Below are 72,089 nucleotides of genomic sequence, written 5' to 3'. Positions count from 1 at the left end.
AGATGCAGTTGTTCTACTAGGACTTGTATGAAAATACTTATAAGAATAACTGGGGTTTGTGGTACTGAAAAAGACTGTCACCAAATACCAATATAATATGTGGTGATTTCTACTGAGGGTAATATCTAGATAAAGGCAATCACCAGACTAAGTGATGTGAAAGGAAATTAGGCACAAGAAAGAAAGAAAGAAAGAGAGAAAATAAAAGAAAGTGGAAAAAGAATAATAGAGAGAAAAAAGAAAATTAAAGTAAAGACAGAATAATAGCAAAAATTTCTTTCACTTAAACCCTGCAATGAAAATCAAAATTAGGAACAGCAGGCAATAAAAACAGCAATCAGGAATCTTTAGTAGACTTTTGGTTAGGAACACAAACTCTGGTACAGAATGTTGAGTTTTAGATTCAGATCTGCTATTTGCCTGTAACCTTAAGGAAATTAGCCCCTTGTACTCAGTTTTCTCATCAATAAAATAGATATATAATAGAATTTAGATTTGTTGCAGGTTGTATTAAATATGTCAATATGAGTAAGTACTTAAAATAGTACCTTGCTCATAATAGATGTTCTACATAAGTTAGTATCTTGTTATCAGTTGATTTTGAGGAAATCCAGTTGCACAGTATTTAGTGTTTTTATTTATATAACAATCAGAAACAGTATAAAATTAATATGATTAGGAAAAAACAAAATCAGATTATAAAACAAAGCTGGAACATATGCATACAATAGTATTAGCTACCATGAAAGAAGGTAAAGAATGAGGAAAAAGGACAGATGAGGAAAATAGAAAATAAATTATATGTTAGACTGAAGTGGAACCATATCAATAATCACATAAAATATAAATGGCTGAAACTACAATTGAAATAGAGGCGTCATCCAGATCTAATCATAGAACTGTACTGGTCAAAGAGCTACAGAGAGGGGCTGGGGATTTAGCTCAGCGGCAAAGTGCCTGCCTGGCAAGCGCAAGGTCGTGAGTTCGGTTCCCGGTACCGGAGAAAAACCAAAAAAAAAAAAAAAAAAAAAAAAAGAGCTACAGAGAAACAGTGTATACAGTCTGTAAGCAGGATTTATTATATTGGCTGAATGGTCCCATCCCACAGATGCTATGTGGAGCTAGGAACCCAGGAAAACCAGAGGCTCCTCGGTTTAAGAATCATGAAATCTGAGAAAAAGAAAGAGAGACAGGGACGGAGACAGAATGCAATAATGCAGCTTCTGTCTGAACACAAAGGCCTGAACGTGCCACCCTCCAGAGGCACAGGTCCAAGTCCGTGCTCCAGAGCTAAAGGGTCAGGAGTTTGGCATCCATGGGTGACAACAGCAGAAAAGCAGACCTGCTCAAGAAGGCTTGAGTGCCGTCAAGTGCTGGTTTCTCCCTTCTGCTCTTTTGGTCCATTTAAGACCTCTGCCTACTAGTTGAGGCCATCCCCACTGAGAGTGGTGAACACAATAAGTGGTTCTTAGAGAATATCAATAAAATTAGCAAATTCTGGCCATAAAGATGAGAAAAAGACAAGTTACCAGCATCAGGAGGACAAAGTGACATGATTGTGCATGTCAAAAGAACATGGAGTGGCATGAACAATTTTATGCCCACACTTTCAACAAATTTAGGTAACACAGATAAACTCCTGGAAGAAATAAACTGCTAGGTTTGTTTTAAGAATAGACAAGATTAAGGGTCCTATATTTACTCAGTGAATTGAATTTTTAACTAAAAGCTTTTTCACAAAGAAAAGTTCAACCTGAGATGTCTTCACTATTCTGTTCCAGCAAACATTTAAGAAAAAATAACAGTAATACTAAACAAACTTGCCTAGAAAATTCAGGAAGAATAGTCTATGCAGCACTACTCTTACACTAAAACTTGACAGGTTTTCAACAATATAAAAACAAAAACTCTTTAAAATAGAATAAAATGTATAAAAAGACTAACACATCATAATAAAGAAGGATTTTTTTTTTTTTTGCAAAGACACAGTTGGGTCAAAATTCACAAACCAATCAAAGGTAAAGAGCATAACTTAAAATGAAAAAGCTGGTGATAGTCCTCAATAGAAGCCATAACTAATGAGGGGGTTGACAAAATGCAGATTTAATCCTGAGAAAAATAAACAAAGAAAAAGACCTCACCCCCCAAAGCCAAGCCCAATGTTTCTAAAGTAGATAATGGGCATTCATGAAAAAATGTCAGCTAATAGTACTTAATTCTAAAAGCTTGACACATTTCTCCTAAGAGTAAAAACAAAAGAAGGATGTATATCCTCACTGTACTGCTGCTATTCAACCTTGAACTGGCAGTCTTAGCTGATACAACAAGAAAAGAAAATGAGTTAAATACATTCATACTTTAGATGAAGAATTATACTGACTTACTTGCAGATGACATGGCCTTTTACCTAGAAAAAGCTACAAAAAGGATACAAAAACCATCAGTGAGTTAGCAAATTTCAGATTGTGAAATCAATATGCAACCCAGTTATATTTCTACATTGCAATGATCAGAAATGAAATAAAAAGTATACTTATATATAATTAAAAATATGAAAAGGAATCTAAGAAAACCTAAGCAAATGTTGATATATAATATAGTAATATATTTAGACATGCACTATTTTTAAGATGTCCGTCTTCCCTGACTTGACTATAGAAATGTACTATCTCAATCACATATCCTAGAAATATTTTTGTGAAACTTGTCAGGCTTATTTTAAAATTGGTATGAAAGATTCAAAGGACCTGAATGGTTGAGGACATTTTGAACAAAATAACTGTTGTAGGACCTCTATTAATTTTATGACTAGACATAAAGCTGTAGTTACCAAGAAAGGTATCTAAATAATGATAGAATGTAATTCTATGAAACAGAAGAGTGTGCACATATGTGGCTAATTAATCTTCAGAATGAAAGCCAGTGTAATCTGTTGGGTAAAGAAGAGCTGTTTCAAGAGGAGTTAGCTCAGCTAAATGTCCATATTGTGGGTAATTAACTTGTATTCACAACAGAAACAAAATTGATTTTAACTAGATAATTGACTTAAAAATAAAAGCTATACATAAACTATTGGCACTCAAAGACAGGTAAAATTTTTATAGAATCCCCAGAACATAAAAGACAAAATTGACAAAAACTTATCTTACGAATTACACTACGTGTGGTGGCCCACATCTGTAATTCCAGCCCTCTGGGAAGCTGAGGGAGAATTGCATATTTGACCTCAGCATAGGTAATTTGGCAACTTAATGAGATCCCGTCTCAAAATGAAAAACGTAGACAACTGAAGGAGAAATCTATTTGCATGACAGTTTGGAAAATAACGTAACTTAGTACAATACAGTCAGATCAAGTTGTCTTCCTGTCTGTCTATGGCAGGGCGTAAGGGTGTGTGATTACGAAGGGACAGGATGGACGTTGCTGAGATTGTTAGCAGAGTATGTGTATACTTATTAAAAGTGATTTAAAAGATATGATTTTACTTTAGGCAAAATATACCTCCATAAACTTAATTTTTAAAAAATACTAGAGCAAAAAATGAAGCTACACTCAGAATTTGCAATAATGCTTGTCTATGGCAAACAGTAAGAATACAGGAGGAGACCTATGATAAAATGTAGGCTATTTTAAAGATATTTTCATTGAGGTTGTTGGCTCAGAAATGCTTATCTATTACTGAAAAGCAATTAATATGCAAGTGAAATGCTTAGATCCTTGACTGGTAGGGTAATAAACCAAAGATTATGATGAATAGAATTCTGTTCAATTAAGGTCCAGAAAAAAAAAAGTTAAAATGTTAAATATTTATCTAGCATCATTCATGAAAATAAGTTAAAATTAGAAGAAAATATAATACAAATATTAAAAATTATTAATCCAGCAGAAAAATATAATCATTTTATTAACTTTCTTGATAAATGGAGACACGCATTTCTTGATAAATGGAAAAACACATATACCATAGACACAAAAATGTGCAAAAATCTTAGAAATGTTTTGTTACATCTCTTCCTCCTAAGGGTTGAGGAAGAGGGGACTTTCTTAGCCTTTCTGAACCTGACTGTGCAGGACTTGACTATTAGTTCTCACCCCTGCCCTCCCAGAAGGTCACATTGCCAACCTAGTTTCCACTTGGTCATATGGAACTTTTACAGTAGTGGTTCCGTTTTGGTAAAGTGTGTTGGAATCTAGTGCAGGAACTCAGTCTCAAACAACAAACAACCATAAATTTTGTGTACCATATCTCTCTAGGACCAAAATCCATCAACAGAGTTGCAAGGCTAGCATTAAGGAGCAGAAATTGATTTCTAAAAGAATATACCGATATTAGATACACTAATAAGATCAATTCAAACAAGACAATCAAAGGAGAAGAAAATGTGAAGAAATCATTTTAAAAATGGGCGATACCTCAAATATTTATGATGTACAAATATACCATAATTTTCTAGATGGCAGAGAATGCAAATTGAAATAAAAATAAGCATTTTTCAACTTTAGATAAAAAATTAGAAATCATAAAAGCAAGATTTATAAAATGAGAAAAAGATAATCTATCTTTTGTAGATATATAATTTGAGGAAAGGTGTGGTGGCTTATGCCTGCAATCCCAGCACTGGGAGGCTGAAGCAGGAGGATTGCTATGAGTTCAAGGCCAGCCTTGGCTACAAAGTGTGTTCAAGGCCAACCTGAAGTGCATAGTCAAACCTTGTCTCACAAAGACAAAAAATAAAGATGCAATTTGATATAAAAATTTGGGAAATTATGTTCTTTTTAAAATTTTATTTTAAAGAGCATAGTAAATGAAAAATGCAAAAGAACTATAGCAGCATAGCAGCATCACAACACAAATAAACCAAAGCAAGAACTTTTAAAGTGATAACGGGGTTTCAGAAAAGTAATATGAATTAATAGTGGTTGTTATATTACATATTGTTATCTTCAACTATGTTGCTCAGATTACCAGATGTAAGAATGGAAGATTGTTCAAACCATTAAAGAGAATAAGAAAATAATTATTAGATAAAATATTAGAGATAGTGCAGAGTTTCACTAGAGAAGATGGTAGGAATTCACCATGGTAGTTCCATTGCATATTGTTGTCTTCAAATCAGTTGCTCAGATTACCAGATATAAGCATGCAAAATTGGTCAGGACATAAAAAATTTTAAGCATTAACTATTCCCGTCAATATACCATCAGACATCAGCAATACAGTTATTGCAGCTATTCACATATATATTTATATTCTGCCTTCCTCCTTTCTTTTTTCTTCTTTCCCTCATCCCAGTCATCATTTCTTCCCTTGAGCAATTTCTTTACCTTTCCTATCATCTATTGTACTTTTTGAGTTTTCTTATTCTTTCAGGTTTCTACACCAGGCTGATAAGATAATGTTTACACATGTGGGTCTGACTTATTTCACTTATGAGTATGGTTTCTAGTTGCATCCATTTACCTACAAAAGCCTCGAGTTTACATTTTTTATAGCTGAGTAGTATACCATTGTATAAAAATACCACATCTTTTTATCCATTCCTCAGTGGATGGGCATTTGGGTTGTTTCCAAGATTTAGCTATAACAAGTTGTGCTGCTATAAACATGGGTGCACATGTATCACTGTAGTATGATGTTTTCAGTTCTTCTGGGAAAATACCCAGAAGGGGAATAGCTGGGTTAAATGGGACTTCCAATTCTAGTTTTGTGAGGAATCTCTAAACTGATTTCCCCAGTGGTTTCACCAACCTACACTCCCACCAGCAGTGGAGAAGTGTTCCTTTCTCCCCACAACACCTCCAGCATTTGTTATTGGTGGATTTCTTGATGATAGCCATTCTTTCTGGGCTGAGATGGAATCTCAGTGTTGTTTTAATTTGCTTTTCTCGAAAGATTAATGATGTAGAACATTTTTTCATGTATTTGTTCGCCATTAGTATTTCTTCATTTGAGAAGTGTGCATTCATCTCAGATGCCCATTTTTGGATTGGGTCTTTGAATTTTGGGGACTTGATTTTTTGTGAATTCTTTATATATCCTAAATAGAAATATTTTGTCTTAGGGGCAGACGAGTAAAATTTTTTCCCAATTCGTGGATTTTCTTTTTTACTGTATTGGTGATTTCTTCTGATGTGCAAAAACTTTTCAATAAGATGAGCTTCCAGTTGTTGATTCTTTGAAGTAGGGAAATTATGTTTATACCCTACAAATAATTCCATTTTTTTGATACTTGCCTTGGAGAAACATGCATACATGAATGTATTTCAAACACAGTTTATAGTAGGAAAAAAATGGATGGCTGTCCAAATCTACCACTGAAGGGTTTGTTAAATAAAATATATCATTATCATACATATTATGTAGGAACTTAACAAAGGAAATACATCTGTGTATGCTAACATGAAAATATCTTAAATACCTACTTCTAATATTGAAGGAAGTTGCAGGGATATATTGTACATTTTATTTTAAAAGTGTGTATATAAGTGCATAATTATATGTATCTATGTTTCTACATGCACACATATATTTACCTTTATATATACATGTTTATATTTCTGCAGTTGTATATATACACACCCAGAACTCAATGTGTAAGGGAGCATTTTTTGTTAAAATATTTTTTATTCCCCTGTAGAATTCATACATCTTCAGCTTGATGTCTATTTTACTACAACTTTTTCCAAACATGCACAATATATCAACTAATTAAAAATGGATTATACTATACATTTTTATATAATAAATATTATTTAATAATAAACCAATGAATTTTTGTTAACATTTCTTGAAGTATACCATAGACACAAAAATGTACAAAAATCTTAAACATAGAAATATTTTATTACATTTTATTTTTTATTACAATTGTTTTATAAAAGTATTTCCCTAAACAAATAATGATATGGAATACTTCCTGTTCAATAACTTGCTCAAAACACCTAAAGTCGATGAGAAAAAAGCCAAAATATAATATTAAATTTCAAATATCAGTGGCATTCCTGTATAAGTTATCCAGTAGCTTAATAAAAAAGAAAAAGAAAATAATCTGGAATCAGGATGACCATACATATTTGAAAACAAAGATACCACTCTGCCAAAGTCTCTCCCTCATTGTTTGAATGAAGTAAAAATATCTACTTCTTGTTTTCTTTTATGTAATGTTTTCAGTATATTTCTTCCTTCATTGTGGTTAGATAGAGAATAAACATAATCCAAATAAACAGTTTAAAAACTTTGGGATTTAGTGGAATGAGGAAATGACCTCTATTTTATCTCTTTTCCTCTTTTGCAACAAATATTTATCAGTTTGGAGATTTGAAAGGTCATGACCTGTTTAACCCAGTGTTGCTGTTTGTGATTGCACGGTGCTCAGTGACCTCACTGTACATTCCAGGCATGTCCACAGGACCCAGTTAATGAATGCTGTGAGTGCTCTGAATAAGTTTATGCTGATGATACGCTGCACTCTGACCAGAGCAGAGGACAAAGCCCAAGATCTCATTTCCTCTCCTGGCCACTGATTGGCCGCATAAACTTGAATATTATATTTGGTTCCCTAAACTTTATCTCCTCCTCTGTAAACAAAACTATTAATAGTGTATTTGATTCCAAAGGATCTTGTTAGAAAAGCATTGTGATTGTGCATAGTTAGTTTTTATAAGGTCCATGATACATCTAACAGCAATTACTTTGTTTTCTACAAAACCAGTTTCCACAGAAGTGGATCAACTTCTACTGAACCTGTTAAAAAAAATAAGTCTCACTGAAAAAATCAGAAACAGGTAACTTTACCTTATTTGATTATCATCAGCATGGTTTTGAACCTCTTACCCGTAGATCATGTCTGTGTCTTGTCACCAATGATTTACCTAGCATCCACTGAGATGCTTTTTCCACCATTCATTAAATTGAATATAAGATGAAAAATACATCATAAAAATGTCAGTTACATTAAACACCCTCACAACTTATTTAAAAGGTGAATTTAGCTACTAATATTAATCGATTAATTTGATCATTGGCAAATCAGTTTCCAGTAATTAAGTGAATGTCTTGTGTATTTGACCATAGTTAAAATTATGTCATTCTTTTTACAAAAAAATCCATGAAAATACTTTTCCTTAGTTGTGTCAGTTTTTACTGGCAAAGTAACATAAGGCAATGTCAATTTTACCCAATAACATGGTGGCTGAAAGTTTAGTTACTTTATATGCTTTTTCTAGGGAGTTAGAGATGCCAGTGAGAGACTGATAGATCCTATAATGATGACATGTATCACTATGGCCTAAGCTGAAAAAGAAATTCCTTCCTTTAGTATCATACCTACAGCATGGTAGATAAAATAAATTTTATTATTTAAAATATGCAAATGAAATGAAAACAAAGTGCCGGAATTTGATAAGAAACTCATAAGCATTAGGAGTTAGAATACTTAGGCCTCAGAAATTAAGAATTTGGGTTAAGATTTCCAATGATTATATGCAATAGAAGAGAATAATGCTATAAGTCTTATGCTCAGAAGGAAGTCTGGGACTATCAGGTGGGAACCTAGGGACAACTGTCTTATCCATGAATAAGGGCTTGGAAACTTTAGCATTCCAGACGGTGCAAATGGTACACAGATGAGCTGATTGGCCAGGAGTTTGGGCATTATAGAATGGTAAGTTCACTTATGATGCAATTTTGAACCTTAGGTCTTGCTTAAAAAATGGAAAATGCTGGAGCCTCAAGCAAACAAAGTAATATAAAAATGACCTAGAAACAATGAATCTTTTAGGACAGTCTCGTGTGATATCATCCCACAAGGATACTTCAAACCCATGTCTCTGAAAGAACCCCTGAAAAGATAATTTTCAGTAAAGATGAGACCACAGACAAAATTACAATCTATGCAATAAAATCTATCTTATGTGATGTAAGTAGATTTAAGAGTGGAACCCAAGGAATTATAGATAATAGTGCAATTTCAAAAAGATTTTGAGGTAAGTATTTCAAAAAGTTCAAAAGATGAAAGAATAAACAAGGCAAATCTTGGTGGATTTAAAGCACAGTGAAAAGAAGACCTAAAATGTTAAATGTAATAATTGGAATTTAAAGAAAATATTCAGTGGTTCATTAAGTAGTAGAGTTGCTATACCTCATGAGAAAAATTGTTATATTGGAAGTAGATCTCAGAGATGATATTTGTGTTTCAGAATAGAAGCACTAATATTATTAAAATGTCCATAGTGTCTAAAGAAATATACTTTCTCTGTCAAAATTCTAATGGTATTTCTCACAAACAAGCACAATTCTAGAAAAAACAATTCTAAAATTCCTATGGAACCAAAAAGACCCAAGTAGCTAAGATAATTTTGAGAAAAAAAGTTGGAGTCATTATACCTCCTGATTTCAAATATTAGAAATATATAATCATAAGCACAGTATGCTACTGGCATACATATAGATGCATAGAGAAAAATAGAGAGCCTAGAAATAGACCCATACATTTTACTGTTGACTAATTTTTACCAAGAGTACTAGGAAGACACAGTGGTGAAAGACTATTCTCTACAATGAATCCTACTGAGAAAACTGGATACTCACTGCAAAGCAACAGCAAAAGTCATACTGAACTTTCAGCTTATTCTGTACACCAAAATCAACTCCAAATAGATAAAGACTTAGATGTAAGAAACCAAAACTAACAACTCTTACAAGAAAATAGGAGAGAAGACCCATAAGCCTGGTCTTAGCAATGGCTTCCTGGATAGCACAGACAACAGTAAAATATATACAAGCAGTACCACATCAAAGAAATGCTTTTGAACAGAAAAAGAGAGAGTTGAGAGACTGAAAATTAGCCTACTGATTAGGGAAATGGATAAATATCTCAAACATGGAAGGACTCACTGCACTCTATAGCAAAAGAACAAGGTAATCCAACTAAAATATAGGCAATGAACCCCAAGTCACATTTTTCCAAATAAAACATATAAAGTGCCAAGTACATTCAACATGCTCAATATTACTAATCAAATGCAAATGCAGGTTGAAACTACCATAAGGTACCACTGCATCCTTATCAGGATGGCAACTGTTTAGTCAGGTTTCCATTTCTGTGACAAAACACCCAAGGCAATCACTGTCAAAGAAGCAATGATTTAATTTGGTTTGGAGGTTTGAGTTCATGGTTATGTGGCCTCATTACCTTGGCTTGTGGCAGCACAGCACATTGCAGCTCAGGTGCATGGCAGAGGAAGCCAGCTCATCTCGTGGTAGTCAGGGAGCAAAACAGGAACAAGAAGAAGCTCAGGTCCCAAGATTTCCTCCAAGGTTACATTCTTGGTGACCTAACTTCCTCCCGCTAGGCCTCCTCTCTTCAAGGTTTCTCCGCTTCCAATGGTGCTAGAACTGAGGGACCAAGTTTTTAACACATAGGCCTTCGGGGGATGTTTCCTGTATGAATTAAAACAGCAGCATTCCAAAGACTGACCATGTGCAAACTTTTTCAACTGAAGCAAGATTAAAACCTTTGAAGAAGACACAAAGCTATAAACAGAAAAACAAAATGAATTCACATATAGTGAGTCCTTCAATTGGAAAAATTACAGAAAATACACTAGAAAAACTTTTCAAAATTCTCCATAGTAAAGAACACAGAGGGATGACAATCAAATAGCATATTTTCCATGAATAAATAGTAAAAGACAGAAAATGATGTAGTAATTCCTTCAAAATCAGAAAAAGCTATAATGTTATACATAACAAAATTATTATTGGTAAGTGGGCATTAGGGTTTGGATGAAAAATATTCCACTAACAGCTTATGTGTTTAGAGGTGGGGATTTTAGAAAGTGACTGGATCACAGGGCACTAATATCATCAGGGGACTAAACCATTTATGAGTTCATAATTGAATATGTTGCTAGCATTGAGGTCCTGGTTGGAGGAAGTAGGCTGATGGGTGTACCGCGGAAGGGTTTATCCTCTCCCCAGCCCATTTCTCTCTCCTGGTTCTTCCTGCTCTCTGCTTCCCACAGTTGTGAAGTAAGCAGGGTTTTTTCCACCACATATTTCCATGATGCTTTTCCTTTGGAGCCAGTCAACCATGGCCTGAACCCTCTGAAATGGTGAGCCAATGTAAACTTTTTCTCCTGTAAATTGTGTATGTCAAGTGTTTTGTCCTAGTGCAGAAAACTCAAATGGCAGATTGTGAGGGGAAAACAAAGCCTCTTCAGAGCAAACCCTGAAGGGTTCCTCTAGAATGACCTGTGGCAAGAATAGAAGGCAGCCTAAAGAAACAGGCGGATTTCAAGACGCAGTTTTTTTTTTTTTTTTTTTTGGTTTTTCTCCGGTACCAGGAACCGAACTCATGACCTTGCGCCTGCCAGGCAGGCGCTTTTGCCACTGAGCTAAATCCCCAGCCCCAAGACGCAGTTATTGAACTGGAAGGACATAACATTTTCCCTTAAGATGCTTAATGAATTTCTTTTAAATGGGAGTTAAGATTTTTTTGAAGTTTTTCTCTAGATTTCATAATTTTTTGTAAGAAAGAATACATATCATATCCTTGTAACAGAGAAAATAGTAAAATTCTTTTTGGAATTAAGAAGAAACTCTGTCATACAATTGTTAGCCTCTACCCTGAGGTGCAAAAGCTTACAGAATCTACGGGTTCTCCGAGAAGTGTAGATCTAGCTCCAAGGGAGCTGTCTGGGTGATAGAGTCAAAATTGTGATGTAGATGAGTTTCAAAATATCTACTACGAATGTAGTAACAATTCTATGGCCTGAATATTGGTATTTCACCTCAAAATTTAAATATTGGAATCCAATACTCAGTGTGATAGCTCATTAAGACTTCAACTCAACCTTTCAACATGACAACAATAACCCTATTTCCTAATAAGTTCTGGGGTTTTGGTGGGAGTGAAAATCATCTAGGCAACTTTTAACCTCCTTGAGTCATACTTTTAAGTTATCAGCAAAGAAACAATACAAGCGAACACTGCTGAGAAGCCGTTAAGGTGACTGGTCGACCTGAATTCCTAAGTAAGAGTTAGGAATCTTTCTTTCTAGGCTTTGCTTACTCATACCCATACGTAAGAATGACTTTTGCTAAATATTGGGTGTTATCCTGGACATCTATATTTATATTCTGCTCTCTTTAAACTTTTGGCAGGTATTAGAAATCATAGTATGTTTTAAGCAAAAAGAGGGAGATGGTTTGTCACAAAAGCAGAAGTAAATACATTACAATCATACACCAGCTTGATGCAGCTCTTGGACACAGCAGTAATAGCTCTGAAATCAGTTCCTGGTTGCTCACAGCATTCTGTTAGTACAAAGACATAAAGCAAACTGAAATGACAGACTTCAAGAAAGGGGATCCAATATTTTTACTGTATTATCTTCCTGAAATCTCAACACTCATATAAGGGTGAGCACTCACTGCAGACTAGATGGGTTTAATTCTTTTGATGCAGTCATAATAATCCAGCAACTGGACTTTTTACAACAGTGTTAATGTGTGGGAAACTTTACCTCACCCCTAGTGCAACCAGGGCTCGTTCCAGGGCTTGGCTCTTGGCAAGAGTTAACTGCTTTGAGCTTGGCCTTAAGAGATTTCTGTGGAAGTCTATATAAGAACTACTTTTCAGAATCAAGCTGCAAGTAATCAGTTATGGACAAATTAACCTTTAATATGTATTTCACAGATAGAATTAGTAAGAACAGACAAGCATGGCACAGCAGTAGTTCAAAGCAGCTGACTTCCTCTTTCCCTCCCCATCTCTCTTTCCTCTGTGTCTATCTCTATCTTTTCCCCTTGAATTGTTTTCTGTGCTTCACAAATCCTCCCGTTTTTATTCTAGAGATCAGTTCCCTTCTTTTTCTCCACACCTGGTGGATGTTACCTCCTGCTTTTAAATTTATATGTCCGCAATTTCAGCAACAAATATAGCCCGAGCCCAAGTTCAATTTCATAAAGAAAGAATATCTTTTGCCTATTTTATGTCAGATGTTGCACCTCACTCCAATAATTTGTGGCCCAGAGAAGCAAGATAATAGAAAACACATATGTCTTCCAGAAACAGGAGAGGCAGTAGTGCCCAGAGGAGTGTGGCTGCCATGACAAAGAAACCACCCACGCCAAACCTTGCCCCCCTGGGTGCCGCATCTCAGTGAATCTTGATCACTTTCAATCCAAGCCACAGACATGAACATAAGCTTTTCCTCTTTGTCCTATTCTCCTTCTACTCCTTTGAATCCTGCCAGTGGCATAGCTCTAAAACATATAGTCTAAGAAAAATTTAAACAACAATTAAATGGGAATCAATGGTAGAAAAACTTTGCTTAAGTGAGGGATATTTTGACAGGCCTGGTCCTCTGGAAACCAATGCTCCTTATAACATAACCTTGAGGAAGTCAAACTATGGTATCCAAGTCCACTGTGGAAGAAAGTTGTGAATTTTTTCTTAAAATTTTTTTGTTACTTTAGCTACATAACTCCTAGTCTAGAATTTTGGGCCATGACATACCTAATGCACAGCAGCACATTAGGTACAAATCTAGTCTTAATATAAAAATTTTCTTTGTTATGTGAGAAATCCTCTCTCCTTACTAATCCAGCTTCTTCACTTCAACATCCACTTCATTTCTCCAAAAGTGAGAGGCTGAAAATGTCACGGTCCTGCTAAATATTTCTTATGTGTAACTTGGGGCAGTTTTGATGTTGCTTGAAAGTGACAGAAATCCGAGCAATTATCTCATGGAATTTTGGAAGGGTTCAACAACCAGAAGAACTAGGTTTCATGTGAGCTAGCTCCAATAACAGAGAGGAACTGACTCTATCTCTTTGAGTTCAAAAGACAGTGGGTTAGGGTCTCCTTGTAAGTTAGCAGAACGCACCTAAGGAAGGTCCTGTAAGAATTTAGCAAGTTCAGAAACAGCTGTGTGAATAATAGGATCATTCTAAAGAGATGCGTAATGCATTTCTGGGATGCTGACAGATAGACAACTCCTGTGTACCATCTGTGTTCTTCAATGTGTGTTCATGTTATAGGTTCATGTTATATGCTCCAAATCATACAGTCCACAAAGATAAGAACTCCCTCTACCTTACTCACCACTCAGGCCTAGAGAAGGAAAAAAGAATTTTGTTGCTTATGTTCTGTACTTTCACACATTTTAAAAATAGCCTGTATTTGACATATGATATTATGAAAATGATATGGTTCTCTATCTCTGCTGAAAATTAGAGAAGTAGCAGAGTCATATAGACTGGAATTTGGTTCCAAGTTGATGTTATTCCAATGCCCGTGCCTTCATACCATATTATCCTTCCTCTTAGGAAATCCCACCAGGTCCTGGACACTCATCATGTTTATGCTGGCAGAGCTGAAAGCGGCATTTTCTCCTTTTATTTCTAGGTTATACAATGAAACATAATTTTTATAAGCCACGGTAGTTGGCTCACCCAGCCACCCCATATGGTCATGCAGAACTCTGTGAACGGTTTGAGCAGACATTTCTACCTGTGGTGAAGCCTTTATGGGTCCACACTGTAGAATTTGCAGAGAAAATGCTCAGTAAATATTTGTTGAATTATTATTGTCTAACACATCCACAGAGAGTGCTGCCTGTCCCAAAGTCATACATATATGACGTTACACTGATAGACTCAGAGATAATAAAAGTGCTTGCCTATTCTGAAATTTATTCAAGACTTTCCAAGCTAAGGACATACTAGTATAATAGTCTACCTTATCAATGTTAGTGATTCCACACTAAGGCACTATGGCAAAAGAAAATAAAGCCCAGTGATGATAAATAGCTCATAAGTGATACAGTGGAGCAAAAAAATAATGCTCTTGAGGTTCTAAAACTACCTATTGATAATATTGTTCATTAAATATAATTCTAAGTTCATAAAGTGCTTGTGATATGCTATTTAAAAGTAATCACCATGAATGCCTCAATTGATAAAAAAGAACAGTAAGTAGAAATTTGCATTTTATAGAATGTTAATGCCATCCTGACATGTTTCAGTTTGAAAATGACTTACACATGTTACACTTCCCCCCCCAGTACATATCTGTACACTGTTTAACCATAATTCTTTTATTTATAAAATGCTACTTCTATAAGATAAAAAATTTGAAAATTTATTCCCTATTAAGACACTTCATGCAGCAGTTGTTGTATGACTAAAAAGATACTGAATACCACAGGTCACAAGTGCTATGCTTCAACTCTGATTTCATAACTTTGTTTTGATTCAATAAAATCTACTTTCTCTATAACTCGGAGACCGAGGTGACTACTTAAAATATTTTCATTAAGGTTTAATATTCACCTTTTAGTACAAAGCTACATAACTTTTGACAACTACAAATACTTGTTAAAGAACAACTACAAATAGATGCTAAAGAACCCACAATCAAGATGATAAACATTTTCATTAACCAAAAATTCACTTGTGTTCCTGTAGGGAATCTACTTATGAGTTTTTTGTTTCTAAACTTGTGTATATTCCAGAATGTCATATAAATAGGACATACATTCAATAGACATCTATAAGGCTAATTTGAATTGACATAAAGCTTTTGAAATTCTTCTATGTTGTTAAAAGTGTCAGTAATTCCCTCTTTTTATTGTTGAATTGCATTCCACTGGGGGGAATATCTCATAGCTTCCTAATTATTCACTAGTTGATAAGTATTTGGGTTGTTTTAATGTTTGGGCAATTATAAATGAAGCTAACAGGAATATTTGTGTACAAGTGTTTGTGTGAACACATGTTTTAATTTACTTGAACAAACATCCAGAAGTGGAATTGCGAGATCAAATGATAAGTACATAATTATAACTGTCATAGAGATTTTCATTGTTAATATGCGTTTAGCATTTTAAAAATAAAATATTACAGCTTAAATTGCCCCATATTCTTTCCAGGCTCTCTTTTAAGCTATTCTAAGATTATCTTAGCTCTAAGAAGTTTGTTATTATGATTTTAATTTGAATTTACCTAATGTGAAGTTTCCTTTTCATGTGATTGTTTGTCATTTCTATGTCCCCTCTGATGACGTGACTTCATATTTTACTATCAACAAGCTGAACAAATTCCACCTGTTCAGCTATGGTTACAGGAGAGGCTCGGTGTAGGACCTAGATGCCTACCTCATCCCCGCTGGCAGACTGTGGCTGCCAGCGCCGCTAAAACAGAGGCTTGAATAAGGTCCAAAGTCTCATACTGTAATAAGCCAGATGTTAAGAATACAATCAAATTGCTTATCATGCTAAGAACCGGGAGGGTCTTAAATTCAATATAAAAATAAAATCAATAGAGGCCAGTATCAAGGGGACAGAAGTGTTAGATTTACCTGGAAATGATTTTTCTCCTTTGATTTTTTTGTCTGTTTTATTGAGACAGAATATGGCTATGTAGCACAAGCAGGCCTCTGACTTACCAGGTATCCTAGGCTAGCCTCTGCCAGTGACCTCAGCTTCTGAAGGCTGGGATTGTAGGAATGTACTCCCAATCTCAGCTGGAAAATGATTTTAAGAGTCATCATGTAAATACATTAAGGAAGAGTATAAGCACATTTGAAACAAATCAGTGGACTGGTTTAGTAATCACACACCCTTCATCCCAGGGTCATACAATCTAAATCAAACATCACACACCCTGGATCTAGCCACTTCGGGTATCTCTCACCTAAGAGTGTATGAGGCTTTGCATGGACATCTAGATGCAAGCCATCACACTAAGCAAGCTGTTCAAGGGAATGTTGCTTATATACTTTTAAGTTGAGATTTAGAGCAAATCTGATTCCAGGGCTGATATCTTAATCATTGCACGATTGTCCCTGGTGCATGTACAAAACACCTAGAGAAATCACTACGTCCATATAGATCAATTAGATGCAGAAATTAAATATGCACAGTGTAGACTACCTGGAACAACCCATGGAAACTCAGATGCAATCATTCCACTTACTAAATCCTATCTCCTTGCACCCAAATGTGTGGAGTACAGGAGCTGTGAGGTGTAGCTTACAGCATGGATTTAATATCATAAGCTCACTGACATTTTAAAGTGGTGCTACAAGGGTGTTTACAAAATCTGCAGCTTCTAGCACATTAAAACTTCCACTAAAATAAAATCTGTACGGAGATTTCAACAAACCAAAAATCAATACAAGCATTTACTAGCTGAACCTAATCCCAATTACCCAGTTTCTATTTTCTCTAAATTGGGATGACCAGTCAAAATTGAGAAATATTGACATGTTTCATCATGATGAAAAAGTTACTCATAACTGATTGAAAATTTGCTTATAATTGAAATAAATAATTAGATACATAATTCAGGATTTTACCTCCTGTTAAATATTTTAAAAGATATAAGATATATCTTCTTTTTCACCACAAATTTTCATATTACTTTACGTTTATTCAATCACACAAAGGTATAAGTTTTACAGAGTAACGCTGAATCAAAAGTGTGTTCAGCTAAGCCACTTTTAAGACAGGTTCCTCACTCAATTCCCTTTGCTGTCAGTGTATCTCTCAAACTGATAGGTGAAAATTCTTGAGGGAAGCAAAGGGTTTTATTTTATGCCCTGTGCACTTCCTGCCTGTAGGAAAAATGGGCTGTTTATTCCATTTCCATTTCTACATATTCTCACTTCACACTTACTTCCCCTGGCTGTCAAAGTCTGGGCCCTGAGAGGTTTATTCTAGCATACTGTCATTTGATTTTCAGGGAAAAAATGACCCAGTAACTTTATGAACCTCTCTTTGAGTAGGAAATGGCTCACTCTTCCGTCGTTCCCATGATATGAATTATGCTTTTCTTGCTGGAAGGGGACGGTGATTCATCAAAATCAGACGAAGCTATTCCCAGTCGTGGGATTGCTATAAATAGCCTAGTGGCTGTGCTAAATTGGACAGATTTTGAGAACTATTTGCCAAAAAGAGTAAACAGAAACAAGCAAAGCTTGGAAAAATGTAAAATAAAAGGAAAACACAAAAGACCTTTCTCTCCACCTAAATGGAAGGCTTTGTCCTGCTGCTGGGGTGGGCCTTACGCCAGCCACGCTTTCCTGCTCCCAGGAGATTCACCATGTGTTTCTTCCAGCCCTAGCGCAGGGCCAGGCTCTGGCATGAACCACCTGTGTAGTTAGCCCCGTGATTCTCAATCCGAGCTGCTCTCCGATATTACTAGGAGCTTTATAAAATACCCCGCCTCCACTCTGGGCCTCTCTGGGCTTCCGTTCTGAGGTTACAATGAGCAGAAATAAGGTTGGACACACGTCCACAATTTAGTGGGTCGAGACATTCACATAAATAGGCAGAATTTTTCAAGGCTTCAGAAAAGGGTATTTGCTCCTATTTGTCCTTGAATATGACATTCTTTTGGGTGATCTTTTTGTTCTAAACATTACAGACACACCAATAAATAGTATCACTGTTTTTAGCTATCTGAAGCAAAATTATAGAACAGTGGTAACATACACGATGCAGTAAGAAAAATGCGGTAGGAAATAGTGAGATTTACAGTCAGTCGCAGAGTTCAAGGTGTAAACTTCATACTGCGCTGTGCTGCCCTGTCGGATGCTAGGCAAGGCCCCCCGTGCCACACCACACTGTATTACACTACAGCACAGTCTACTGAAGCGGGAACCCCACTAATATTTTCCAGCGAGAAAATGAGCTCAGAGCTCACAGTTTTCTACAAGAAGCTAGAAAGACAAGAATATGGGCAAAGTACCTTAGTTTTAAAATGTTGGCCATTAATTGAAATATAAAATGAAAACATTGTATGGTACTACTTTAAACCAGCAAAATATGAGCTTAGGTCTTACTGTAAGACTGTGGGATACCAGTTGGACACCTATGGGAAACTACCTACCATACACTCCAAAGTTAGGTCTGGGGGTAGAGCCACTTACTTACTGATCCGTGCCTGACAGGTATTCACCCTCCATAAATGTAACTATTATTATTATTATTATTATTATCATTGTTATTGTCATCATTATATTCCCTTGCTACTTAAGCCCCTGTCTTGATCGGTAGGATTTTTTAAAAAAAATGCTTAACTAAAATCTAAGTAATTTGAAAGTGCAAGGAGTCACCATTTCTTTGCAGTTTATAAATTTCAAACATGACTTTTTAATAAGGGAGGGTGGGTAGTAGCAAGAATACATTCAAACAACCTTTTTGCAAAGAAGGTAGCAGGATCAATAAAGTTCTCTCATTCCAATTTCTCAGTCAGGTGCCACCAGCAATCCTAAGTAAAGAGTAATTTTTATGATATCAACTTTTGCCCCTTTTTATGATAATAAAGTTTTAGAATATCAGTTAAATAGTAAAGAATTTTCAGCATTTCAACATCAAATGCTGCATTGTATTTACAATGGTCTGAATGTAACTTCCCACCCAATAATATGTTAGAAATTTAATATCAAATGCAAAACTGCTGAGTGATGGCACCTAATAGGACCTGCTTAGGTCATGAAAACTGCACTTTTATACATAGATTAAAGCCACTATTTTAAAAAGTGGGCAGGAGCGGGTTCCTTTTCTTCTTTCTTCTGGGAGGTGAGGACAGATGCATTTTCTGTGCTTTCCTGTCTTCTGCTATAGGAGGACATAGCAAAAGTCTCTCGCCTCATTCTGGATGTTGGCACTTGATCTTATGTTCCTAGTTTTCAGCACATGGTGAATATATTTATTTCTTCTCTTTTAAAAACTAAAGTCTCAGTATTGTGTCATACAGGACCATTTAGCAGTGTTCCCAGTCTCGAGTATTCTGTTACAGCAATATAAGTGGACTGAGACGGTGTTCTAATAGTTTGAACAACAACTATAACTCCTCCATTGCTTAGTCCTCAATTAAATAAACACACGGCCTCCAACCTATGGACAAATAGAAACCTGCAGATTTCTTTTCCAATAAAAGAGAAGCATAGTTGTCCACATGATCTAAGAAGAATAAGCTTATGCACAAAATTCTTATACATCAGTGGAAATATCTTGGGATACAATTTAAAAATAGTCACACCACTTTGAAGCTTCCTTTTACTCCCTGCTGAGAATTTGAAAAGGTTTGAAGTCGGAAGCCACACAGGCTATCAGTATTTGGGCCCCTGCTCTTAGGATTAAAGGGAAAAGCTGTGCAAAGGGAGGGACACGGAGAACCCCTACTGTGAGGTCTTTTTCACTCCCCGCACTAAGCCAAGCACCTAAAATTCCCTCCATCCCCACTGGAATGGGTCCTTGCCAGTTCTCACGCAGGCTACCCAGTCAGTCTCCCAGCCTGCATTCTCGCCTTCATTCTTGCTGATTATTTGCCATACTGCAATCAGGGTAACACTTCTAAAATAAAATGTCCTCATTTCACTGCCATGCTTTGACGTCCTTCAAAATGTCCGCACTGACCTCCAAATACAGTCTAAACTCCTTTGGTTCCTGGGTGCAACCTATTTTCCCTGTTTCACCCCACCTAATCCCCTTCTGCCACGTCACACATTTATCTTCACTCTTAATAAGGTTTTTTATTCTTTAATCTTCTGTGCTATCTCTCCTGAACTTTAAAGGTGCTATCATATCCTGAAGCCTTCTTTGCCTTATCCTTTAACCTTACTACTCCTATTTATATTTCAGCTCTCAGATTATAGATATGTCCTTCAGAAAAACCTTGTCAGCCTTCCTGGAGTACCTGCTTCCTCCCTGAGTCCTAACTAGGACACAGCACTTACTCCTTGCTGTTTCTGCATCCAGCTCATCTGCTTCACTGGATTGCAAGCTACATAAACAGACACTAATTCTTATTCTTCCCATGTCAACCTGGAGCCTGAAAGATAGAATTAATACATGCTTGTTGCATAAACATCAAAGATTGACTTTCTAGTGATTAGAACCATATGAAAATGTGTTCTCACTTCACAGGCTGTTGTTTACATATTAGTGAGCTTAATATATAAATTATATTCTACAAACAGGTCACTGTATGAGTAGAGATCTTCTCAGTTTTTAAGCCGTGTATTTCTCACACAAATTGAGGAGCAAGTGAGGGCAGTTGCTATTATCCTCCTATAACATTTAAAGAAATTGAAGCTCAAAGAGGCCATGTGACTCTAGTTGTGAAGTAGCCACGAAACAAGCTTCAGTTTTTGAGACCAATTACTTTTTCTAGCTGCAAATAGACTTGTTTTCCCTCACTCCAAGTTCTATTTGTTTGTTTTGGCAATGCATGCATTCGCATGCTTAACAGCTCATCTCCCTTCTCAATTATGTATAGCTTAACTGAAACGAAATTAAATTGAGTGCTCAGAGAGCACGTATGACATCAGAGCAGAGCTAGGCAGTCCAGACTTGTCCAAGGGGACAAAAGGAGATGTTCTGGAATTTAAATCTAGCTGAAAAAAACCTGAAGGGTAGGTGAGTCATGTGCAGAAAATTAAGATACGTTTAATTTCCCTAAAGAGTCTCTATGTAACCGGAAGCTACTTTACTCTCACAGTTTTATAGACAGTGCACTTTCAAAAACATGACCTGAAGGCATACACTTGTAAGTTGGCCTAAGGCTCATTAATTCATTTATTCAACAAGTATTGAAGTAAATATTCTTGTGCTTGAACCAGGGACATAAATGAGGCAATCCTTGCGTTCAAATAGGTCATATTATAGTGGGATAGTAGACAATGGTTAAAAAGTAGTTAGCAGTGATGATACCTGCTCTGAGGCAAACAAAGAGGATGTGGTACAGGTAAAAGCGGAGGTGTTCAGCAGATAGAGTGGTGATGCAGACACCCCAGGGAGGTGAATTTAAGCTGAAACCCAACAGATGAAAAGAAACCTGGGTAAGAAATATGAGGGGGAGCCATGACAGGTAGATGTAAGAGCAGGTAAAGGGTCCTGGCAGAAAAAAATCTTGGCTTTTCTTTGTAAATCTCAATGTCGGTTCAGATACCTGGGGAGAGCAGTAAAGAAAGTCCATTAGCCTGTCCAATGTGGAGGAAATTTATTTCTTAGACTTTGGGCAGGAATAGTGAGTCAAATGGCTATTTTCTGTGATCTGCTTCCTCTTTTGTTTTTCTCTGTGCGTTCAGTACTCAACCACTTGTCCATACACCTAGATAGTAAACAGCCATTTTGGAGTTACGTACGTGTGAGCTACAGAATACACAAGAATGTTGAAAAAGTTGGGTGTTCTCTGTATATTTCAGAAATTAAAATAAGTTCCAAAAATCTCAAGGGATCTTGCCACTTACAGGAATAAAGGAAAAAGCAAGTATTTCTTTTATTTTAAAACAAATCCATTACTAGTGTTAAATTTTGATCAAATGAGACTATTTCTCACATGCAAGAATAGTTAGGCATATGAAAATCCATTACTGCAAAATATATTCACAGATTGAACTATAAATACATCATGAAATCAATAACTATAGAAAAATATTTAAAGAATTCAATGTACTTCCATGATAAAAGCTTGCAGCAGAGTAGCCATAGAAGGAATTTATTTTAACATGATAAAAATTATGTATAATAAATCCGCAGCCATCATACTTAATGGTAAAAAACTGGAAGCTGATCCTCTAAGATTGGGAACATGACAATGATTATGTCCACTTTTACTGCTTCTATTCAACAGGAAGACTTAGTTATACATATTAAACAAGAAAAAAGTGTTAAAAAACATAAAATCTATCTTTATTTGGAGATGCTATGTCTTATATATACAAAACCCTAAAGACTGCCAAAATGTGTTACAAATAATGAACAAATTCAGTAAATAGTGCATAGACACTTTTCCAAAGATATATAAATGACCACTAGTATGTGGAAAGGTGCTCAGTGTCACTAATCATTAGAGAAGTATAAATCAAAACTTCAGTAAAAATTACACTTGTTATAAACGGATTTTAATACAAATACAAAAGATAATGGTATTGGTAAGGATGTAGGAAAAATAGAATCTTTGTACACTATTGTTAGAAATGTTAAAAGTTTCAGCCTGTAGGAAATAGTAAAGAAGTTTCTCACAAAATCAAATAAAAACAGAAACTACCACATGATCGGCAAAGACTATAAATAGAGGAATGGTTATATGCATTATATGGCTTCTGACCCACAATGCTGAATTTACTCAGCCTTAAAATAAAGGAAATTGCCACATGTAACACTGATAAACCTCGAGGACAGTATGATATGCGACATAAGGACAAGTAAGTGGCATAATGATGGAAGGACAAATGATCTACAATCCTCTTTGCATGAACAGTCTAAAGTAATCAAACTCACAGAATCAGAAGGTGGAATGGTGGTCCCCAGGCTGGGCAAAGGAGGAGATAGGTAGAGGCTGGTCGATGAATACCGTATTTCAGCTGTGCAGGGTGACTAAGTCCTAGAAAGCTTCTGCATAGCACAGTGTCTATAGTTAATAGCGTGTCGTGCACTTAAAATTGCTAAAAGAATAACTATCAAGTTGATGGGTTCTTCCTACAAAAAAGTCTTCAGAAAGCAGAATGTGATTTTTGGTGATGAGAATATATTTATTATCTTGACTATATACATTTGTTCAAACATATCAAATATATACATACAGAATAACTCCTAGATAGATCTGTTAAGTGTTCATATATTAGGCTTCTTCTTCTAAGAGCGGTAAGACTCCTTAAGACTACTCATTCTTTAATGACACACAAGTCAGGCACTCTATGAGACAATTTTCCATACCAAAATTCAGTTTTCTGGAACATGAATAATTAAATGAATGGGGAAGTTCACAAGTATAATTTCATAGGTAAATGTGGACAAAAGAGCTCAGATTTCCTGCTTAGTATATTAAGTCAAGAGAAGCATACTATTACCAGCTTAAGGTTTATTTTAAAGGTGCCAGGTGTGTGTGCATGGCAAGACACCATTATCTGAACTATTTGCTCAAGCAGATTTCATTTCTAAACATAAGAAAATAGAGGACCACTAAAAACTCCATTCTCAGCGTGGTGCTTGATTATAAAATGGTATCATTTCAAACTTCTGCTTCCTGAAGAGTCTTCTGATTAGTTTCATTACTTACCTACCTGAGCCATTTGTAACACTAGCTTTGCTCGGCCGGCAAGACCATTCTGATGGTTGTATATCCAAACTTCCCGGAGAGCCAGTGATCTATCACCTCCCGCCGAGTTTAATCATATTCACGTCAGGAATCTACTTGCCCTGGGAGTGTTCAGTTTGCAGAAGTGCTATAATTTATCATATGAGGCAAATATCCATTTATATACTGTCAGAAAATCCTCCAAGGAAAAATGAGATAAATGGCACATTGTTTCCAAACCTGAATCTATATTTTCATCATTTAAACCTATCAAGCCTCTGTAATATATAAGACAAAGCCAAATAAGAAAGGGGAAAAAAGAATAGCAAAACCCTTGATATCAAACAAAATCTGAAAGAGCGTTTAAGATATAGATGAGAAAACAGTTAAACCTGTTCTCTTTTGCAAAGTGGGTATTATTAATCCTATCTTACAGAAAAGAAATAGGTAATTGAACTTCCAGTATCTCGCAAAGCTGTACTGCTGGACAAAAATGCCTGCGTTTTTTGCTGTTATTCCAAGTAGCTCATAACACAAACTAGAAAAAAGGACTATAAAGGGACATTACAAAACACATGTGAAAATAAGATATCAACAGATGTCAGAATAAATTTGATATAGTAAGAATGTATCCAGGCATGGTGGTGCATAACTATAATCCCTGCACTCTAGGAGGCTGACACAGAGATATCAAGAGTTCAAGATCAGCCTGGGCAGCTTAATGACTCAGCCAGTCTCTGTCTCAAAATGCAGGGATGGAGTCAGAGGAGCGGTAGGTGATGGGGAAGGAAAACACAAAGGATTAAGATGTATGTATTCAGCAGGTTTCCAAAATATGTACTAATAAAAAAGTAAGAAGAGGTCAGTGTAAAAGGCTCAGTCCCCTGTACTAGTTGTGACTATTTGGGAATAGGCCTATAAAAGACCTGTAGGTAAGTCCTTTGGTAAATTTTGTTCTAAGGAGTGATAAACATATTTCTCCCTGCAAAAGACAAGTGTCCACTGGAGAATCTACTTCCTAGTAGACACAGGGTCTTTACAAGGCATTGTTTTTATAATGTTATCGAGTGTCCAGTTTAGAGATATAAAATGACAACAATTTTATTATCTGTTGTGATTCTGTAGGCTAACTGGGATCCGCTAGATCTAGATGGATCTTCTGCTTTATGCAACTTCAGCAAAATGTCCAAGTGGACTCGTGAAAACATGGCTGGCAGTCGGGGTGGCCCTCCAATGGGAGCTCACCTGTGCCCGTCAACTGCAGAAGAGGACCTTTTCATCTGAGTTGATTTTCTCACAGCCCAAGGGCTGGATTCTAAGAGGGCCCTTCCTGATAGAAAGTATTTCAAAAGCCAATTTGCAACCCTCTAATAGCTCAGTCAGAAGACCCAGCATATCACTTGAGCTACTTTCTGTTTACCAGGCCAGATTTAGGGAGAAGAGTTCCAACTCCTGATAGGAGCATCAGCATGAAGATAGTGAGCGTGGAAGAACTGTTGAAGGTCGTATTTGGAGCCAAGCTCCTATAAAAGGTCATACTTTTGGCGGGTGAAAGAGCTCCAGATATGATCACGTAACATGCTGCTACAATCTTCTTATTAGGGGACATTTGGTAAATATCATACACTTTCAGTGTAAACATCTTCTGGTTACAAAGAGCCAAAAACAAGTAGAAGCTGATAAAAACGGTGTATGGCAGATTTTTAAAGGAGAAGTTTGCAATCTAATCTGACTGAGGTGCTTTATACAAATTGAATAAGCTCAGTGAACTAATAACGTTCAGCTTACGTTTATGCAATACTAATAAACCTGACTTTGGTCTGTAATAGGACGATCTCCCCAGGTTGATGGTTTGAGCGCTGGCAAGGCAGCATATTGCTGTGTCTGAATTTTACTTTTTCTAAAAACAAACTTTAGAAAACCAACCAGCCTGTATTTTAAGGTTCTCTTCTAAGGTTGATTCTTATCAAGCCAGATCAAAGCTCTAATAGTAACCAAATAGCATATTTGTGACAGATGGCAGGCCAGATGACTGAATATGCATTATTTTGGGTCTTTGCCAAGCAACTTTTTAAATACACAGCCTGCCGAGTGACTGGAAATGGCTCATAGCTTTACAGAATGTATTCTATGTATTTACAGTAAAATAAAAGTAAGAATATCTATAGTTGAAAAACAGTATCTTCTATGGAAAAAAATTCTGTGTAGTGTAACATAACACAAGCTTTCATAGAAATTTTCTACGGTTATTTAAAAGTCACGACCCAGTGCTGCAGGGAGAACAGCTTTAGCATTCTGATAAGGTGGGACAGAGCTGGAATACCAAGCAGGCGTCAGGCAAGCATGGTCTTAGAAGCAGATCCAGATGAAGGCAAAGGAAAAGGTGGGAAGGAAAACAAGAAAATAAATAAGATCACTTGCATACTGTCAAGACAGGTCAATTTCAAATCTGCTTTAAGAATCAGATGCTGTGCATGCAGAAAATATGTGACTATCTTACCTTAATATCTTTAAAATGTATCTTGCCTATAATTAATTTTTAAATAATAAAGCATTTTGGAAAACTTGGAACAGTAGGAGGGAAAATTCCTAAAATTTTACCCTAAAGAATCTATATGCTGTTTCATCACTCATGCTTTATTTGTAGGTTTAGTCAATTGTTATTACAATATAATTGGCTTTTTGAAAACACCTACATGTCCAACAAAATAGGTACTATTATTTGAATGATTGTTTTGTCAAAGATCAGGTAGAATTGAAGGATGATTAAAAGAAATGGTTTCCAGAAGGAGGAGCACTGGACTAGTTTTCTGGTTTCTGATGCATGCACTTGACTACAATTCACGTAGTATATTCTAGGTAGAGGAGATAGAGGATGGATAATCTATCTACAGGAAATTCCTCCAAGAAGTAGCCCAGACAGACCCTCCAGCCAAAGTCCATAGGCCTCCTCTGGACCCTGAGACCACTATGGTAACGGTGCTGCCATTGTTCCTCCTTTATGACAGTCCCTATCCAAGTAGCTCCTTCTCCTGCCAGGAGCTGTGCAGGTCTGTTCCTGTAGCTGAGAGGCACAGTGGTTGGGCTATGAGACCTTGAGTGTAACTGAGAAGGCTGTAGAGGAGAGCCCATGTGAATACTTAGGCTCCCAGGAATATTGGACTCTTCTCTAGCAGAATCTAGATGCTTTTGAACGTAATATGAGTCTCAAGGCAAATGAGGGATCAACTGTACGTTCAACAATACCAGTCACTCACTACCTACTTAGATCACAGCTCTGTGCAAACTCCTGGTCTAGTGGATGGGTGCAAGACCAGCATTTCACCAACTCTCTCTTTGCAGAACTTTCGGCCTTATCACAGCACTAAAGATAGAGATAAACACTTGTGAACTTGGTGGGAGATAAAAGCACTTGGATTGCTGTCACACTCACACTGAAGACTGGGGCTCTGTTCAAGGCCAACTTACTGTGGGACCTCAGCAGCTGGAATGTCCTTATGACCACACAGCCCTGGAGTCTGCTAAGCATGGGGAATGTGAAGGATTCAGGCTCAAACAGGAGAAAAACCTTTTAAGAATTAGATGAAACATGGCTTTATTTCTGTTCTTCCTGCTAGGGGGGCTCCGCAGACAAACTGCATCCCGTCTCATTTGAATCCAAACACTGTGCAAAATGTACACGGTAATTCTAGTCCCTGGATGTCCATACTGGCTTCCCCACACTGAATCTCCCCAACTCATCACTGGAGTGATAAGCCAGAGAAAGAAGCATTCAGCAAAATAAAAATGGGGAGACGGGAAGGAAAGAAGGGGATTCCAAATGCCACACGCAATTGAGTGTTTACCACATGGGAGTAGTACTTTTTTCTCTAATGCGAACTGCAGACTAGATTAACTGGAAACTCAACAACTGACACCTAGGTCGATGACCTCCTGGGATCCACTCTATGAGCTGACCGCCCAGATAACTGATCCTAATGCAGCGTTAGAGGGTAGGACTTGCAGCAAATAAGCTGAAGTTGCAGTCACTATGTTCATGCAGAAGAAAATTTTAGCCTCTTGATGCAAGAATGATTCCATTTTAGGAACTTCCTCTCGGAGGGGAGTTGAGTTGACTCCCAGTCTGGACCTGGGAGGCTGCGAAGAGAGCAAGACTTAGCTAAAGGAACTCGCAGAGCCCATTCCAGACCTTAGAACTCTGCACCCCTGAGTGCAGTCCATCTTCTCAGAGGACTTCCTCACCCTCGGCCTAAAGCAATCCTCCTAGAACCTCTGTGAAAGTCATTTTCTTTATTGTGCTTGTCACTCTGTCATATATTCTTGCTTGTTTGTTATTTTCTTCTACTAAACGTAAACATCAAAGGAACAGTGCCCTTGTCTTTTTCATTATTTTTTTTTCAAATACGTGAACAGGCACTGGAGCAAAGCCAACATTCAATACATTTTTGATGTATGCGCTTCCCTTCCATTCTCCCTCTGCAGGTATATTTATATATATTTGTAATTCCCTTGTACAGGTGGTTTTGAACACCTTTTTAAAAAACTAAATGTCAGAAGCATTTATATACCCACATAACCTTTATAAAGACAAATGTAAGTGACAGCCTAGTGCTTCCTCTGTGGAGTGCCGTGAGTACAATATTTCTGGACATCTCATTTCTTTGTAACTCATTTATGCCAAAATGTACAGCTAGCATACATTTTGGCATCTTTCTGTGTGTTTTTTTCTGAACTGTTTCTTTTTAGCTGACTGAAGAAGAGATAGATGCAAAGTTCTTTTCCCAGGACATTCGTAATTTGAATCTTTCTTCAGTGTTCATGGGTGCTCAGTCGCCTCTAGGATGAGGGTACAGCAGCATCTATTTTCCTCCCTTCCTGTGGCAGGCGATAACAGGGACTCATGAGATGAGAAAGTCATACCTAGGATTTGACCTTTGTTTACTTAGCGTCCTCGCAGCCTCCATGCTAAGTCCAAGAAGATTTTGAGCTTGCTGGAGATAGTGGGTGAAGATAATGTGCGGCCAATTTCTGCAGGTACAGAATTGCTAGGTGATAATGGGAGATGATGGGACACAATTACACAGATAACTCCCTGCTGTGAGCTACTGAAAATAGCTCTGCGACATGGAGAAAATCTTCAAGCCCTGCAAGAACTTTTCTAAGCGTTCATAGATTCTCAGTACGTGTCTTCACTTTTCTTATTCTTTTGTTCACAAATTTCCTCTATCCTGAATGGCATTACAGGAGGATCCCAATGCATTGTTAACCGAACAAGGTGTGTGTGCGTTTCCCAAGGGCTTAAAGAATTTACATTACTTTTCCCCGGGAATGGGGAAGGGCTTCTTACATATTGATTTGCTCGTCCTTGGTGCAGTAGGGGGTGGCAATGCATAATTATTCCTTTTTTCAGTTCATGTTTGTGAAAGTGAACTCGGCTGAAAACTCAGGCTAATATTTAGATCCTTTTGGTCTTAAATTTAGCATGTATTTCATTTTGTTTATTAATTTTATCATAAAATCATAGGTCCTCAAATGCTCCCATTTCTAAACTTTATCACTTTGTCTAAATTGCCTTCTCTTGGACCTCAAAAGTGAGTACAAGACAACTTTGAAATGTTTGGCATTTGGAGCAATGTGGTGTTCTGAAAAATCCTGCGAATTTCTGCAGTTCTATAGCTTATTTTATTTAATTACCATGCAGCTCATTTTTCAACATGACAACTGGTTACAATTTTGTTTATATTCCACACATTTATGGTCTTAGTTTCTTTTATTCATTTTCCTTTGTCTTATATATTGATTTTCTAATTTAATGAGATTAGAGATGAATCTATATAAAAATACATCTCCAGTCTGCAAGGAAGCTAAAGTGAATGATTTATCATTTTCTTATTTATTTGTTTATTTTTTGTTTATTGTGTATTAGTACATATTTGTAGTACATAATGTTTACATTCATTGTGGGGAATTAGTACATGTATATCACACATTTTAATTCTTTTATATTTCTTCCTCTTCCACTTTCTCCCTCTTATAAGCCAGATAGTAATTATTTAGATGTAATTCATTAGCAAACACTTAGAGATTAAGAGAACTCTAGAGGTCTTATGTTCAATATTTAGTTCCTCTTAAAAATAAAAATATCATTTTTTATTTCTATTCTCTTTTGCCTGTTTAATTTTCTAGTACATAGGTTTCAGGTGTTTACATTGATAAAGTATGCAAATGGTCTAAAATATTGACATAAATATTAAAACATTGGCAGATAACAAGAAGCTTCTCATGCTACTTAAATTGCATATCAACAATGAGTTTTAGTGAAATTAATTTTAGGCATGTCACAGCACAATGAAAAACTTTCCTGTTTATTCAGTAGCTCTGATTATCTGACTGGAACTTAGCTTGACAGAATAAAGGCAGCTGGTTAGAAGAAATACCTTTTCTCATGACAATTTCATTGATATTCACTGTAACCATTAATTTAGATGTCAACTGGACTGAATTGAGAGAGACACCTTGGTGTGTCTATGGTAGATGACTGACATGCAGTCCAGAAAACTGAGGGAAGACCCATCCTAAGTGTGGGCAGTGTCAACCAATAAGCTTATAGCCAGGGTGAAATAAAAGGGATATAAAAGGGAAGGAAGGAAGCTGGCATGTGTTCTTGAACAGCTTCACTCTGCTTGAGCAGGTGCACCTTTTGCTGCCATGGCTTGTGAATACCAACCTCCAGTTTCTTCGGCCCTGCAATTCCAGGTCCTTTGACCTGGAACTGGTGCTGCACCCTTGATCCCTCTTGTTCCGTAGCTTCCAGCTTCTTGGACTGAGCACCTGCTGAATCCCTCGCTCTCTGGCGTGTAGGCCATTGTCGGCTCTCCTGCCTCTCAGCTTGTGGACTTCCCTAATCTCCTTGTGTAATATATATACAATTTTTCTGTTGATTCTGCTCCTCTCAAGAAACCTAACTAATTTATTTAACACATTAACTTCTTTCCTTAGTCCCTCTTTGCTGTGTACCCTGTAGACCTTTTCTAAGCTGCCTCCATCCACTAGCTAAATGACTTTCTAGATGTATGTTGCATAGGAAAGGACTTATTTTCACATTTTAAAAAGTCCATGTAGCTTGCAAAGATGCTACATTAACTCACAGCTGTCAGGACGCAGTTCGCTTTTTCTAAAGCTCTCACTCGAGTCAGAAACAAACACCGTGCAGGGCCCGTGGCAGTGACAGCTCGGGGAGTAGAAACAGACCTGAGAATGGTGAATGGAGAAGGGGAACGGGGAGGGTAGTTGGATTTCTATCTTTTCCTGATTCTTTTGCTGACAGGGCTCTGACAGATTCCAAGGGTGGCGTTGTGTTTCCAGCAGGAAAAGCAGCAGGAGAAATTTAGATTTGTTCTCCCCTTAGGTTAATGTGAACTTAATGGTGCTATGAATCACGGTGAATGAGCAGTTTGGAAGACCAGTGAACTAGAATATTCCATTTTTTTCCAGGCAGTTACAAAATAATAAAATAAATCCTACAAAATAATGAACTCAAAGCCAAGTGTAGTGAAGGGAAAGCATTTCTAGGACAGTGCGTGATTATTCTTTAACTTTTCTGCCTAGTTTTTGCTGTTTCGTGTCACGTGCGCAGGCGCACAGAGGAAGTCATTCTAGCTTTGGAGTCAGCAAGGCTCAGCCTTGAACCTTTGCCTCTCCCGTGGCGTCACCAACCGCGCATGTGCGTGACTGGTTAATGACTCGCTGCCTCCCTAGATGCTAAGATCTTTGGGCGGCAGACATGTTCCCTGCCTTATCTTTCGTTCTGGGCACCAATGGGCCAGCAACAAACATTTCTGAATTGGTGAGCAGAAGATGGGAAAAAGGAATAAATATATGATTAAAAATTCAACCCAAGTTTCACAGGTTTCCCTAGCTTGCACAATAGTTGTTCTACTACACAAACAAGGACGAAGATATACACAGTTCTGTCATCAAACTCATTTGTAATATGTTTTCAAATATATTAACTTTCATCAAGTGTCTTTTCCTTAATCAAGTGAAATATTTGTTCTCAAAAATGTGTTTCTCGGGTAACTCTAAGTTAAACTTCTTATATGCAATTTCCCATTTCTGTAACAATTTATTCACATTTTTCAATGGGCAAACACCTGGATGGATTTTTAAATAGGGGCTTTTTCTCCCCACCCCCATCATATCATAGTGTTCATGCTTTGTTAATTGCAAACAATTTTTAATCTTTATTGAACCTGGATTCATATGTTTACTCAGCATGAGAAAATAAAAAAATGTTTCCACACAGCTGATTGCAATATAAATTAAGCACCAGCTGGGCTTGTGAGTCAGTGGTTAAGCATTACTGTAGCTTTATGTGATCGCATAATTTCAGTTGTGAGATCAATCATGTAAAATAAATACTAAGCCTGAGCCAAAGACTTTTCTAAGGGATTCTGAAATGAGGATGAAAAGTTTTGAACTGAAAAACAAGATGGAAGGAGGCCTTCCGTCTTCACTTTCCTGGCTTGGGAAAAGCTGCTCCTTTTCTAAATATTGGGGAAATACACTGGCTGAGTGGTGACGCTGCTTGTCTGACTAATTCTTGCAGTGGGTGAGAGGAAAAGAGAACACTGAAGAAGGAGACTTATTTAGTTCCTTTATGTCATAGTTCTAGCTCGGCTGCCAGCTGGTTCACCTGAACAACTGCCCTCTGTGACTAAATGAATCTTCTACATCTCTATGCACACGAAATGGAGATGCTCAGATGACCTACCTCAACATGCTGTCGTGATGGTGAGCTGAAATATTTGAAGAGAGGCTATCATGCGGTAAACATTCCACAAATAACCATTACTTTCAGTTCTATCACATCTTCTCTTTGGAATGATTGTGCATTCTGTGTATGCATAGACTCAAGTACGTGGGAAAGTGGGCCAGGCAGGGTGTGCACGGCTATCATCCCAGCTACGAAAGAGGCTCATGTATAACAGGAAGTAGGACACTTTCTTGAATAGGAGGGGAAGCAGCGGCTGGAGTGAGGTGACAAAAAGGAATTGGGAGAAAAAATGGAGGTAGAGATTTTACAAATGGGAGAAGGGCCAAAGATAGAGGAGGTGGTACGGTGTGAATAAAGGAATTAACATGTGTTATGTACATGTACCAACTTCCCACAATAAATGTATTCACTGTCTATCGCAACCATGTACTAATAAAAACAGAAATTAAAAATAAAGAGGCTGAGGCAGAAATTCCAGGCCAGTCAGGGCAACGTAGCTAGATGCTGTGCTCAAGTGAAAAATTAAATGAGAAGCAATGGAGGTAGAGCTCAGTTTTCCTTACATTGAATCCTTAGTACTGCAAAAACACATGAAAATGAAACAAAGTGCATCAAAATCTGATGAGTGGATTAAGCAGGCAGATTTGGGGCTAGAGGTGGTTCATTTTTGCCTTTGTCCCTATTCTACCTTCCCTAATTGTTCATGAAGTGCCATCAGGAACTTGAGTTCCATGTTAATTTGATAGGGCTTCCATTAAAAGAAAATCAGACACACAAATTTAAATATTATATGGTTTCACTTATATGACAAATCAAAGATACAAATAAGGAGCGAAATAACAGGTAAATAATGAGGAGCTAGATCTTCTGCCAAAGGGAAGGTGTCTAAGGGATGGACAGAGGAGGGAAAGGAGATGAAAAAAAAAAATCACAACATATTATGGACATGTACCTGCTCACCGTGAGAAACATTATCATTGTGTACTGCACAGGAGGTCTAATAAAAAATAAAAACTGTAAAAAAGAATCACAGACTGGGTGACTTACACAACAGAATTTATTTCCTCCTACTTGTGGAAACCCCATGTCCAAGACCTCAGTTTCAGAAGGGTTCATCTCTTCTGGAGCCTTCTCTTCAGCTCTCACAAGCTTTCTTCTTCTGGGATCCCTCACGTCCAACCTCTGTACAGTGCACACGGGTGACTGAAGTTCCTCTTCGGAGGGCACCAGTCATGTTTGATTGGGGCCGACTCTGAAGATCTCACTTTAGCTTAATTAGCTTTTTAAACATCTTCTGTCCAAATACGGTTATATTCTGAGGTCCTAGAGATTACAGCTACAACAGATAAATGTGGGAGAAGGACACATTTCAGTCCATAAGCAAGTTTAGTGATTGTCATGGTGTCTGACCTGTGTTCCTGATTTCAGCTTCAAATAAGCATTGAGTTCTCTACCTGCTTTTTCTTTCTTGGCATTGGACTGGTAGAGCTGAGTAAGCTCAGCCATTAAGGGTGGCACAGGGTGTCCCATCTGTAAGGATCTATTGTTCCCTGTGAGCACATTTCCCTGACACGCAGCCAGGCAGGGAAGAAGTGCAATAAGAGGAACTAAGTTTAATTTACCCCCAACCAAACCACCTTTTCAAGGTCAGCTTTCTCCAAACAAGTCGCCAGATTCCAGGAACCAAGCCACAGCACGGCCAGCATCAGAAGCCTGTCTGTGATTTCACTTTTTCTCAGGCCTTTTGGGAGCAAGAGCACCAGTACCAGAAAGTGACAATTCACCTGCTTGCATTAGGTATCGCACCTTTGTTCCTCAGGTCTGGGCATTTGCCCCGCGAGATGAGCTGAATCCAGCGGGGCTGTTCTCCCATGGCTTCTCTTTCTCTTTCTCAGACGTGGTCTTGGTCTTGGTCTTGGTCCTGCGTTGCTGGCGCTTCATCTTTTCTGTGTCTGGGGGTCTTTGGTACGATCCAGGGCACTGCCAGGCTGCCGTTCCTTACTCCTATTAGGAAAGCACTGAAACCCTTACTAGAATTTCTCACTGTCCTTTGGTCTTGAAGAGAGAAAAACTCAGCCCTAAATTTGCCATGCAGGAAGCTCATCCCAGTGGAACTTTATCGCATTTTCCCACATACCCTATTTTCTCATTGCGGAATACCTGGGCACCGCTCCAGAAGCAGCTTGGCTGTCTCTGTAGAAATGTGCTTAGCAGCCACTGGTTTAGTATTGTGCAGGTATATGCGTTTTACAGACGTAATTCTCCTAAATCTCCTTTTGGCAAAGGAATGGGAGTCAATGGATGAAAAGAACATAAACTAACTGATGAAATTCTTTCATTCCTTTGTATTTTTTCTTTGAACAAACGACTACCAAATTTCTATTATTTGCTATGCAGTTGTTGTTTTGAGAAAATTAGAAACTCAGCACTTCCTTTTTTGTTGTTTTTGATGTTTTGCAGTACTAGGGATTGAATAGAGGACCTTTGCACTGAGGTATCTTCCCAGTCCTTTCTAAGGTCTTTTAAAATTTTGAGACAGGATATGACTAAGTTGCTAAATTGCCCATGGGGCACCCCAACTGGAGAACCTACTGAGATCTGGATTTGTATTTTGTAGAGTTCTTGTTAGAACTGAGTGGTACAGGGTATGCAAAGTCTTGGAATAGACAGTGTATTCTCAATAATGATAGCTATTAGTATTTTTATTTCCAGCTTCATGGATATAAAATATAAGATACAAAAAAAAAAAAAAAGACAGGGCATTGTATCATTGTAAAATGGGTCTTCATCCCATTTTAGTAGGTCTTATTTTCTCATGTTCTGTCAAACACTAACTCATTCTGCAACATACAGATCTTCTGTGTCAACTCTTTCCCAGGACAGAATCACACCCCAAGTATACAGTAGAGGGCAAAAAAATAGCTGTAAACCCTGAAAGTCGGCATCACACAGCAGTGTAGGAAAGACAGACGGAGCCCGAACATATGGTTACTCATGTGGCACATCCTATACAGAAATGTGGTGCTATGATATCTACATTTCACGACTTGAGTGTGAGCAGCTCAAGAGGCACTTTGAAGCAGCACCTTCGCTTGTCTAATGGAATTCACTTGAGAAAATACACACAGCCCCAAAATTACTCAGTAATTCTGGTGTGAGTGGAAGTCTAACTGAGCTATCAGCATCTCTGCAGCACACTCAGCTTTCTGCACATTCCCACGACTTGTGTACATTCTGTCCAAAGTGACACTGATAGGAGAAGCATGTCCTGCCACTCCTGGGAATATATGTTTGTTGTTTCATGAGATTTGGCTTCTACAAAAAACAAAATGAAAAAGGCTTGACATGGCCTTTTGTTATGAGAACATTCTTTCTGAGTCCATTCCTGGCAATATAATCTCATTTTTTGTAAAAGCTTCCTCCCTCACACCACTTTCACCCAGCTAGGGTTGGAGTAGGAAATTGGAAAACTGGCTGTGGTTTTGAGGATGAGAAATAAAAATAACTGAGGATGAGATTTCTTCTAGTCTCTTCCATGACCCTCACCTCTGCATTATTCATTTCTTTTCTTTTTTCTCTTTTTTCTTTTCTCTTTCTTCCCTTTCCTGTTCTTTCCCTTTCACCTCCCTCTCCCATTCCCTCTATCCCTTCCTCTCTCTATCCTTCCTTCCTTTTCTCCTCCTTCTGCTCCTTTTACTTTTTCTCCTCTTCTTCTCCTTTTCTTTGAGGGGAGTTTACTTTTTCCTCTCTTTCTCTCCCTTTTTATTGTCTCTTTGGTACCATCAGAAAGCATCAAGAAACCAAAATTCCCTGTGCTCAGAAAAGGGGTTGCAGAGACAGAGGCAACGCCTTTGTAATGCCCTGATTTCATACTTTCTGGAATGTCTATCCCAATGTATTCACTAAGCAGAATGGAATGATGTACACATGTCGTTTTGTGACAGTTTCCTCCAGTCGTTCAGTTAGAGGTCCAGATCTCTACAAGGAGAAATTAAAGAAACTATCAGCTGGCAATAATTATAGAATATTATATGTGAAATATTTATTAAAGGGAATGTGAAGACACAGTGTAAATCTTATGAGAGAGATGAAGACTATGTATAGGTAGAGCAGTTTACACTGACTGCAGTTTTTAGTGATGGTTTGTACGGCAGAGCTTTTTAGAGGTGTCAGAAAAAATTACTTTTATCTTCAGTAATCTCCACCTGTTGATGAGGCCAATGAGATCTTTTTGACCCTGGATAATAGAACAAAATCTGAATGGTAAAATAATAGTAATATAAACCTGTTGAAAAATAATTTTTCTTTTTATTACAAAACCCATGTATTTGAAAATGTTTTGTAAGTATATTCAAGAAATTTGAAAATATATTGAAGAACACATTTAAAATATCAATATACCAAAAGGAAAAAATGTGTAAAATTTTCATCAATTTATAGGCATCTCTTAACACAATCTTTTATGATTCCATAATGTTCTTTATATGGAAGTAACATAATTTAATTAACCAATTTTCAATTGACAGACATTCAGTTTAATTTTTGTCCATTATAATTAATGGTGCAGTAACTGATTCTTCAACAAACTGCCTGTAGCAGTATCATTGCATAGTTATGATAATAATAATTTCTTATGATATTTTTCTAAAAGCTGAACTGCTGGATCAAAACATGCATAATTGAGTGGTTCTTTGGTAATGACCAACAAATTTCTCTCCAAAAATTTCATTCCAGTCAGTACGGTCTATGAGAATCCATATTTACAGAGAACATATCCTAACGAAGAATATAAAACAGAAACATAATGGTTTAATTTTTTCTTATTTCTTCTGAGCAAACGTAGGTATCTTTTGCTCATTTTTCTTTCTTCTCATTCCCAGCCTGCTGCTTGAAATTCTTCCCACCTGCATCTCTGTATGTGGTGTAATGGAGCTGGCCCTTTTCTCTGCAGACACTTTATCCTTTATCAGAGAGGAATGCAATGTTTCATCTGACCCTGACTTGACAGATCTGAAGTTTAGCAATAAACGCCTCTTAGTTTCCTTATCAGATCTGAAGGTCAGAGGTACGGTTGCAAATCTAAGTACTGTTTTTGACAATGGAAGCCAAACATTCCCTCTTCATCAGAAACATCACAAACTTTTCATTGTTTAAATTCAAGTCTGGGAAACTTAGATTTATTATATCCTTCTCTGGGTCCTGTGTTTGGACTTAGTAGTTACCATGTGATAAGAAACAAGATTGATTTTGTTTTTCTCTTTCAGAGAAAATACAACTTCCTTATTTGAAAGAGAATCCATTTGTCGGCATGTAGTTCCACCCAAGAACTCTGTCTGTGGCACAAATTATCAGGGCAAGGCTGCTGCCTCCACCTCCTGTCCTTTACCCCAGCAAAAAACACATCCCTTTAAGTAACATAGATCTACCGCTGTACTGTTCAACATACCAGCCACTAGCTACATGTCATTATTCCAGTTCAAGTTAATTAAATTAAGCAAAATTGAAAACTCAACTACTAGTTGCATCGGCTACATTTAAAGTGATTTGCAGGTAAATGTAGCTAGTAGCTACTATACTGAGCAGGATAGCTTATAGAACATTGTCAGTATCCAAGAAAATTCTAATGGACACACCAGGATATACATTTTTGGTAATTCTCAGAAAACAGCTCAATTTGTAATTTACCTCTTTACTAAAATCAAGTCCTTTTTAACCTATATATTATTTTTTCAAGTGATTTTCTTTCAGAAGTTTCTGTTCTCTGATTACAACATATTAGTCTCTGGTTCATTCACTGGGCTAAGAGGAAGTATTTACAAGTGATTTATGGTGAAGGAATATGATTGTAAAAACATGTAAGAATAAAATGCAAGAGGCAAATTTATTTCCTCAGTACTACTCAAACTTTCTAGACCATTTTCGCCCACTGGGTCCCACATCTTACTTTCTGCTACTTTGCTGCTATCATGTAGTTCCTTCTTGTGTACCTGGATTCTTTTATACTGTCCAAAGCGCGAGGAAACCCAAGAGAACTTCTACATGTGGCTCTTGAGAGGTGGTGCTGAGATTCTATGTCTCAGACCCACTTCAGGTTAGTGCATCCTATTGAAAACCTGCTCGAGATGTCCCTGGAAGTCCATGTTCAGCCCTTTGGGAATCATTCTGAGCATGTGTTCCAAGATTGTGTGATTAGTAAGTCACACCTACTTCTCCAGCCAGTTTTGCCGTGTCCTAATCTCCTATGTCATAACCATGAAGTACCAGTCCTAGAGGAGAGTTCTGCGACAAGGCCACTGGCTGGCTTCAGTTAAGCAGATATTCAACATGGATTTACTGAGCACTTACCATGTGCCTAGTGCTGTCTGCGGGGTTGAAAATACAGTGATTTTCCCTGCCTTTACAAAGCCATACATTCCAGCATAGGTAAGAAAAACAAATTTATGTTATCTTAAAATACTGCAGTCATTTTATCATGGTGCCATATTTTGTGCTAGCATGTTTTGAGCTCTGCCACTAGTCAACTAGGGAGCATCATAATCTATGATTTTTACAGCTTTCTTAAATAAAGTAATTCCCTTGTAATGTTCTGGTGTATAATTGGTTTTCACTTAAGATTCCAAATTTTGCTGTTTCACATTCACTCAGCTTGGATTACCTTACATCTTCCACTCATAAAAATGTCTGCTTTCATTTAATACTTGCTTCACCATGCTATTTTCAACAGAAAAGTATCTTTAACTAGGTTTATAATAACCAGTTCCAGAAAATAAGGAAAAAATCATGCTTTCTATAAGATCTACATTAAATAAAACACAAATTTATTTCAAGCTAAATTCATAATGACCAGGATGTCTCTGTATAGATATGATATATATTCAAAAACTCATTTAAAAGCAAGTTTATGGTTTAAAAACAGTGGTGTGTGCCTATAATCCTAGCTATGCAAGAGACTGAGGCAGGAGGAGCTCAAGTACAAGGCCAGCCTGGGCAACTTAGCAAAGTGTGGTCTCAAAATAAAATAGAAATGTGTGGGGATATGGTTCAGTAGCATAATTCTTGCATAACATAGATGAGATCCTATGTTCAATTCGTAGTATCAGAAAACAAAATGACAAAGTTTTGGAAAAAAAACTGAACTACTTTATCTATTTTATCTATAAAACATCTTTTATCCAGTAGACATTAATTAACAAGAATAGATGAAAACATGATGTCATGGGAAAATAGATCCCATGTTATGTTTTCACTCAAAAAGAGTCTTTAGACCACAACAATTTGTTCCTTTCAAATGGGCATAAGTAGACTTAATTCAGATGCTTCTTTTATCTGGATCTATCTGGCTGACAGGGTCAGAAGGAAGTGGTTTGTTTTCTTACCAACAGACATACAACTTGAAAGGATGAAATTATGTGGGAATCTATTAAAAATAATAATGCTAAATCATTCTGAGAACATTAAAGAGAAAGTCCCAAGCTGCTGGCGAAGCACCTAAAATGCAAAAGTGTTCCTGATTACTTGAAGCACCCTGATTAGTTGAAATTGATGATTAGCTGCCAGTTTACTGACAAGACATAATATGATTCTTTGTTGGCTACTACAAGACGAAAACATTAAGCCATATAGAATTTCTACTATTAAAACATGAAAAAGGAATATACATTTTTTTTTCAGAAAAATACATTTATACCTTCTCACTAATTTTTTACCAAAATATTAACATTCAAAGCATTATAGGCATGGTATGAGTGAAATCTCATACACGGACATATAGATACTGGGAAAATAGTCTCTGTGAGACTCATTATTTCTTTATGAATTTAAGGTGACTCTTTGGTGTAAATACACATAGGCAATTGCAAAACATTGATGAAGAAAATGTCTAAGATACTGTTTATTCATGTTGTGATTCAGTATTTTGATCTGGTTAGTACGGTTTTAATTTGGACATTACTTTGTATACAACAAATATTAACTAGCACCTACTTTTAATCCAGGTAATAAAAACATGGCTTTACGAAAGAAATGTAGCACTAATTCCATTCATGGTAGTGAAATGATCATTGAATGTATGTTTATCTGTACCCAGTGCAGTACAAGACATTAAGTTGACAGAACTTACAGTGGTCTCTACCTCCTCCAAGTTTGTGAGATGAATGCAGCAAGTGTTTGCCCTGTCTATAGGCAAGGGTAAATCACTTTCAGGAGAGTCATAGATTTAAAGTGGTCCTATATAAAGTGGTTAATTATTTTTATACTTGTAGCTCTTTTACAACTGTAAACATTTTAGATTTTTAAAATTCTATGGGTTCCAAAACCATTAAAGAAAAACATATTAGTTTAGGAGAGAAACTGAAGTCTTGCTTGAGAATGACACGAGCCTAATTTCCAAGGATGTAGTGAAAATCTCTTAGTATGTACCACCCTAAAACTGATTTATATTGACTCAAACTAAAGCTGTTTCTGACCTGTCCTTGACAAGCAGAATAGGTTAGAAGGTGCTAAGAGAAAGTTGGAGAAATTCTTCGCTGCAGAGCACGTAAGGCTTTATTTTAATTTTATTTCCATCACAATGTGTAGTGCTGATGGTAAACACAGCTGTGTGTGTTTGTCAAAGATTATTCATAAAATATGGCTCATCCCTAATCTAACTGAATAAAATATTAATGTATATCATAGTGATGGAACTTTAAACACATGCAAACCTTCCAAAGAATAACAAACAAATCCACTATAAATATTTATGTTTATGACAACAAAACTATGGAAAGTGAGGACTGTTCTCAAGGTACTCTGAGGACAAAGGGAGTTATGTAGTCACTGCTCTGGTGCTCACTAGTGAGTTCTACTGAGCCTTGATCTTTAGGAGGCAATGAAACTGAGCTCAGATAAAGCATACCCAGGCATGGGTAATCATTATTCAGAGATCCACTTTATGTTCCTTTAAGTATATGACACCTGTCCTCAAATAGCTCAAAATCTCTTCTCCTTCTTCACCGATTAGTTTTTTACATAGGAAGAAAGTACTACCAAATGCAAGACAAAGCATTTAAAATAATTAAGGTTAGAGCTCAAATAACATTGTCAGTTTTTAACTGATTTCACGTTAGTTATTTTCATTGTTAGAATGGTTCTATAAAGTAATTGATTGTGTAAATTTATTTCCCTCAGTAGGGAAAACTGGGGCTTAGAAAGAGTAACTGACTCTCTTGTTCAAGACTATATACTCAATTAGTGGTAAAATTAAGATCACAAAACATGTTCTTAGACTCTAGAGAGCCCTATAGTAGCTATTGATTTTTTTTGTACAAAAAAGTATCAAAAGGTATACCAGTTATCCGAGAATAATCCAATCTTAAGTAATCCTGCCAAGACAACTCAAAAAGTGTTCATGGTCTCCCAAGATGGAAAGACCATCATGGGCATGTAGAGTTTCCTTGGTGCTGGTGTGCTGCTTCTTCAACCATGGAACACAGGGAGTCAGAATCGGGGCATTGCCTTAGCTACAGGATGTGAGAAAGCCTGCATGGGGCATGTCTCTACATCACCTACCATGTTCTACTGACAAGAAAAACAGGATGTGGGTAAAGGATACACACTCAGTTACCACCCTCCTCTAAGAGCTTATTGTTAAATCCAGAAGTATGAAAAAATATGTTACTGAGTCTCATAATATGAGCATCTTACATCCCACAAATCTAGTCACATTGTCAAGGTCATTTTATTAGGAAAAGATAACAAGTTAACCCAGATGTAGAACTGATTGTTCAGTTAAATGAGGCCTCATTCCAATGTGTAACACTATTGGTCAAAAACTACTGACTAAATGACAGAATAAATAAAATGCATATCCTCAAATATTGACAAGATCTAAGGTATATATTAATTTTTACAAATAAAAACAACAGAGGCCTTCTTCTTGGTTTATAAGCTATTGGTAAGACTGGCCTTGTAGTCAGAAAAATATGGATTTAATTTCAACCTTTGCCACTTACCTAGCTGTGTGACCTTGGAGAGGTATACATGCAGATTTGTAAACTAAAAGAAAATGGATAACAAATATAGATAAAATAGTAGTATTAATACTTTTCCAATTCAACGTGGTAAGAATGAAATAAAATAATGTATATCAATGTTCCTCAATCAGGCATGATTTTGCTACCATGGAACATTTGGAAAAATATATACATTTTATATATATATATATATATATATATATAAAATTTGTCAAATATCTAATAAAGACATTATTTTGTAAGAAAAATACAAAGAATTGTAAGTCTTTCATTTGACTCTCATCTTGGGAAATGCAAAGTTGATTGGAGGAGAGTTTATTGCAAGGGAAGAAATACCAATCAGTTTGTAGAATGGCAGAGTGACTTCTGTGAACTCTCCTTCTCAATCTATTAAGATATACGCAAAAGAACAGAAGCAAACCACTCCATAATGCAGGCAATTAACCAAAGCCACAAAATAGTCATCTTCTCAAGAGAACTAATGAACCTCAGTAAGACAGCAAAGTCTATAACATTTAATGTGGGAACATCTCCATGCCCTTCCCTCCCCAGCTCATGCATTCAGTAACCAAACACCAGTGAATTGCAGAAAACAGAAAGAGGTGATTGCATTTGGAGCTCTGTAAACAAAATCAACCCTAAAGCACAGTCAAGCTTTTTTACGGTTTTATAGATCTCTGGAAATTGGGCAAGACAGTGTATTGTGGCTATTTAATTTGACTCAGCAGAGTAGAAGAGGGGAGGAGGAATTCGGGAACTTTAAAAACACCAAAACGTTTCTGAGAATCTAAAAAACTTAGCATGTATGAAGATGTGTGTATACCTAAAAAAGACAAAAGGGAAGAAAAGTCATTAGTCATTCTTCCTTTTCTAATGAGGCTATGACACAGCAGGAAGTGAAAGGAATATGCTCAACATTCTTAGTCATCAGGGAAATGTAAAACAGAACCAAAATCAGATACTACATCACATATATCAGAATGACTGAATTTTTTAAAAATGCAATATCAGTTACTGATGAGGATGTAGTAAAACTGGAACTTTCATATATTCCTAGTCATACTATAAAATGATGTGGCTGCTCTTAAAAACAGGTAAGCAATTTGTTAAAGAAGGGGAAAATAGAAGTATAGCATAATAAAGTGTCATAATTTAAATCTAAAATGTCCCTCCAATTTTTTCATGTGTTCAAAAGTGGAGCTTTTGGAAGGTGCATGAATTATGGGGATTCAGTACTAATAAAGGGAACCTGGTTGGAGAAGTAGATTATTGGGGCATGACCTAGGAGGATGTATTAGTGTACTCAACTCCTCTCATTTATACCTGCTACCATTAGGTGAGTAGTGTTCTTTTTTTTTTTTTTTTTTTGGTTTTTCTCCGGTACCGGGAACGGAACTCACGACCTTGTGCTTACCAGGCAGGCGCTTTGCTGCTGAGCTAAATCCCCAGCCCCGAGTAGTGTTCTTCTGCCATGCCCTTCCACCCTGCATTTCTGCCATGGATGCAGCTAAAAATTGACTGAACCCTCTGAAGCTATGAGCCAAATAAACTTCTTCCCTTTTAAGTTGTGCCTTTTGGGTATTTTGTTCCAATAACAAAGTGACAAATGCATAAAATTAATATAAGAGAAGTGGGGTCATTGCTGTGACCATACCTGAGCATGTGAAACTGGTTTGTGGGAGGAGTTTGGAAAGGCTTGGAGAAATGGGACAGAAAAAGTCTTGAACACTGTAAGCAGAACTTAATGAGCAATTCTGATCAGATCTCAGAAGACTAGAATGCTGATAGAAATGTAGATAGTAAAGGTCAGGTTTACAAAATTTCAGTTAGGAATGAGGATACAATTGCAAAGTGAACTAGAGACCATGTATGTTATGTTCTGGCAAAGAATTTGTCAACACTCTTCCCATGTCCTAAGACTATGTGAGACTGAATTTAAAGATGGTGGACTATTTAATATGGTGAATAGTTTGTCAAAGCAGCCCAAACTTCAGGCTGTGCCATGGGTACTGCTTGCTGCTTTTGAATAGATCTATACTGAGAATCAGGAGTGAAAAGCAAAGCTAAAAGACATACAAACTTTTCAACTTGACTAGTCCCTGTATATCTTAGACTTAAATGAGTAAATGGCAAACTCCTTGGAAAGATTTCACTTTGAGAAAAGAGCTCCAGAGTTCCCTGTTAATTTAGAGCCATCTAAGAAAGTATATTCTCAAGTTCAGTCACACGCAGTCTGCTGAAGCTACCATCTAAGGTCTAGCTACTGCTCAAGCTGTGGTCACCCTTGGCATAAAGCACATTGTGCTAATTTTACAGACATGCAGAATGCAAGATTTTTGCGGTAATAGAGGCTCCCAATCAGCTTCTAAAAGAAAACCAACCTAGGCAAGGAGCCACTGAAAGGTAAATCCAAGAAACAGTGAGAATGAAGGGGCAGTAGAGTCCCCAGGAAGCTGCGAACGCCAGGGATGTGCATTTCTACTGAGGAAACCTGCAGGCAATGAACAGAACCAATCCGAGAAGATGCTATGTGACCAGGCAAGGCCATAAGGTGGGGCTGCCCAAAGATTTTATAGGTCACATCTCACCAAAACATCCTAGGATGGACACTGCCAATGTTTGTCCCACTGCTTTTGGCCTTTTACCTGGACTTTTCCTTTCTATCTCCCTATCCCTCCCTTTTGGAATGGAAATGTTTTTCCTGTGCTATAGTATGCTAAAAGCATGTAACTTTCCTTTTACTTTTTCCAGGAGCTCTTAGCTAAACATTTGCCTTGAGTCTCAGACAAGGCTTTGAACTTGTACTATTCAGCAATACTGGAACTGTTAGGACTAGTAATTCTTAGATGGATTAAATGAATTTTGTATAGTGAGATGGGCATGGATTTGGGGGTGTCAGGGAAAAATGTTTTGATTTAGATCTGAAATGTCCCCCCAGTATCTCATGTGTTTAGAAGCAGATATTTTGGAAGTTGATTGGCTCATGTAGTCATCAGTGTATCCATCTACTGATGAGTTTATGTGGGTTATTAAGAAGTGGGGACTGGTTGGAGAAGCACATCGTTGTGGGTGTGACTTGGAAAAGTGTAGTGTTGTCCTCACCTCCTCCTCTCTGTTTCTGCTTCCTGCGTGCCATAGGTGAGCAGCTTTCCCCTGCCATGTCTCTCGACCATGTTACTTCTGCTTTAAAGCCAGGTAACCATGGACAAAACCTTCTAAAACAATGAATCAATTAAATCGCTCCTACTCTAAGCGGTGAATGGTGGGTATTTTGTCCCAGCAACATGAACATGACTAATACACCCACTATTTCCATTCTTTAGCATGCAGTCAAGAGTTTTAGCTACCCAAAATCTTGTACAGGTGCACTTACAGAAATGCTCATAGCAATAAAATGTAGAAACAACATAAATGCCCATCAACTGATAAATGGATCAACAAAAAGTAATATATTCATACCAAAAATTGTTAAACAATAAAGAAAATGAAGTATTGATAAATGCTACAAAGCAGATGAGTGTTGAAAATGTTATGATAACTGAAGGGAAGTCAGTCACCAAAGGCTATATATGATTATATGGTTACATGTTTCTGTGTAAAGTTTCCACCATAGGCAAATGAGTAGTTCCCAGGGACTGGCAATACTGAGAGAGGTCAAATGAACGTTATCATACATAGGGCTGTTTTTGTGGTCATGAAGATGTTCCCAAATTAGATACTAGTAATGACTGCATAACACTGAATATATTAAAAATAAATCGTGGAATTATGCAAGTGGGCGAATTTTATGATGTGTAAAATGCATCTCACAAAATTAAAATAAGAATCAAGAAGTGGATAAAGTGCCATGAAGATCTGGAAAATAAAAGAAACTAAGAAAAATAAAGTGAGAGAAGTATATGCATATGTGAGTCCTTGAAACATATGTACAGTATGTGACACTGTGCCTGGGAGTCCCCCTGATTCATATCCATCTTCCAACTGTTTGGAATCCCCCATTGTTGTTTCTATAACTGAGCCTTCAGAAGAACCATTTTAACTTTTTATGCTTTCATATTCAGGTAAAATATCTCATTGGAAAACATACTGGCAGGGAGAAATTTCCATCAAGCAGGGTAGATTTTTCATCAAAGAAAGGCTAAGCTTACAAATAATAAACATAAGTGGAATTAGTTATAAGAGAAACTGAAAGCTTGGGTCTTCCAGTGCATGAATTGAGAGAATTAAAGGCAATATTTTATGGCAATACTCATTCATTAATTCATTTACTCTCTTAGATCTCTGTTTCCAATTGGGGGTCACAAAAGAAGATGGCATCTGAATTTGGTCTTTTGGTACTTATAAATCTGCAGGAATTTACCAATTATAATTCTTAAAACTTAAAAAATATTCAACACAAATAATTTGAAACAAAAAAATGAAGTGAAAATGAATACGATTCAAGTAAATTTGAAGTACAAGGTAGCTGGTTCCAAGTAAACCTTATTTCAGGGCCTCAATAGTGTTGGCAGAGCTTAGTCTACCTTTTCACTTGGCCTTTCTCTTCAATTGGCAGTTCTGAGATAAGCCTTATTTAGTGGCTAATGAAATGATTGTCAACAGCTCCATGTTCACATATTGTTCAGGCTAGCAACCAGAAAAGTGAGAGTTCCTATCTCATTTATTAATTTTTAAAGAGAAGTTTTCAGTGTTTTAGTGAATCTGAATCTCCTGCTTATCATTCTCCTTGTGAAGTTGTTAGGACCGACATGGAGTTGGGGAGAAGTGGAAAGGGTCAGGACTATATCATTGACAATTATAGCATACTGGCAAGAAAAATCATCACTACTATTCTCTACTTCAAAGATATCTGTACAATCTTTAAGAAGGATGCAAGAGGACAGGATTTTTTAAGTGCTGTATGCACGACATATATGAAAGTGAGGTTTAAAGAAGTAGAAAATCATTTGATCAACAAGATCTCATGAGGAGATAAGCTTTTAATTTGGAATCAAAATGATTTCTGATATAGTATTTCGCTAGGTGAGAAAGGGGAGAAGATTCCACACAAAGAGAGTAGAAACCAAAGTCTTGCTACTAAAAGGGTATTTCATCAGCACAGAGCTGGGACTTGCTTAGGAGACAAAAAGAAGAAAGGGGAAAACCATTCTCCCTGCTGCTTTCTTAAGGCTTTTCTTCTTTATCCCACAATAAGAAATTTATGAGAGTTTCCATTTTTTATTTCATTTTCTCCCAAGCTGGCCTTCTTTCCACTTGATAAGCTGAAGAGCATATGCAGAAGAATAATGAATACCTGAATGGAAAAAACAGGGAATTTTCTGCAAGACTGAAATGGCACTGGCTTTAGAAGCAGTGGAATTCTGTCCCTACGTGTGAGGCTTGTACCAGACCATAACATGCAATCACTATTCCACAGCATCAAGTAAGCAAAATGTATCAAGGCTATTGACCATCAGACAGTTGTCACAGGGTATTAATTCAAAGTTATTAATATTCATTAGGCATTTATCGACTCTCTTATTGGGAGAGTTAAATAGGACTGGACCACTGCATCTTATCTTTACCTACAAATTAAGATGACCTATTTTTTTTTCATTTTAAGGACAATGCCAAGGCTGAGATTCTTTCCACTATAGAAAATCCCCTTCCCACTCTTTTACCCACACATTTGTTTCTCTATTAAAAATGGATTTTACCTTGAAGCATCTCATATTAGCTCAAGTTTTCTCACTCATTTCTCACTTTGACAAGAAAATGGAAAACTGCTGGGTTTAGATCCTAACTCTGCCATTTAATAGCCTTGGCCTTAGGCAAACTGCTTAAGATTTTCATTTCCTTATTACCTTTTATTAAAGTTAGTCTAATAATAGTGCCTGTCTCACAGATTTGGTAAAAACATTGAATGAGTTAATGCATCAGAAGTCTTTGAAATAGGGCTCAAAATAAGCACAAAAATTTAATCAAATCTACTATGTAGTATAAGCATAGTTTCATTTCCTCTTTATGTCTGGCTAAGGCCGTATGCAGGGACTCAGACTGAACCACAATAAGATAAATTCTTCATGTGAGACCTGACCATTGGCTCTGCCGCCCCACCCAACGCTTTCCCGCGAATGTGAACATGTATGAGCTGCCATCAGCAAATGGAGGCAAATCACAAAATTACTGGTATTAGAATGACGAAAAGGGTTAGGTTGCAAAGTTTATGGAGGCCCCTTCCTTTCCCATTTCTGATGCAGCCATTCCAGACCACAAACCCTTTGTTGCCGGATGATACAAAGACAACTATGCATGCATAGCACTTAGGCCAACATGAGCTCCAATAAAGAAAATTTTTAAAAAATCAAAAAATCTGCAGAAAGCTTTAGATTACTCTCATCATATAAGGTTTTTACCAACTCAAAATAAATGGTATCTTGCAAAACTGAGTTTTTCTCCGTAACTCCTTCCAGTGGAGTAAGAGAGGGGCAGTATAATTTTCAGCACTTCGTGCTTTACCTGCTCTAATGCTTTCACTCTCGGCAGATAACTGTCCATTTACTGCAAAGAATCAGTGGAGAATGTTAGACACAAACCCGTCCTATTTCACAGAAGCTGCTCTCCAAACGGATCTGTGCTCACATACCTGCTCCCTTGCTTCATGCATTTCAGAGTCCGGGAGACCGCACCTCTTCCTTGGCTTTTATTTAATTTTCTCTCTATGTTGATTCTCTTTTCTTTTTCCCTTCTCTGCCAGGCACTTCTTGTTTTTTTTTTTTCGTTTTGTTTTGTTTTCCGGTACCGGGAATCGAACTCACGACATTGTGCTTGCCAGACAGGCCCTGTGCCGCTGAGCTAAATCCCCAGCCCCTGCCATGCACTTCTTGTTCAAATCTCGCCTGCGGCTGAAAACACGCCAGTTTCTCCTCCTAGCTCCTGCTTGTTTCACAGCAGTTTGAAACAATTACTCGTTCACATGTGCTGCGTCCTCTTGCGCCCCTTCCTTTGTTTATCAGTTAGGAGACCCTGCAGACCGCTCTCACCCTTCCACTGAAACTGCTGTCTCTGAAAGTCAGCAGCAGATGCCTGGTCCACAGCTGTGGAGATTCCCAGGCTCACACTGAGCTCTTTGAGGCAGGTGATACCCTCCACTGCGACTGTATCTCTTTTTATTAATGAATTAAGTTCATTGGTACAATTTAGATAGACCTAATGATCACATTCATCATACAGAATTTGTACCTGTACAGGAAATAGCTTGATTCTTCTTTTTTCCCCAAGCTCCTACCTTCCATTCAACCCCTCTTTCCCTTCTGATTTACAAGATCTTTGCTTCCATTTTTTCCTTCTTTTCTCATTTTCTTTTATTTTCCCTTCTTTCCTTTCCTCTTTCCCCTTATTATTTCTTCTTCCCATTTGAACATTTTCTTCCCATTACACAATTTTTACTACACATTTTGGTCATTATTTGCACTTTTGGTTTCTCACACCAGAGAAACCAAGTGATATTTACACATGTGTGTCCGATTTATTTCAGTGAAGAGTATGGTTTCAAGGTGCATCCATTTATCTAGAAATGTCTCAAGCTTATCCTTCTTCATGGATGAGCAGTACTCTGTTGTATAAAAAATTCCCAGGAAATTTATCCTTTCATTGCTTGATGGACATTTGGGATGTTTTCAAAATTTACTTATTACAAACTGTGCTGCTATAAACATGGATGTGCATATATTACTGTGGTATGATGCTTTTAACTCTTTCAGGAAGATAAAAAGAAGGGGAATGGCTGTGTCAAAGGAGACCTCTAGATTTAGTTTTCTAAGAAATCTCCACAGTAATTTCCACAGTGATTTCACCAGTCTACACTCCTACCATCGGTGGAGCAGGGTTCCTTTATCCCCACACTCCCCACTCATATTTGTTATTGGTTGACTTCTTGATAATAGCCATTCTTTTTGGAGTGAGATGCAATCTCTACATTGTTTAATTTTCATCCCTCAAATGATCAGTAATGTTGAACATTTTTTCATGCATTTATTTATCAGTTCTACTTCTTCACCTGAGAAATGTTTATTCATTTTAGATGCCCATGCTTAGATTGAGACTTTAAATTTGAGGGTCTGCTTTTCTGAGTTGTCTATATACTCTAAATATTAATCCTTCATCTGAGGAACATCTGGCAAAACTATTTTCCCACACTGTGTGTTGTCTGTTTACTGTGTTGGTGATTTTTTTTGCTTTGCCAAAGCTTTTAATATGATGAGATATTAATGTTGATTATTTTTGATAGTTCTTATGTGATCAGGGTTTTGTTCATAAAGTCTTTGCCTACACCAGTGTCTTTAAGAAATCTACCTATTCTTCCAGCAGATTTAGTGTTTCTGTTTTAATATTTAGCTCTTTGACCCATTTTGATTTACACAATAATGGGAAAAATCCATTGCATGCGTTACGTGGTCTTATTTCTCTTTACAAACTCTTTTCCTCTTCTTGCCTGTGATGTTTCCTAAAATTTTTCTTGAATCTTCTACTCTTTACTTTCCCTGGGTTGTGTCCACTCTTCCATCTTCATCTGACACCAATATTATTCATTTTATCACACACTGGCTCTTTAGGTCTGAGGTCTGTCCTGGATCCCTAAGGCCTGCTAAAGACTGTCTGAATTTCCTACAGGAGCTTTAAACTTTAACTAGTCATCACTGGAAGATAATTTATCATCTGTAAGCCTTACTCTCACATTCCCATTTTCTGCTAAGATGACCTTTGTTCCCCCTTTGTCTTTGACTTTGTCCCTTTTCTTTAATAACATCTTAGTAGTTACTCCGTGCTGTTGACATTTTTGTCCTGGGAATGAAACAAAAATTAAAATTAAGGATGTATTCTTAATAATTTCAACTATTAGTTATTAATAACTAAGTATAGAAGAAATGTAAATGTTTAAACTCTCAAGAATGTTGTTTGTAAGTTTCTAGAGTTTACTAAACCATACAATTGCACTAAGAATTTTGGTGCGTGTGTGTGTGTGTGTGTGTGCATGTGAGAGAGAGAGAGAGAGAGAGAGAGAGAGAGAGAGAGAGAGATATTAGTTTGTGTGGTTTAGACAACATTTCTTTCTTACAGTTCCATAGTTTTGGAGTCCGGAAAGTCTAAAATCAAAGTGCTAACATGGTTGTGTTCTGGTGAGAATCCTGTTCCTGGATTACAGGTGGCATCTTCCTCTCATATCTTAGCTAATTTTCTTTCTCTTTTTGTAAGGACATCAATCCTATCATAGGAAACACATCCTCGTGACCTAATTAGCTCCAAGAGATGCCATATTCTATTAGCCAATGGGGGTTTGAGTTTCAGTATGGAAATTTTAGGGGGATAAGAATGTCCATCCCATTACACACACACACAAACACACACATACACACACACAGGTACACACAGAGTTATTTCTATTTCTATTTTCCATTCCTACCACCTTTCCCAAGCACGGATTTCTTTTTAAATAATATTATTATTTCCTTGGGTGTGATAATGGTATTCCTATATTGCTGAAGAGCATACTATTCTTAGGATATGTGTATTGGCATATGTAACAGTGAAATGTCATGATGCCAGGTTCTTACTTTCAAATGATTTCTTAAAAGTGTGACCGTGCACATGTGCATGTGCATGTGTGTGTTTGTAGATGTATGTGTGTAGGTCTTAGTGTGAATGAGTTCCCATGGGCCAAATTTTATTTGTACCATAAAGAATAAAATTCAGAGAGAGAGCACAAGCAAGTGTGGGGAAATGTTAATGATGGGTCCAGGTGAGGTGTAAGAGTGTACATTATACTATTTCTTCAGGTTTTCTTTAGATTCATATATTTTCAAAATAATAAATATTAAAAACACTAGAATAAGAAGTATAGAAATGTTAATGAAATATGGCATAGTGCATCTCACGGGAGAGAAAACATTTTAGCTATAGCTAGTCGGTATTTTCTGATCCTGTTAACTTCTTTGGTTTAACTTTGTAGTTGTCTAGTGTAACAGACAACTTATCACCAAGTTTGACATCTCTGTTTAGCACACACTGTTAAATATGATTCACTATCCTGTTTCATCTTTGTCTCTAACTTACTAAAAGGAGATGATAGCTTTACTTTCCTCTAATAAAAACCTAAAAACATAAAAAAATTTATGAAACATAGGACTAGGAATTAACTCCTCAATTTACAAAATCATTTGCTGAATGGCTTCCTTAGATAATGAGCTCCTCCCATGCTCTTTTTTGTTTGTGGGTTTTGGTTTTTGTTGTTGTTGTTGTTGTTTTGTTTTGTTCTTTTGGTACCAGGAATCAAACTCTGCACTTTGTACTTGCCAGGCAGACACTGTGCCACTGAGCTACATCCCCATCCCTTTAATGCTCTTAAGAAAACAGATTTCACAAAAATGGTGGATTAAACGAGGTATGCATTTGCCAACCACTAATTCTCTGTGTAGAGAGAACATCTCAGAAGGATGCTTTTGGGGAAATACTAATATATTCAGTAGGATTGATTCTTTCATTAATTAATCATATCAATTTTCACTTGAAATTTCTTTTCACCCAGATAGCAGTGCAAAGTAGACCTATTTCAAACCAAATTTACAACTGAATTTTTCTTTACTCCAAATGTACATAAGAATTGAAGGTGTGGTGCAAATAAGGAGAAAAGAAAACATTTTAACAAACTCTAAGAAATTCTGAAGGGGATTTCCTTTAATCTTGATGGCAGTCAGTGCTGTGCATGTTTATCCAGTCCTTTGGGGATGCTTAATGTAGATAGTTTTTGGATGGGTGTCTGTGTCTAAACTGGAGGTCACCGAAAAGACCACTTTCCTGTTTTTTAAGCAATCCACATTTCTAATTTTCAAGTTCCTGACTTTTGATCTACTTTCCCCTTGACTGCTCTGAATGATTACCTTCCTTCTTCCTAGTGCAATGTACAGAAAGTCCCTGATCATCATAAGGATATTTATTGTTTCAAAATGTACTCATAGATCAAGTGAATGACATATATTTCACATTTACTTCTTCTAACTTTCCATTTTCTTTTCTGTAGCATTACTATTTGGTACCACATAATCTTTTAAAAGCTCAAAAACTCTATGTATTTCAGATAATGGAAATGTCAGTGGGAGGCTAGGTAATAAGACATACCTGCTTATTTAATATATGTTTTGTTTCTTGATGTATTTGTTAGTGTCTAATATCAAACTCCTAAAATTATGGATGATTAACATGAAGAAAAACACATTGTTTTAAAAAAGTAAATTTTTGGTTCTTAAACTGCAGAAGCAAAAGTTTATGTACTTCAAAAACATGTGAAATTAGGTAGGCTTGTGTATTAAAAATTATCCCTTCTACTGACTGGCATTTAATTGGAAGTCTCTGATATTACTGTTTTCCTCCACTTATAAAAAAAATCCACTCAGTTCTTCTGAAGGAGTGAAGGTTCTTTTCTGTGAATTGAAACCCAGTAAGAGTGAAAGCTGAACAGTTTTCCCAGAATAATTTCCATACATTGCCTGAATTCCCCACCCACTTCTGCCTGACTCATTTTTATCTTCTATTCATTGTTTTCAAAATGATTGTTAAGTGACCCACAAAATCCATTTTACTGAAATTGCTGTCAACTTGCTTAGACAATTTGGAAGCATTTTAATCACAACCTTTAAATAAATCATTTTTATAAGTAACCAAAATTGAATTTAATTCTTAAATTTCACCGATGATTAATCCTATTTGGCTTTTGTGATGAGGAACACATCTCTTTCTTGTAAAGGAATCCCTTTTCTCAACTTTAAGGAAATTGAGCTAACTTTTCTTCAGAACGAAAAACTTGTATTTCCTAATCTGATTGTATTTCCTAATCCTTCAAAATATCTTAAAATTTATTTTCTTCTTGACTATCTTGAGTTACAGTAAAAAACAACTTTCAGTACCAACCACTATACATAATATTTTCATAGTTTTTCAGTTTAATTACTCAACAATGTATATGTACCTAAGAATCAATATTCAGTAGTATTATGCTTGTATCTAGATGTTCCTCCAAAGCCTTATATGCTCATAGTGGGGCTTTTAGGAGCTAGCTGAATCTGGGGGGTGTGATACTGGGATTAAGAGGTGTGTGGTGCTAAATTAGTTCACAGATTGGAATAAGCATAGTTCTGGGTTGCACCACTCAAAAGACTGGTATTATGGATGGGATAAAAAGGAAAGAAAGATGTTTGCTGCTTGCTGCTTCCTGCTTGCTCTGCCTTGAACATTTTCTCCTCAGTTCCCCTCTGACATGCCACCCTGCCATGGAGCAAGCTCACTATGGGCTGAAACTTCTACAACCTGTGAACTAAAATAAATCTTTACTCTTTTAACTTTGGGTGTTGGGTACTTTGTCACAGGCATGAGAAAAGTAACTAGGATCAATAGATGCTCTATATATCTTACATTGAAAGATTGCATCACATGCCTCATAATTCTGCAGACTTAACATCTATCTATAGTGATACATCATATTCCATGTATTCATAGTCAGTATTAAGCCACTTATAATATTTGTAACAGTACAGAAAAACCGTAGGAGGTATATATCTATGTCTATCTATATACACTTTTTGTTCTTCTAATATATACACATGTCATTTGAAAATATTATTAATACAGAAGCCAAACTCTATATTGAATTTAAAACTATAATGTGAAGTCTATTTAAATCATACTGTTAAAAGCATTAACTCAGCTGACAATTAGTTGATTATCAAGCATTATTTTGTATATTGGAATCAGATTCCCTAGGTGAATATCACATGCAGAACAGAAATGCAGAACTCGTGGGATTTCTGGAATAGATGTCTAGGTAATAATATTATAGCAGCCTGAGAAAATTTAACTAGAATTATAGGACAATTGTAGACAGAACAGCCTTAATCACATGCAGAAAGGGCTGAATCTACTAGAATGCTTTTGTATTTCAGATTTTAGTGCTTGATATCCTGATGGCATGACATTTGGAATAATGAGTTAAGTTTATGGTACTTTTCATTTGTTCTCAAGCATACAAATAGCATGTTATCTGTTAGCTGAACATAAGCACTACCTTGCATTAAAGGGCACCAAAATTGTTTATCCATAAATACTGTATATTACTCATTTTTGCCAGAAGGAAGACTGGGGCCGGGCAGTGTAGAAAGAGAGCACGAAAAGGGGAGATAGGGAAAAGCATGAAATCTTCAAAAGAAATACAAAAAGACATGGTTTAAAATGGCAAGGAGACAGTATTCCTCAGAGAAAATCCCAACTCCAACTTCTTTAAAAGAAAAATATTGCTATTTATCTTACTCAAACACTTAAGGAATGTTATGAGTTCTTTATACATTTGGCTTTTGGGCTTTCGATGATGTTATGAGATTTGTTTCTTTAGCCAAATTCTGGTCTCTAAATTGGCTCCATGCCTTAGTAAGCTTTCTCTGTGGGCAGGAAAAACACCGTAAAGCTGCTCCAGATTTAGGTGGCAGTTAATATTTATGGTCTCAGAAGAGTCAGGGGACCTTGCCCACTACCCCTCCTCCATTGAAGGAACTATCACAGAGCTTTGGTGAGCAATGAGGGAGGAGAGAGACCCCACCCACCACTCTCTGCCATAGCAAGAGCCTCCTTCCAGAGGAACCCAGGAGCTTGGCCCATCTCACTACACCACGGGGTGGGGAGCCAGCAAGAGACATGACTGGGACACAGCAACTGGCTCGTCTGTAGGAACCCAGGGTAAATCCACTCTAACAAGGGGAAACACTTTGCATACAGACTCCTAATTTATGACTAATTCTGTTATATAACTATAGACTTTAGTCCTACGGTCTAAAGTACAAAAGTAATAGTTATCACAGTTTGTTAAATTGTGCTTGCTGCTATTATTGCTAATTGTGCTACTGTAGTTAGGCTGTCACATCTGTTATACCCCCTTGGGTAACAGTATTGGTAAGCTCTGAGGTAATGACCTCATCATACCCTACACCAAAAGACTGGACAGAGCCAAACAGAAACCAACAATTCACTCTCAGTTAATTGGGAATGTACGATCTTGAGACAGACACAAACCAAGAACTTTCTACATGAGAAAGATATCCCTGGAGAACAGACTTTTCCTACAGAAGGCTTGATACTAGTGATATAGGTACCTATCACCAAAAGTCACAAGGATCATCACAGAAAACAAAATGAAATCTTTAAAAAAATAATAGGAAATGTCAAGAGGAAGGAGCAAAATGCAATCTCAGACCTTCAGCCTATCCAAAATAAATCCAGGAGACATCAACATAGAAATTTGAAGTCATACACCTGAAATTTCTGAAATAATAGCAACTGAAGTAAAGAAACAACTACAGGAGGCTATAGAGGATATCAGATCACAAATTATCCCTCAGGTAAAAAAAGAAATGACAACCATAATGGAAGAACAGCTCAGCATATCTAAAGGAGACATACATAAAAAATAAAGGAGCATAGGAATACAATGAAATCCTTAAATGAACAATATAGAAAAGAATTAGAATGTGGGAAACAGATTCAAAGAGATATCCAGGAAATTCAAATTCCATTGAAAGCTGGCAAAATCACTTGAATGAAACAGAAGATAAGATTTTCAGACCTTAAAGACATGATTAGAGCTAGCGATCATGAAAGGAAAGATCTCTTAAAAATAACAAGTAATCAGTAAACAAAATAACAATTCAACAGTTGCAAGATGCAGGAGTCAATGAAAAAGCAGGAGTCAACACAAATAACATAGAAAGACTATTTGCAAAAGTAATAGCAGAAAATTTCCCGAGCATAGGAAAAGAATCTGACACAGAAATAAGTGAGGCATATACAACTCTAACTAGCTGTAACCAAAATAAATCTATACCCAAACATATAATAATCAATATCCCAGAAATTCAGCACAAGAACAGACTATTAAAAGCTGTTAGAAAGAAGAAACAGATCACTTATAAGAGAAAGCCCATTAGAATCATGGTAGACTTCACAACATAAACCATCAAGTCAAGAAGAGTTTGGAATAAAATATTGCAAGTCATGAAAGAAAAAATCTTCCAACCCAAATTGATACACCCTGCAAAACTATCTTTCAAAATTGATAGAAATATAAGATACTTCTAAGACAAAGAACAATTGAAGAAATTCATGACCACCAAACCAACACTACAAAGAGTACTGAAAGTATGCTAGAAAGAGATAAAAATGACCACAATTCCAAGAATGACAATAGAAAGAAAATCACCAAGCATGGCAAGCAATTAAACGGAGGAGAAAGTAGGGAACCAAGAGCAGGAAAATACCATGGCAAAGATAAGCCAGTACATATCAGTCATAACCATTAATGTAAAGGCCTCAATTCACCAATCAAAAGAAACAGACTTTCAGAGTGGATCAAGAAACAAAATCCAACAATATGCTGTATACAACAAATACATTTAATTCAAAAGGAAATTCATAGACTGAAAGTCAAAAATGGAAAACAATACTCCATGCAATAGGAAAGCAGAAAAAAGCAGGGGTAACTATTCTGTTTGTAAACAATGTGAACTTCAAACCAAGAATGATGAAAAGAGATAAAGAAGGTCACTACATGCCTGTTAGGGGAAAATTGCAAGAGGAAGAGATAATAATCATAGATATATATGCACCAAATATGGGAGAACCCAACTATGTAGGGCAAATATTAATAGACATGAAAAATCAACTAAGCAATAACACAATTGTAATGGGGGAAACTTAACAACTCATTGTCACAAATAGATAGATCAAGTAGTTGAAAAATAAGCAAAGACATAACAGAACTGAACCAAACTTGAGAACAAATAAATTTAATAAGCCTTTACAGAGGGTTCCAAGCAACATCAGAATACACATTCTTCTCAGCTTCACATGGGATGTTCTCTAAAATAGACCATATACTGGGCCACAGAACATGCTTAAGTAAATGCAAAGGAATTGAAATTATCCCATGCATATTATCTGATCATAGTGCAATGAAATTTGGAGTTATTGACAAAAGAATCCACAAAAACTCAATAAAACCATGGAAATTAAATAACACCCACATGAACAATCTATGGGTCAAAGATGAAATCAAGGAAGAAATCAAACAATACCTAAAATCAAATGAAAATGCAAATACAACTTAACAGAACCTGTGGGATGCAATGAAAGCCGCCCTCAGAGGGAAATTTGTAGCAGTTAATTCTCACATCAGGAAAATAGAATGAGCACAAATAAACCACTTAATGCTGCACCTCAAGCTTCTAGAAATAGAAGAGTGAGTCAAGCACAAAACCCAAAAAAGAAACGAAATTATACAGATCAGAGGAGAAATTAATGCAATTGAGACTAAGAAAACAATGCAAAGAATTAATCAATCAAAGAGATGGTTATTTGAAAGAATAAATAAAATGTATACACCCCTAGCCAACCTTATCAACAAAAGGAAAGAAAAAATACAAATTCATGCAATAAGGTATGAAAAGACTAAAGTCACTATATCTCCTGAGGAAATTCACAACATCTTCAGTACCTACTTTGAAAATCTTTACTGTCATAGGATGGAAAACACAGATGAAATGGGCATATTCCTAGAAACATATGAATTACCAAAGTTGAATCAAGAAGTTATAAAATTCTGAATAACCCAATGTCTTGGTTACTTTTCTGTCATTGCTGGGACAAAATACCTAATGCCCAAAATTAAGAAAGGAAAGGTTTATTTAGCTCACAGTTTGGGGAGATTTCAGTCCATACTTGGCTGGCTCCAAGGCAGAGTGGCACGTGGCAGAGGGCAAAAGTTCATGCGGGCAGAAGACAGCAAAAGCAGTAAGAGCAGAAGGTGAGGAGTGAGGCAAGCAGCCTCTTTCCCTCCCTTACATTATATGCAAACTAATGGCCCCAGGGCGTGTGTAGCACTCACACCTATGAATCAATCATAAACTCTAGAAGTTTGCCCCATGGCTGTATGAGGCTTTGGGGGGACATCCAGACACAAACCATAATATTCTACCCCTAGCCCCCCAAAGACTCATGTACATCTCTTTATGCAAAAGACATTTTAGTCCATTTCTAAGAGTTGCCAAAGTCCTAACAGTTTCAGCATTGTTGAAAAGCTCAAGTCCCAAGTATCCTCCAAGATGTAAGGCAAACTCTTAGCTGTGAGCCCCTGTACAAATGAAAACAAAGTTAAGCACTTCCAATATTCAGTGGCACAAGACAAACATTACCACTCCAAAATGTATAAACAGGAGGATACAAAACAATGGGACTAAAGCAAGTCAAATATTCCAGCATGTCTAACATTAAGTCCTGTAGTTCCATGTGGAACATCTGAAGCAATATGTGAAGAGTTGTGAGTTCCAAAGGCCTTGTGTGGCTCCACCCCTTTGGCATTTCTGGTGGTTGTGGCTCTTAGGGCTTTTCTCTTGGGCCGGCTTTGCTCCCTCTTTGCAGCTTTCATTAGATAACCCACGTTACTGGCTTTTCCAAACTTCTGAGGTTTCCACTGCACCTTTCACTTCACACTCAGCTTCACACATTGCCCTCTCAGGGGCACACTTCCCAGCCTCCCAGGCCTTCTGAAATCTAGGGGGAAGCCTTCTTAACCTCAGAACTCTTGTATTCTGTATGTACCTAAGACCAGTGCAACGTGGATGATGTCAAAGTCTGCCACCACCTGGAGGAGCAGCCAAGCTTTCCTCTCTCTTGGCCATAGGGGTCAAGTGCCTGGATCGCTGAGCACTCTGACCATGATTCTGAGGAACAAATTCTCTATGCTGCTTCCATTCTGGAACATGGTGCTCTGTGGTTTTCTCCTCATAGCAAAGTCTTTCACTTTTGCAGGTTTGAGGCTGCAAAGGGTGGAGACTTGCTGCTTCTTGTGATGCCTTCAGGAAACCTTTTTTATTCTCTTATTCCTTCTCAACAATGGAGACCTTTTCAGCTCCAACTTTGCAGTCCACAGCTTTACTGGAGCTTTCTTTCTGGCAAGCTCACAACATTTTAAATCATCCTGCTGGGCTCTTTGTTCTTGATTCTCAACATAAATCTGGCTAAAAGCCCCCAACAATAGCCATGCCACAGCCTCAGTTTCCAACTGCCTTGAAATTTCTTCTGCCAGGTTAATTAGTCTATCATCCTTAATCTCAGTCTCAGGCAAAAGTCTCCTGACACAAACAAAATGCAGACAAACTTTCTGCTAAGCCACAACATACATCATCTGGAGTCCAGCACACAATGCAGTCCTTCCCAGCAGAATCCTCCCGAGCCTGGTCTTTACCTACAAAATTTCTGTCAGCCTCCTGGTCTTCTGAGCTTGGACCACAATCTCCCATCCAGAACAGCTGAAGGTTTTCCAGCTCTACTCTTTCAGATGACATCTCTGAACCTTTCTAAATACTTCCCATAAGCCGTTTCCAAAGGCTCATGAACCACATGATCAGGTATAGTCACATAAACGACCCCACTCCAACACCCAATATTAGAAAGTGAAATTGAAAATAATTAAAAACTCACCAACAAAGAAAAGCCCAGGTCCTGATGGATTCATAGCTGAATTCTACAAGAAATTTAGAAAAGATTTAATGCTAATACTCCTCAAACTCTTTAATGAATTTGCAAGGGAAGCAGTACTCCCTAACTCATCCCTAGAGGCAAGTATTACCCTGATATCAAAACCAGAGAAAGACCCAACCAAAAAAGAAAACTACAGGCCAGTCTTCTTAATGAACGTAGATGCAAAATCCTCAATAAGATAGTAGCAAACAGAATGCAGCAAATCTTTAAGGTTATACACCATGACCAAGTAGAATTCATCACAGGAATACAGGGGTGGTTCAATACATGCAAATCAATAAGTGTAGTACACCGTATCAACAGAACCAAAGACAAAAATCACATGATCATCCCAATAGATGCAGAAAAATCTTTTGATGAAGTCCAGCACTCATTCATGATGAAAACCCTACAGAAAATCAGAATAGATGGTCTTTACCTCAATCTGATAAAAGCCGTCTATGACAAACCAACAGCCAACAACATACTAAAAGTACAAAAACTGAAAGTGTTCAATATAAATCATTAACAAGACAAGGATGTCCCACTATCACCACTCCTATTTGATATAGTTGTGAAAATATTAACCAGAGCAATTAGACAAGAGAGAGAAATAAAAGGAATAAGGATAGGAAAGGAAGAAATGAGATTATCTTTATTTGCAAATGGCATGATATTCTACATAGAAGAAATCAAAACTCCACCAAAACACTTCTAGATTTAAAAACGAAATTCAGTGCATAGTGAGATAGAAAGTCAACACTCAGAAATCAATAGTATTCCTGTACACAAACAACAAATTCACTGAGAAAGAAATTAGGGAAACCACACCCTTCACAATATCACCCCAAAAATGAAATACTTAAGAATTGATCTAACAAAGGAAGTAAAAGATGTATACATTGAAAATTTCAGCACTCTGAAAAAAGAAATTGCAGAGGATTTCAGAAAATGGAAAGATATCCCTTGCTCATGGATAGGAAGATATACGTTGTAAAAATTGCCATACTCCCAAAATTGGTATACAGATTTAATGCAATCCAAATCAAAACACCATTAGCATAACTCACAGATGCAGATAAAATATTCCTAAAATTGATCTAGAGCCAGGAGAGACTTAGAAGAGCAAAGGCAATTCTGGGGAACAAAGGCAAGGTGGGAGTCCTCACAGGCCCAACTTGAAATTATACTACAAAGCTACTGTGATAAAATCAGCACGGTACTGGCAAAAATAAAACAGATATCAAGAACAATGGAACAAATAAGAAGGTGTAGACACAACTACAAGCACACTCAACCACCTTATCTTTGACAAAGGGGCCAAATAAGTTCACTGGAAGAAAGATAGCCTCTTTAATAAGTGGTACTGGAAAAACTGGCTTTCTACATGCCAAAGACTAAAACTAGACCCATGTCTTTCACTATGCACTAAACTAAAGTTAAAATGGATCAAATATCTAAACAGTAAAACAGAAACACTAAATCCACTGTAAGAGAATGTAGGTAGAAATCTTGAAGACATAGGGGACGTAGAGAGCTCATAAACAAAAATCAAACTGCACAAGAAATACTTCAAAGAATCAACAACTGGGATGTCATCTTATTAAAAAGTTTTTGCACATCAAAAGAAATTACAAACAGAGTGAAAAGAAAATCCACAAATTGGGGAAAATTTTAGCCAACTGTCCTTCCAAAAAAGAACTACTACCTGGAACATATAAAGGATTAAAAAATCAAATCCTTAAACTTTAAAGACCTAATCCACAATGGACATCTGAGATACACACTTCTCAGATGAAGAAATACAAATGGTAAATATGTTTTCATTCTTTTATCTTTAAAATAAAAAGAAAAAATAAATACATGAAAAAATGTTCAACATCAGTAGTTGTTTGAGAAATGCAAATTAAAAAAACACTGAGATTCTATCTCACCCCAGAAAGAATGGCTATCATCAAGAAATCCACCAGTAACAAATGCTGGAGGAGCTGTGGGGAAAAAGAAACTCTTCTCTGCTGTTGTTGGAAATGTAGACTGGTACAACTGCTGTGGAAATCGCTGTGGAGATTCCTCAAAAAGCTAGAATTAGAGGTCCCATTCGACCCTGTTGTTCCCCTTCTGGGTATTTTTTTCCAGAAGAATTAAAGACATCATAACACAGTGATATATGTGCAGTCATGTTTATTGCAGCACAATTTGTCATAACTAAATCTTGGAAACAACCCAGATGCCCATCAGTGGAAGAATGGATAAAAAGATGTGGTGTTTTTAAACAATGGAATATTACTCAGCTATAAAGAAAGATAAACTTGAGGCTTTTATAGGTAAGTGGGTGCAACTAGAGACCATATGCATACATGAAATAAATCAGACTCACATGTGTAAACATTGTATCATCTCCCTAGTGTAAAAAACTGAAAGAGTAAATAAGATCCAAATGGTACAATAGACATTGTGAAAGGGAAAGAAACTGCTCAAAAAGGAAAGAATAACTGGGATGGGGGAAAGGAGAAAAGAAGAAAGATGATAGAGATAGATAGAAATAGAGATAGAGATAGATTTAGAGATAGAGATATAGAGACAGAGATAGAGATAGAGATTGAGACAGAGATAGGGATAGGGATAGGGTTAGGGAGATAGAGAGAAAGAGAGAGAGAGTGAGAGAGAGACAGATATAGATGATATAGATATAAAACTGAGATAATTGTACTACTAATTTCTATTAGTTCATGGAAAGGAACAGTTAATGTTTATATTGTTCAATCAGTCTTACCTGTAACTAGTAATCTGAGAAACTAATTTGAAGATAACAATATGCAACATAATAACCATTTTTAATTTCCTATCATCTTGGTTTGAAATTATGTACTTTTTAATTTTGGTATTATTGTCTCTAAGATAAAAAAAGCTTGCACTGTGTCTCCAGGGTATATTTTCATTTTGCTTTGTCTTCCTGTCTTTTGTTCAGCCCAAGCTTGCTTTACAGAGTCAGGTTTGCCCTTACTCTTCACTTTTAATTTTTCCTTCCTAAAATAAACTTTGCAAACATTTTTGCTTATTTTATTCAATTCTTTGTTTGAGACAAAAGAACCTGAACACCACCTTTTAAAGGAGACTATCCATTAACAAAATAACGGTGTCAGGATTGTGAGGTCCTCTGTCTAGATTTATAAGATGTCCATGTAATGATTTTATATAGTAATTAAGAGATACTGGGCAGGCTAAAGTAGGTAGGTGGGTAGAATGACCTACAGCCAGAGGTAGGTAGACACACAGACTCTTGACAGATAGTATTTACTTCAGTAAAATAGTGTTTCTATTTTACCTATCCAGTCTGATATTAAACCTGTCTATTTATGAAAAATATATAGCTTGCCTGGTGTATAATGTATAATTTACATGGTGGTTTTATATCAAATTTTTTTCTGTTTATTTGCCTGAGTGTGCATATTTTAAACATCAGGTGCTGGCTAGTGGTTAGGAACAGAGGCATTCCTTTGAATCCTCTGCTAGGAACTGGCTACCTTATGCAGAACAGGTTCATTAGCCACTTCAAGTTTCACTTTTTGTTATTTACTTCAGAAGGAATCTAAAAAAATGTAATTGGATAATATATTTAAATTGCTTAGTAGAATACCTGGTTTATAGAACAGTCATTAAATACATATTATCAATACTATTGCTAATATATTACTCTTTTGTATATATGTATTAGAATGTTTTCTAAGTCTACATTAGACACTTCTAAACCCATTTGCTACTGGTTAGGTGTGCAAGAAGAAAAGTTCTGACAGGTGCACCAGCGATGCTATCATTAAGCATTTGTGTTGGAAACCACTGACATATTTTCCATGACTGTCAGCCAGACAGAAACACCCATACATTCACATTGTCTATTTACATAAAATTTGGACAATGCTGTCCTTTGCATATTTGCCTTTATCTAGCAGCAGTGCTTTAAAATATTGCCTGTATAAAGTTTTCATAGCAATGGATGGATGCCTCTTGTGAATAAGGGAGAATTTCTCTTCTAATGTACTTGTTGATGTTCCAAAAAGAAAGATGAAGATCATAAAGTTTTCTTCATTGTGAAAAACTGCTTACACAAACGAGGTACATATTCTATATACTGAATGTTCACAATCACTGAGAAAAGAGGTTTTTTTTTTTGAAAACATACCATTCTACAACTGGGTGGACATCCTAACTTTGAGACATGGTTTCCTTTCAATGAAGAAAATCACATATGTTGATTGTGATTATAATCATAGGGAGGGCTTTTTCTATGTTCTCTTATAAGAAGTCTTGTACTCGAAGTTTCATAACGTTTAAGGAAATAATTTTTGCCAAGAAAGATTGCTTCTGTGGATTTATTTAAATTGGTTCTCTACTCATTTTCAATTTCCAGTATAGGAAATCTGTGGGCTACTGAGCAAAGACTGCTGAATACTGGTTCAGTGATAAATGAATTTTTCAGTATTTCATTGGATGGACTTTAAAAATTATCACCATGTATCTCACTAATTTTGCAGAGTATTTGACATCATCTGGATGCAGTCAGAAAGAACGATACATGTAGAATGAGGTTGCAAAAAATAATAATGAACCAGGGTTTTGGTTTCAATGGAAAACTTGAATTCCTTGTTAGACCCCTGCCAGGCAATTCCTACTAAAGAATTGACTAAAGATCAGAAACTAAAAACTTTAAAACAAGATGATTCATTTCTTTCTCGCTTGTTGTTTGTGTATTCAACTTGCAATACATGAAATAAAATATATAAAAACAACTAAAATAAAGTGAATTTTAAAAACAAATATGCTACTTTGCAAAGCCCAATGCAAGTAAATGTAAAAACTGGCATGAAATGGACAGTGATCTGAACAATATAGGTTACTAACACAATCAGACTGTAATCAGACCAATTTCCCTGTTTAAGATAGGTTGGCTCTTCATTTATTTAGCCACTCTTTAAATCAGTCAGTGAAACTTAAACATTTCATGAATGAGGAAATGTCTTACATATCTTTTCTTAGAATTATTGGTACTAAACTTAAATTATTAAAGTAATTTTATATCTTATGTTTAAGCATATCATTTTTTATTGTGATACATAGAAATATAATATAATATATCTTAAAGGAAACTAAATTATCAACCTGTCATAATTTCTTTTTCTTGGCACATTTTATTTTACTTGTTTATTTATTTATTTTTGAGACAGGGTCTTGCTATGCAGTTCAGGCTGACCTTGAACTCACAATGTAGCGCAGGCTGCCCTCGAACACCTGGCAAGCCTCCTGCTTCAGCCTCCGAGTGCTGTGATTATAGGCATGCACCACCCAGCTTGACACTTCTTAGTTTTTAATTTTTTAAGCTAATTAATTTTATTGATATAATTTAGATGTACCCAATGATAACAGTGATTATAGGGAATTTGTAACTATATGTGACATATCTCGATTCTTCTTTTTTCCCATTCCCCTCCCCTCACTTTAACCCCTCCTTCCATCCTTATTTACAAGAGCTTTTCTTCTATTTTTTCCTTCCTTTCTCATTTCAGTTTCTTTTGGCTTCCTTCCTTTGCCCCTCTGCCTTCCTAATTCTCCTTCCTACTTGAAAATTTTCTTCCTATTTCACAATATCTATTATACCCTTTGGTTCTTATTTATACTTTCTCACACTGGAGAAACCATGTGATATTTATGTGTCAATTTATTGCACTTCAGAGTATAGTCTAAAGGTATATCCATTTGCTTAAAAATGTCTCAAATTTATCCTTCTTTTTGGATGAGTAGGACTCCATCGTATTAAAAGAAACATATCTTCTTTAGTAATTCATCAGTTGATTCACATTTGGGCTATTGAAAGATTTATCTATTACAAACTGTGTTGCTATGAAATATATGTATATATACATCTATTTTATATATATATACTATGTATATATATACTATATATATCTATCACTGTTATATGATACTTTTAATTCTTTTGGGAAGATACAAAGAAGGAGAATAGCTGGCTCAAATGGAACCCCTAGTTTTAGTTTTTTGAAGAATCTCCACACTGATTTCCACAGTAGTTGTACCAGTCTACACTCCCACCAACAGCAGAGATGTCTCTTCACATCCCCACTAGCATTTGTTATTGGTTGATTTCTTGATAATGGCCATTATTTTCTGGGGTGAGATGAAATTTCAGCATTATTTTAATTTTCATCTCTTGAATGACCAGTTGTATTGAACATTTTTTTAATATATTTGAATTCTTTTTCTCTTTCTTCATCTAAGAAATATGTATTCATCTCAGATGTCCATTTGTTGATTTGATCTTTAAATTTGGACTTATTTTTTCAGTTCTTTATATATTCTAGATATTACTCCTTTATCTGAGGAGCAGCTGGCAGACATTTCTTCTCCCTCTGTGGGTTTTCTCTTCACTCTGTTGTTGATTTCTTTTCCTGTGCAAAAGCTTTCTAATAAGATGAAATCCCACTTCTTGGTTCTATGCAATATTTCCCATGGAGATCTAATGACACTACACCTTAATCTCTTTAATGAAATTGACAAGGAAGTGATACTCCCAAAATCATTCCTGTGAGCAAGTATTACTCTGATACTAAAACCAGAGAATGATCCAACCAAAAAAATAGAACTACATGCTAATCTCCCTAATGATCATAGATGCAAAAATCCTCTATGAGATACTGGCAAACAGTATGCAGCAAATCATCAAGAAGATTATACAACATGATCAAGTAGGACACATCCCAGGGATGCAAGGAGAGTTCGGTATATGCAAACCTATAAATGTAATATACCATATTAACAGAGCCAAATACAAAAATCACATGATCATCTCAACAGATGCAGAAAAAGCATTTGATAAAGCCCAACACCCATTCATGATAAAACCCTACAGAAAATTGGAATAGATGGTCTTTATCTCAATACGATAAAAGCCATCTATGACAAACCAACAGCAAACATCATACTAAATGAACAAAAACTGAAAACTTTTGCTCTAAAATCAGGAACAAGACAAGCATGCCCACTGTCACCACCTTTATAGTTCTAGAAACATTAGTCAGAACAATTAGACAGGAGAAAGAAATGAAAGGAATAAAGATAAAAAGGAGAGAAGTAAAATTATCGTTATTTGCAAATGACATGATATTCTACATAGAAGACCCAAAAATTCTACCAGAAGAAATCTAGATTTAATAACCAAATTTGATCACGCAGCTGGATACAAAGTCAACACTCAAAAATCAGTAGCACTCCTATACAAAAATAACAAATTCAGAGTGAGAAATTAAGGAGGCTACACCCTTCATAATAGCATTGAAAAAAAATGAAATATTTATTAATCAACCTAACAACAGAAATAAAAGATCTTTACATTGAAAACTACAGTGCTCTGAAAAAGGAGACTGAAGACGATAACAGAAAATGGAAAGATAGCCCTTGATCTTGGGTAAGAAAAACCAACATAGTAAAAATTGCCATACTCCCAAAATTGTTATACAGATTTCATGCCTTCTGCATCAAAATACAATTAGCATACCTGACGAAACTAGAGAAAACATTTCCAGAGGTATTTGGAGCTAGAAGAGACCTAGAATAGCAAAAACTACTCTATGCGGCAGAGGGCAATCACAGTCCTTGACTTGAAATTATAGAACAGAGCTGCTATGATAGAAACAGCATGGTACTGGCAAAAAGAAAAGACCAGGAGATCAATGGAACAGAACAGAAGATGCAGAAACAATTCCAAGGGCCTTATATTTGACAAAAGAGTCAAACATGCTCAGTAGAGGAAAGATTGCCCTTTTTATAAATGGTGCTGGAAAAACTGAATTGCCACATACCAAAGACTAAAACTAGACCTATGTCTCTCACCATGCATAAACTAAAATTAAAATGGATCAAAGATTTAAATATTAAAATGGAAACACTAACTCTGCTGAAAGAGAATAGGCAGACCTTTTGAAGGCATCAGTGTAGGCAAAAACTTCATTTAAAAAACTCTGATAATTTCTAATAATATGTTTATGTGGAATTTAGAGTGCTTCATGTGGACAGTAATATCAATAACTAATGAGATTATTTACTTTCTAGTTCTTACACTATATATTTCTTCTGTATTGTCTTTCCTCAGTAGCTAGTTGTGATAGATGATCCTGACATGTCAGCATCCTTGGATTAAGAAAAGTCTAACAGATTTGTAAACTATGTCCTGAGAGTGTGTGAGTGGATCATGGAGTTTGTCCTTGGCCAGTACATATGGTTATTCACCTGTTTCTCTCTGGCACTGATCCCTTGCTCTGCTTTCTTTTCACAATAAAATAAACAGCTTTGCCCTTCTGCCAGGATGTCTTTGGTCAGAACCAGCTTACCATGGACTGCACCCATGATCAAATAAACCTCTCTTTCTTTAAATTGTGCATCTTGTGTATTGTGTGCTAGCAAAGGGAAAGCTGACTAATCCATAGTTCACATGGATTACTTCTAGTACAGTGTTGAATAGAAGCAGTAATAGTAAGAATGCTCCTGTCATTTTACATATTAAGAATGAGTACTTTTGATCACAAACATTTTAAAATCATAAACAGATATTGAGATTTTTGGAACTGCTTTGCTGCAAATTTGAGATAATTGCATCATTTTTTTTTATTTCAAAGAGAAAAAAACTAACAAAACAACAACAATGAAGACTAAAAAACAACACAAAAACAATAATAATGATACATGACCTCAGAACAAAATGATAGGAATTAACAATTGTTGCTACATTATATACAGTTATCATCAATGAAGTTGCTTAGTCTTTTAGGGTAGAACTCAAGTTAGTCTCAGAATAAGCCCAATTTATTCATGAAGCATTATTAGTGTTTGCAAAGAACAAGCTTTTGACTTAATATTTTTTTGTTATTACTTTAGATAAACTTTTATTTTTATTTGATTTTCCATTATGCAATAACTTATTTGATAACTTAGAATTACCTTCTACCTTAACGTCAGTTTTGCTTGAACTTAGTGTTGCTTCCTCAGTATTCTTTTGGCTAATATTTAAAACTAGGATACCCTTTTTATTTCTTCATTATCCATATATGTGGATGAATTCTTGAAAATATAACTACAATTTTGAGAGTGGGAGAAGTTAACCAAGTAGTGACTTGTAATGTTTCTTATGCTTTCTATATTTTATGCTTTCTAACCCTCTTGAATTATGTAATGGCTTATATTTACATGTTCCCATAAAACTTCACATGCTCATAGGTGGCTGTCGTGGGAAATGACTGGATCATGGGTGTGAGATACTGGATCATTCCACTGATTGGTTTAGCACTGCGGATAATGGACTTATTGAAGAGTATGGGTGGCAGCAACCAATAGGTTTATAGCCTAAATGAAATCAAAAGGGAAAGAAGGAAGTCTTGTTACTTCCTGTTTGTCATGCCATGAACTGTTTCTCCTCTGCCATGTCCCTCTGTCATGCCTTGGAACCCGCTGGCTATGTACTGAAACTACTGCAAACTGAACCAAAATAACCCTTTCCTCCTTTAACTTGTGAATGTTGACTATTTTGCCCTTGCAATGAGAAAGGAACTAAAACAATTTCTTTAGTTGATTTGTTTTTCTAAATTGATTCTTTACTTCTCTTAATCTACATTTTATTGGTGATTATCCTAAAGGTTTACCATATGTTCCAATTTAATATCTAAACTTAACATAGTAATCCTCGCCCTATAAAGAAAGTAACATCTGTTCAGTAATCTTCACCTCGTATAAAGAAAGTAACACCTATTCAGATCAGTACTTTCACATTTTGCACACAATGCTTTGTCCAGTAATTTAGTCCTTTTCTTTCTTAAAATTCTATGGATTAGAAATTATTTTATTTAAACATATTTGTTTGGATTTCATTGTGGATTTTCTAATTTATTTTTAACCTGTACTCTAGAATCATGAAGATCATTCATTCTCTTATTGAAATATACTCTTACAAGGAATCTTTTGTCTAGATATATTTACAGTAATATATAATTTCTGAATGTATTTTTGTCTTCTACATTGATTAATATTTTTTCTGAGAATATTAATATAAGTTGAAAATTATTTTTCCAAGCCCTTGAAGTATATTATTTCCTTTCCTGATTATTTTTATTGTGTTTCCTAAAGAAATTATTTTCAGTCTAATTGTCATCCTTTTACAGGAGGTTTGGGAGTATTTTAGTCAATGACAGGTGAGCAGCACGGTTGTGTTATCATTCCAGGTGGAGACAGTGAATAAGTCCTTAGATATTCTCCATTGCTTTCTTTCCTTTCCAAAGCTAACATGGAAACTTCTGATCAAGAAGGCAAACTGCCCAAATCAAAGCAACTTAGTTTACTGATCCATTGCATAAAGAAGAGACGAATGGGTATGTCCCTTTGCCTAGGAACCAACTGTGTTGTATTAAACTATAAAGATGTGGAAGTGGTTTTACTACAGCATAGATCATACTAACTAATCCATGGGTATCTCAATATGGGTTCTATCCTCTATTATCTTCACATTCTCCTTCTGGGAAAACAATATATGTTGAAATTCCTATTTTATTTTGTT

The sequence above is a fragment of the Chinchilla lanigera genome, unplaced genomic scaffold, assembly GCF_000276665.1.
Source record: "Chinchilla lanigera isolate Chin_1 unplaced genomic scaffold, ChiLan1.0 scaffold00011, whole genome shotgun sequence".
NCBI lineage: Eukaryota > Metazoa > Chordata > Mammalia > Rodentia > Chinchillidae > Chinchilla > Chinchilla lanigera.
This window is presented reverse-complemented; position numbering follows the sequence as displayed.